Source organism: Aedes aegypti, chromosome 3, assembly GCF_002204515.2.
Source record: "Aedes aegypti strain LVP_AGWG chromosome 3, AaegL5.0 Primary Assembly, whole genome shotgun sequence".
Lineage (NCBI taxonomy): Eukaryota > Metazoa > Arthropoda > Insecta > Diptera > Culicidae > Aedes > Aedes aegypti.
In genome coordinates this window covers 159,827,691-159,899,393 of record NC_035109.1, presented here as the reverse complement: position 1 = coordinate 159,899,393, position 71,703 = coordinate 159,827,691, and the positions used below count along the sequence as shown (strand labels likewise).

Sequence of the window (71,703 nt, the reverse complement as noted above, 5' to 3'; positions counted from 1 at the left end):
TGTTTGCCCAAATTTCAATATTATTTAATGCACATTGCATAAAATGACGAATAATTTTTCTATTATTACCGCTAATAGAAATAACTTTATCATCGGCAAATTTATAAAAATAGCATCCATTCGGAATAACAGATGATATGTCACTGGTAAATAAATTATACAGAAATGGACTCAAAATTTTGAATGTATCTACCCACGGAAAATCCTTTGCCGATATCGTAGAAGGTAACTCCTCTGAACTCCTCCCCTGTTCGTACTATGAATACCCATTCTACTTGTTTCAAATCAAATGGAAAAACCCTACCGCCACAGGCAACTCCTACTCCGCTTCTTCGTCTACCGAAAATTCTAATGAGAAAGCTTCAGATAATGTACTCACTTCAAGTGATATGTCTGCCTCTGATTTTAATTTTCTAACTGAACAATTGAATCTAATGATTGATGCAATGTTCAAAGCTACCACTATGATTGAAGCAGTCCAAGTTGGTGTAAAATTTACGAATAAAATTGTTATGGGATTACGTTTTTTAATGGATCTAAATAATAATTTAAATATTTAAAATTAAAATGCTCGTTCTTTGAATGGTAAAGAGGACGAGTTATTTAATTTTCTTACAGCTAATAACGTGCATATAGCAGTTATATCCGAAAGGTATTTGAAACCTGGATCTAAACTCAAAAGAGATCCTAACTTTTTTGCTTATCGTAATGATCGACTTGTTGGGGCATGTGGGGGAGTTGCAATCATCATTCATAGGCGTATAAAACATCAACTGTTTTCGTCATTTGAAACTAAAGTTTTTGAAACATTAGGTGTTTCAGTTGAAACACAACTTGGTAAATATACTTTCATAGCTGCCTATTTGCCGTTTCAATGCTCTGGACAGCAAGTTAATTTGCTCCAAACTGACTTGCAAAAATTGACTCGCAAAAAGTCAAAAATTTCTGTCATTGGTGAATTTAATGCCAAACATCGGTCATGGAATAATTCTCAAAGTAATTCAGTTTGCTTTGCTCCATCAGTAAACTTTTTGAAAAGTTCATTATGAACAGAATGATGGTCCACATCAACGAAAATTCAATTTTTGCCAATGAACAGTTCGGATTCCGCCATGGACATTCGACCACTCATCAACTTTTACGTGTAACAAATTGCTCTTCTAGACATAGAAAAAGCACTCAATAGTGATTGGCATGAAGGTTTGATTGTAAAATTAAAAAACTTCAATTTTCCAACATTCATTGTTAGAATAATTCAAAGATAACAAATCGTACACTTCAAGTTAATTATCAGAACTCCAGGTCTGAAAGACATCCTGTAAAAGCTGGTGTTCCCCAAGGCAGCATTTTGGGACCAATATTATACAATATTTTCATATCTGACCTACCAGTGTTACCTCAGGGATGTCAAAAATCCATGTTTGCGGATGACACAGGCCTCTCCGCCAAAGGACGAAGCCTACGTGTCATCTGTAGTCGATTGCAAAAAAGTTTGGATATTTTGTCTTCATACTTGCAAAAATGAAAGATTTCTCCTAATGCTTCCAAAACTCAACTAATAATATTCCCACATAAACCAAAAGCTTTTTATTTGAAACTTTCAAGTAGACATGTTGTCACGATGAGAGGGGTTCCAATAAATTGGTCAGATGATGTTAAGTATCTAGGGCTCATGCTAGATAACAATTTAACTTTCAAAAATCACATTGAGCCAAATGTAATAAAAATGTAAAATGTCTCTATCCCCTTATTAATAGAAAATCAAAACTTTGTCTTAAGAACAAGCTTTTGATATTCAAACAAATTTTCAGGCCAGCCATGTTGTATGCTGTACCAATACGGACTAGCTGTTGTAATACCAGGAAGAAAGCACTGCAGAGATCAAAATAAAATTTTGAAAATGATTCTGAAGCTTCCTCCCTGGTATAGTACCAATGAGTTACATAGAATATCTAATGTTGAAACATTGGAACAAATGTCAAATAAAATAATTATTAATTTCATCGTTACAATCCTCTATTGCCACGATTAATGCGTTATATGTTTAGGTTAAGTTAGGTTAAGTAAATTGAAAAGTAAACAGGTGAAATCAAATAAACTGTAAAAAATTTGAACTGCTACGGCAAATGAAATGTAATATGTTGTTAACAAAATGTTAATAAAATCTTAAATTTGTTTTACAAAATTAGGATGATAGTGTTGTCTAATAACACAGAACACCTAGATATGAGAAATGAATGTAATGTTTGGAATGATACAAATAAAGACATTCAAAAAAATACTTATTTCCATGTTTGATGAGACAAATGAGTGTAAGGTACCGTGGGATAAGTGGATACAGAAAAATCAATAAACAACTTCATTGTTATATACAGCTAACACGAATAATGTAATTCAAACCGTTTTCTGTGGATAACAAATGAGGGACTAACATACTTCAAATCGTCATTTATTTATTTTTTTCTGGTTGTTATGTATGTTATGTAGGGACTTAAAAATTTTCGCCAAATGATACACTTGCCCCACCATGGTAGTGTCTACCCTCGATTGGCATCCTTTTTTCCCGATTTTGTCAGCCTAAAATTTATATTTATTTTAATAATAGTAAAACCATCTATACTGGCAATATTAAGTGCATAAAGTCTATTATGACTTTCACCACGTCTATACAATCATCTCAAGACCGAAATTTTGAAATTTGAAATTTTTAATAATTATTCAAGAAATTGTTCAATGTTACCTTGGATCACGGTACATAGAAAATGGAAATAAAAAAAAAACAATGTTTATGCTAACAAAATCATAAAACTAAGTCCTTAAGTTAAAATAAAACTTGAAACCTGTCGAATTTTGTATCCCGATTTAAGCTCTTTCCCGATTTTGTCAACCCTAAATGCAGCATGGGGCTGACAAAATCGAAACATTACTGTAATGACAAATCTGTAAACATTAGTTCACTCTAATTCGAACAAAAAGAAACGTTGTAACTAAAATAACTTGGAGAAATTCATCCATTTATGCACATAAGTTATACAGAAGTATTGTAGGATCATTCCTAACGATGTTTTCACTTATTGTTTAAGTATATTTGTTACATTTACTTTTTAATAACAAACTGAAATTCTTTTATTCTATTTATGAATATATTTGTGTTATCTGTCCAGAACAGTTTATATGGACATATAAGGTACGATTATTTGCTTTCAATTGGAAAATTAGTATATTTTGCTCTTTGGCAACTCAGCTTAGATAAACCACAAAAAGTTTCGTGTGAATTTTGAAATTATTATTCTCTTATATTTGTTTAGACCAGAAAGGTTAAAAACACTTTTAGGTAGATTAATTCCAATTTTCTATGGTCAAATTGACAAATTTTAGCTGGGAATGAATACCTATAGTTGAAAGAAAACAATATTTGCGGATATTAAAATTTATTCAAATTCTCGTAAGCAGTCTGCCAATCTTCTATATAAATAAAAATGGAGTGGTGTTTGTATGTCACGAATTGGCTTGAGAACGGGACAACCGATTTACACAATTCTTTCACTGTTGTTTTCCTGAAGGGTTCCGACGTGTTCGTGTGACGAAAAAGTTTGGGGAAGTTTTCGGAAAATTTGGTAAACGGGAGAGTACTAATATATCAGTTTGTATGGGAGGTTTCATGACATTTTTCAACAGCCTACTTGATGGCAAGACGAAGTTTGCAGGGACCACTAGTAAATAATAATAATACTTGATCCACTTACCCCACCCTATTGATAAGTAGGGGTTAGTATATCATGTACAATATATCTGTATTTATTTATAAAAATCACATATTTTTCATTGTGATTCATTCAATTTCAACTGAAATGCTCACCATGTGTCGAAAAAACTAATAGTATTCTATCTTAGACAGAGATACAATGGATTTTTGATTGATGAAAAACAATTTTAAAATTAATTGATTTTTGCAGCTAACAAGTTTGCTTATGTTGGTGTACGTGTAGTACCAACCAGTTTTGAAATAGTATTAGTGTGGGCGTAAGAATATAACTTAAAATGAAGCAATGGGGCGAAAACATTCAACATTCTCAAGTATTTATGTTTAATATTGACGAATGATCCACTTACCCCACTGATACACTTACTCCACTGCACCTTATAAATAATTCCAATAATCATTGAGCTAATCATACCAATTCGGTTTAGTTAGCGTACGTCGAAAATCTGTGGGTCACCTGTGCCAGGGAAGAAAGGGTTAAATTCAAGAAACTTCAGTTTCTCAGCTAAAACTGACCCATACAAAATGTATGGGAAAATATTCATCGACAGAATGTTTTTAGCACCAAGTGCTCCGCGGAGCACGATATGAAAACAACTGGTTTAAAGAAAGAGTTTTCAATATGGGATGATAAGTTTCTACTTACATTACAGTACTAGCGTGTTTGGAACATTTCTCAAAATTTCTTCATAGTAATTTCCATATAAATTTACATTGTCTTTGGGCGACCTTTAAATCGCCACCTAGAAAGCTGAAAATTTCACAGAACACTATTTTTATGGTAAGGCTGGTAAGGAACATATGGGAGATTGGATTTTCAAACATTTTTAAAGTTTGAATCGCCCTAGTGTGCATAATTCAGTGCCTCTATCTATATAGGGTCACTAACAGCTAATATAATATTTCCAATCGATATGAAAATTTTCCAAGTAGAACAATGTGTGAATTTTAAGGCCATTTTTCAGGTCGGTACATGACCAAACTTTTGAAACTATCATCGATAATCACCTTGAGCACTCCCATAGTTTGTATTACATGCGAAAAAAGTGTTGAATTTATTCTTCAAAACCGTATTGAAGGACTTAAACTTCAATCAACTCGTGGGGCAAAACGGCCACTCCTATTTCATAACATCAAAACAGCCGTTTGAATTCAAATTCCAGCAAACGTAATGCCACGCTGTAGTTACGTGAAAGTTTTAACCCTACAAATTTTTCGCATCAGCATGTACAGTATACTATAATTGAACAATAACATCTGATCAAACGCCCTTATGTATGTAACGTATATGCAAGCATGATTGCGCATGCGTACTCGCGTACGGTTAATGCCGACTTTAGGTAGCGTGTTTTACCCCGCAAAAATAAAAATGCAGATAAGCAAGCATTTTTTTGAAAATTAATTTATTAATTCCAGAAAAATGGAAAGGGATGGCTCTTTTTACTATTCGATAGAGAACATGATTGTCTATCAGATGATGAATAAAAAAGAGCTAATAATGATGTATTTCACAGCTAAAATCGCTTCCTTCCTTAGCTGGCGCTTTATGCCCCAGTCCCCATATCAAGCATTTTTGTTTAGGACTTTGGCTTTACCAGTGATATAAGATTATTACACATTGATTACAAATTAGTTAATTTTCCTCACATTTTCTTAATTGATATATTTTATACCATAGTGGTTTGTTCGATAAAATTTCTGATTGCTGGGTGAGCTATGTTTGTATAAACTCCGGGCAAAGCTGTGCCACAAATTGTTCCACCCCAAGATACAATGCCGTACTGGATACCATTTTGAACAGCAGGTCCGCCGCTATCTCCATCACACGAATCACTTCCCATATCGCCGGCACAAATCATACTAAAACGATTGATTTTTATTAGAGTTGGCAATAAACAAGATAATAAATAGTCTCACTCGTCAGTTATGAGTCCATCCCACGAGGTGTTACAAGTTACTCGATTCACTACAGGGAGCACTACCTTTGCCAAAACGTCAGGAATTTTTCCTTCGGAGTTCTTACCCCATCCTGTAACTGTAACATTCCCGCTGATCCATTCTCTGCTGGCAAGCGGAACGATTTGGCTTGTAACTGCACTGAAAGGATATCTAACTCGTATTGTTGCCACATCACGTGGATAATCTGTAGGGCTGTACTCCTCGTGGATATGATAGTAGTGTATGGGATGAATACTTCCTCCCCTTGATCTAGAAGAGCTTCCAGAGCGAATAGATATCTAAAAGTTTCTTAATAATTATAAACATTGAACATATATAAATGTTTGGTACATACATCGACATTTTTAGGATAAAAATCTAAACAGTGAGCTGCTGTAAGCACCCATGAATCGGATATTATAGAACCACCGCAAAACTGTTGGTTAAGATATAATATAGCAACTTGATATGGATAAGCCTCGATGGTTGTCTCTTCGCCACCAACTATCATTCTTCTGCTGGACATTCCATTTTTTGATAGATGCACTTCATTTGTCGCTCTAGCTACGACATTAGCCAATGCCGGCGGGGTACGGTGTACTCGTTCCAATACTTCCTGGATGGTCAGCTCTACCAATTACAAAAAGAAATTTAAACAAGCTATTGTAAAAGCTCTGTTAAATCTAAACTTACGTTTATTTCCATCCACCAGTGATGCTAGAAGTAACAGCAAACACACAATATACATCTTGATCGCACAAAATGACCCTATCGCTAATTGAGACAATCTGAACATCCTCCCTCAAACAACTCAAGTGAAATGAGCTACAGATGTGCGCGAATGAACAATTTATCAGAGAATCGCAGACGACAAAGATCTAACCCTTTTCATCTCGATGCCATTGTTGTCTACTATAGAGTAACGTCAATATCAAAATTGGAACAGCCATGAACTGTCAAATCCACACAAATCAGCGTCCCAAACGAGAAGGATGTCCGGGACATGAGATCACTCTTGTTTAAAGACACTCTAGTATACTGTAGTAAATCGGATGCTTTTCTCTCAAACATAAAACTCGCTGAAACAATATTTTTTAGAATATTCACATGAGACTAAATACAATTTATACATGGACTTGAGTGGGTTTTACAGGATCGTTAATTACCCTGAGATAAAGCAAAACGTAACGTAATCGTAAACGACCAACGTGTTCTGTCTACATACATAAAGGCGCACTAAATTTTGATGGAAGTTAGCGTGACGATGACTAGGGTAGAAGTACCAATTATGGCAATAGTGGGAACAAAAAAAAATTTTTTTCTTATTGTTTCACTAGAATATAACAGCTAATATTCATAGGAATGATAAATCTATTTGATTTTGATGATAACTAAACCATGATAAAAGCATTAGTGCGAAAAATGACCATTTGAAAATCTTGCCTCTCATGGATCTATGACATTTGGTCGAAAGACATTTGGTCGAATGACATTTAGTCGAATGACGTTTGGTCGAAAGTACATTTGGTCGAACGGACATTTCGTCGAATGGACATTTGGTCGAAAAGGTTTAGTTGCAACAGAAACCATAGGATATTTGGTCGAACCGACGTTTCATGGAAAGGATAGTGGTGAATCTTGATAGTATGAAAACAAAGGTTTACGTTTGATCAGACTATCGTCGATAGTAGCATTTTGTCGTCAATAAAAGAGTGATTAAATAATTGTGAAGTATCAGGCATTTTACTAACAATCTATATGCAATAAGCAAAATTTTGTTATTCATTTTTATGGACGCTCTCCCAAAATTTTGACCAACCTCTTGCGTTGTTTGACGTTTCATGCTGCTTTTTCGTTCAGGCATGTTCTGTGATTCAAGATAAGCTTATCTTAAATGGAAACAAGCCAACTTTTGTCATCTCAGTCAACTCGTCTTCTATTTCCCAAAACATAGAATTAGCACAATTTTAATTTTTAATAATTCAAAGCTTTTACTGCAAACTCTGTTTTTCACCCGAGACCAATAACACTATCAGCAAAGCCATATATTTGCTTGAGGAATGTTATCAAGCTGGAAGTCACTATAAGCCAATTGGTCATAAGTAGAGTTACCGACACCAAATATTTACTTCGCCATAAAGGTTTTCCTTAAATCATTTTTTTCCTGCCGTTTTGATTCTGATTTCCGCATTTAAAAATCTTACCCACGTCCGTAAGCTGCAAGACCCGGAATTCAAATAAAAATCCCAAAAGCTCTCTCCGAATGCTTCCGTCAGATGAAGATCAGCAGTTCATTACGAAGAACCATGCCATTTCAAAAAAATAATAATAAAACATTATGTTCACATCGTTGAGCAATAAAATAACTTGTTGAGCAGTTTTTAAAAGAATGATGATATTTTCAAAGAATAATAAATTCACTAGAGCTAAATATTTCAGTCAATGTACAAAAAAATTGGTATAATTTCAAATTTCAAATAAAAAGATGTACGGAATTTAAAACGAAGGCTACATAAAGTGTCCCGTTTCTTGTTCAACAACAGTTAATGATTCAGATTATTCAAAAAAAGACGTTATCTTACCAAACCTTCGGTACATTTATTACGTAAGGTAATTTTCGGGATATTTCAACCCCCTTTCCCCATTGATAAAATGTTTTGTACGTAAATGAAAAATAAATTGTATAAATAAATAAATTGGCGCGGAAGAAATCTCAAACTCCCCCTCCACCCATAAACCCTTAAGTAATTAATGGACAGCCCCCAACTTTGCAAACAATAATCAATTTTACCAAATGATCTTTCAACAATCTATTTGGAAATAAACTTTCAAGCTAATTTCCATTCAACTAAACGTGATTCGACTGAAATAAATGTTCCAAAGCAATTCGACCAAATGTCCATTCGACCAAATGTCCTTTCGACCAAATGTACTTTCGACCAAATGTCATTCGACCAAACGTCATTCGACCAAATGTCATTCGACGAAATGTCCTAAAGCCGCCTCTCATATATGTCACCTTTTTAGTATTTTGCTATAGTACACCCGTTGCGAAATTGTTGTTGCCTAGTGAGAACAAAAATAACAAATTTAGCTGGTGAGCAATTAAATTTACCGTTTTAAGTTGGAAATCGTGTTATCTTCAAAATGGAGATAACTGGTACAAAAAGTGTGTGAGAGTCCAATTATGGCGATATTCTGGAGGCGGTTTGCTTACATATTTTGATTAGTGAAATAAAAGATGTAAAGCTATCTTACGGATAACATCCATTACGGGACGGTTCGGTAAGGCATTATTGTAACCAGTGGTGTGTTGAACACCCACTGTGAAGAACACAGCCGCATCACATCAGTTCCGCTACTCACCACCAGACGTCGCAGGAGCATAAGGATGGACGCCCATTGTGGGTGGTGTAAAGGGGGCCATCATGAGGCGAATATTGATGGGCGGAAATGCTTCAACGGTTGCGATCCTTCCAATCCAACATATTACATTTCATTTGCCGTAGCAGTAAAGTGACCAGATATATTTTGGTCTAATTCGGGACAAATATTAAAATATTTAGAATGCACCCTGAAACATCACATAGTACGTGTTAAGTTTATATCTTTTGATACTACAGTTAACTCTCACTTACTCGATATTCCGTATCTCGATATCGAGTTAGAGAACCAAAGTTAAAGTTGGTTTTCAAGGCTAACTCGATGGTCCCTTGGATCGCAGTTGCATTGGTGTTGTATTCTGTAACTCGATACCTCCCCAACTCGATGGTTCCTTCAATATCGAGTAAAGGAGAGTTGACTTTATCACCAAAAAATGGGTCTTCATTGATTGATGTTTTGTGAGAGAATTTAAAATATTTTTTTTTTAATTTAAATTATGTGTAACCATTTCGTCTATTCAATTGGTACCTTTGACCGGGGCGCATATGGATCACTTTTTTGCAACTTTTTGTAAACATATAATAAATTGTAAAATAACTTTGAAAGAAAAATTGAAAACGACACTCTGAGGTGGAACTTTCACCATATTGAAACATATTTGAAGATATGTATCAAATCTGTCCTATTTATTTAATGTAGGTCCCCTGAAACTAAAAAAAATAACTCCTTCTTAGAACTATGAAATAAGATCATTTAATTGCAAAAGTAAATTTTAGCATTTCGCATCATTCGTCCGGATGTAGGCAATTGTTTGTTTGAATGAGCAAGATTTACGTAAATTGAAGATTTTTCTGCCAAAGAATAACTATTCAAAACTGATATTTTTAAGCATGTTGGTTCAACGTTAAATAACTGAATAGTTTCATGTGAAACTTATTTGTTAGTTAAACAGAACAGTTTAAAATCATCCTTTTGAAATAAATTAAAAATCTATAAAATATTTGGACTTTTAGTCTACGCTAGATTCTCATGACTTTCTTTGTTTCATAAATGCCAATTCCAGAAACCTGAAATTCGTTCAATTTTTGTTGAAATTGTGGTGAGATCTTTAAGAACTTAAATAATAACCTAACATTTCAAATTTTAGTACGAGTTAACATTTTACTTTGGAAGATTTATGTTTTGAATACCTGTCTCAATAAGAAATTGTCATGTTATGTTCTATTGTATATCATACGAATTATATCAAACATTTGAAAGTGTAATCGAAGTCGGCTGTCATATAGATGATAAAATGACATCAATTGTTGGTCAACTGATCAAATCCGGGACGTTTTCCGGGACGCTTCGTAAAGCGGGACAGGATGCTTAAAACCGGGACTGTCCCGCACAATTCGGGACGTCTGGTCACTTTACGTAGCAGTTCAGATCTTTTACAGGTGAGTTGATTTCACCTGCTTATAAGAGAAAAAACACGTTTTCAATTTACTTAACCTAACTTAACCTAAATATATAATGCATTAATCATGGCAATAGAATATTGTAACGAGTTTTGCCTGAAATTATTAATAATAACATTTATTAACATTTGACATTTGTTCCAATGTTTCAACATTGGATATTCTATGTAACTCATTAGTACTCTACCAGGGAGGAAGCTTTAGATTCATTTTAAAAATTTTATTTTGAATTCTCTGTAGAGCTTTCTTCCTGGTATTACAACAGCTAGTCCGTATTGGTACAGCATACAACATGGCCGGCCTGAAAATTTGTTTGAATATCAAAAACTTGTTCTTAAGACAAAGTTGTGATTTTCTATTAATAAGGAGATAGAGGCATTTATCATTTATCGGGGCCCAGATAGCCGTAGCGGTAAACGCGCAGCTATTCAGCAAGACCAAGCTGAGGGTCGTGGGTTCGAATCCCACCGGTCGAGAATCTTTTCGGGTTGGAAATTTTCTCGACTTCCCAGGGCATAGAGTATCTTCGTACCTGCCACACGATATACACATGCAAAAATGGTGATTGGCATAATAAGCTCTCAGTTAATAACTGTGGAAGTGCTCATTAGAACACTAAGCTGAGAAGCAGGCTCTGTCCCAGTGGGGACGTAACGCCAGAAAGAAGAAGAAGGCATGTAACATATTTGTTATATTTGGCCTTAATAGTAGGTTTCAAATAAAGAGCTTTTGGTTTATGTGGGAATATTATTAGTTGAGTTTTGGAAGCATTAAGGGAAATCTTCCATTTTAGCAAGTATGAAGAAAAAAATATCCAAACTTTTTTGCAATCGACTACAGATGACACGCAGACTTCGTTCTTTGGCGGAGAGGCCTGTGTCATCCGCAAACAAGGATTTTTGACATCCCTGAGGTAACTCAGGTAAGTCAGAAGTGAAAATATTGTATAATATTGGTCCCAAAAGGCTGACTTGAGGAACACCAGCTCTTACAGGAAGTCTTTCAGACCAGGAGTTCAGATAATTAACCTGAAGTATACGATTTGACAGATAACTTTGAATTATGCTAACAATGTGTCTTGGAAAATTAAAGTTTTTTAATTTCACGATCAAGCCTTCATGCCAAACATTGTCGAATGCTTTTTCTATGTCGTGAAGAGCAAGACCAGTAGAATAGCCTTCAGATTTGTTGGAACGAATCAAATTTGTTACACGTAAAAGTTGATGAGTGGTCGAATGTCCATGGCGGAATCCAAACTGTTCATTGGCAAAGATTGAATTTTCGTTGATGTGTGCCATCATTCTGTTCAAAATGGCCTTTTCAAAAAGTTTACTGATGGAAGAAAGCAAACTGATTAAACGAAAGCTAGAAGTTTTTGCAGGATTTTTGGTTTTTAAACAACAACCTTAGCATTTTTTCATATGTCAGGAAAATATGCTAACTGAAAACATTTGTTAAATATATTAACTATGAATGATAAGCTACTTTCTGGAAGTTTCTTGATGAGAATGTAGAAATATTCTATCATCGCCAGGAGCTTTCACATTTTTTAATTTTTTTAATAATAGTACCGTAAAACGGGGTAACTTTGATAATGCGAGACTCTCAACATACTAAACGAAATAACAAAATTCCTGCTAATCTGTTAAGCAAAACGAATGCAAAAGCAAAGAGTATTAGTATGACACTTCATTTTAAAGCTATTTCCGTTGGAATCAAGTACATTTGATGATTTATATGCATAAATGGAAAATTTATAAGATTTTAAGAATTTTGAAATGCTCTCAAACAATCTGTTCTACGATCACTATTTGATGAAGTCATAATGAATTCGTCACTTATACTTGATAGCCTAGTTATAGTAGAACTCGAATTCGGTCTCAAAACTTTAAGCGATTCCTATTTTTACAAACTGAGACCATTTTTGTAATCTAAGTCAGAAATTTTCATATAGCGTTAAACGCCTAAAGATATGCAACGCCCTACAAATGTTCTATAATTCACTCAATTTTGTTCGAGTGATGCTCCATTATCAAAGTTACCCCAAAACAGATAACCGACTTTCGATTATATGAAAAAATATATATCCATAAAGAATAAATCTTTTGGAAATCTATCAACTGGAATCGATAGTTAGGATACCAGTACTTGTTTTAAAAATATGAATTAAAATTCTTTGAAACAGCATGCATAAATATTCAAGTTTTCTTCGAAAAAACTATCAAAGTTACCCCGTTTTACGGTACTCACTTCTTCCAAATCAGTCTCCCAGGAATTTTCGAAAACGTTCTCTTGATTGAGAATATTTTCGAAGTCCTGAGTAACTTGATTTCCAATTGGACTAGTAATCCCTAAATTAAAATTGTGCGCGCTTTCAAACTGCATAGCAAGTTTTTGAGTTTTTTCACAATTAGTTAGTAATAATTTGTTTTCCTCTTTCAATGCCGGTATTGGCTTCTGAGTTTTTTTTTTCATAATTTTAGATAATTTCCAAAAGGGCTTAGAGCCATGGTCCAATTGAGAAATCTAATTTTTGTTTCTTAATTGTGCAAAACGTTTCTTGATTTCTTTCTGCAAATCCTGCCTATAATTTTTATAGCAGAATCGCGAGTGCGTTGAAATTGCCTTCTCCTCACGTTTTTAAGGCGGATCATCGTCTATAATCACGGATTCACATTTTGGAATTACAATGTTTCCTGGCTTCAACAATGGAATTTGTTAAAGTTTCAAGAGCATTGTCGATATCAAGTTTTGCTTGTAAAGGAATATTAACATCTAGATTAGAGTCAATAAATGTTTCATATATATTCCAGTCGGCTCGAAAATAATTGAAAGTGGAGCTGATAGGATTGAGAATCGTTTCTTGGGATATGGGAAATGTAACAGGGACATGATCAGAATCAAAATCAGCATGAGTAACTAATTGGCTACAAAGATGACTAGAGTCGGTTAAGACCAAGTCAATTGTAGATGGATTTCTAGAAGAGGAAAAACATGTAGGGCTATCAGGGTATTGAATTGAGAGATATCCTGAGAGCACTCATCAAATAAAATTCTGCCGTTGGAATTACTTTGAGAATTATTCCATGACCGTTTTTTGGAATTAATGTCACCAATGACTTTAATTGAAATTTTGACTTATAGCGTCATTTTTCGCAAGTCAGTTTGGAGCAAATTAACTTGCTGTCCAGAGCATTGAGGCAAATAGGCAGCTGTTGCGGGAACATAGAGGCACTTCGGGACTGAACTCTTTTGAGCAGCTCGCAAACTCGGGGGTCGTGGTGCGAATCAGTTAGATTCATGTTGTAATTGTAGTTTTGCCTCAATATTCGTGTAGCGTATGTTTTATAATTGTGATAATCTGTAATAGCGTTTAGATATAGTTCACTTAGATCTCACTATGTTCAAATAATTATTAACTGTAGAGAAAAATGTTGTAGTTAGGCCAATTCAGTTTTTAACGTGTTATTTACTATTTCGTACTCGATACCATCATCGTTATTCTTCTCATTTTATCACTGACCTTTCTGAACCTATCTGAGGATGCTGTCATCCTGTCACGGTGACATTTCGCGGCAGTGCTGGCAGCAACATCCTCCCCCCCGTAACACTGATTATTACCAGTTTTACATTTTACTAAGCGTGTACACAATTGCTGCCTGCACGATCACTCTCCAATCGTATTTGAAAGTATTTTTTCATTTTCCCTAGCACGGTCAACACCATCTCTGCAACGGTTGAAGAACCACTGTAACTGATACTGTTCAGCATCTCTACTTTTCTCTATGTTATCACCAACTACCTCATGACATCTATGTGCGAGTATTTTACAGTATTTACCTAACCTGTATTTGATCGATTAGAAATCTTGCTTGAAACAATTATGAGACACGCATCCGCTCATATGGAAGACAGCGCGACGATACTTTTTCTTCCAGCTATCTCCGCAGCTGTTCAAATGGCGAAACTGTTCTTCCTCATACTTTTCAGTACTACAACGATCATTGATATTCTTTTTGGGATCATCGCTGTTGTCCAATACTAATTGGTTTAACTTTGTTTCATAATTCTGGCTTAAGTATTCGCTAGCATGTCGGTTGTTGTGCTGTTTCCAATACAATGGAAAAGGCATCAACAACGATATATCTTGTTCTATTGACGATTCGGTCATTGGTTTACCGGCAAACGGATCGTTTTCTTCGAATTCCAAATTGTTTTTGAACACGTTCGAATGGTCTACCTCTATCGTCAACAAACGCAATGACTCCTGTTCAGAGTTCAGGTCTATCAATATCCATGGTAAAACAGTGATGCTCAAATCAATATTGATTGATCGATTAGTTCTGATAATTGGGGAACGTCGGCGACATATTTGAAGACCACTGACAACGTCGTTGTTTTGTCGATAATTGTGTTGGTTGTTGACGGTTCGCTGATGCTTCTCAAACATTGAACTAATACTGATTGAAAACCGTTTGATGACAACTAGTACACAACACAAGCACAATCTATTGGATAGCTGCTTCTGTATCGCTCCTTGTATTATTTCACAGCTAATCACACAGCTTTCCATCGTACAACAAACGTTGAGATGTATGATTGCAGTCATCGACAGGCTATTTTCTCCATAACGTTTGCCATTCCAGTGTTTATCAGTCTGATCAGCATGGTCCAGTTCGTAGTCACGGAAGGATGGTCCAGAAATAGTTCGCCGAGTATGCGATTCCCTATGGTGATATGATCTTGAGCGATTTCGTTGACTACGGTTGTGTTGGGCACGATGATTAGTGACACTAGAAAGTCCATCCACAAAAGCATTGAGTATCCTCGGATATATTTGCGTACTTCGATCCACAGTTGCTGTGGTTTCGAGTTCACGTATGAACACCGAACGAAACGAGAGTTCACAGGCTACAGAATACAAATCGTGTGATATTGTTTTGTCTTGGCTGGCATATAGCAGCAGAGGTGGTGGTGCTGGGTCCGGCACGTTTGGTGGAATGAATGTTGGAGGAGCTTTTGATTGCATTTCATTTTCTACCAAGGATCTCAATGTACACATTACATCGTTGTTAGCGACACCGTTTGAAATAGCTATGTGTTTAAAAGCATTGGAGTGATCATTAGTCGATAATTTAAATGGAGATGGATAAGGCGATGTATCGACCATAACTTCGGCGGCTATCAAATTCTGCTTTTTCGGATCAATTCTCGGAAACGCGCTGATTTCCCGCGGCTGAATCCCGTCCAAATCCATAGAATCCGATTTCTCGATATGGTTCAGCTTGTACGACACATTGTTAGACACTGTTTTATCAATGTTAGTGCGTTGTTTATCACTATTACTTAACGCTGCCCTCTTGTCGGATTTAGCGTGTGTGTGATGCACCAAGGCCGCTTTATCGATAGCGCATTGGTTGCGTTTAGTCCCATGTCGTCGTTGGGCTAATTGCATTTCAAGCAATTCATATTTCTTCTGCAAGATGTTCTTCTCTTGTGCTAAAGCTCTTCTCTCCGCATCTCTTTCGCGCCGCTGGATTGCGCGCTCATCTTCTATTTGCCTCAGTCGGAGGGTAAGGCGGGTAGAGCAATTTATTGGTCCTGTGATGCTTTTCGGTAAGCATCTGCAGCTGTTGCATGGCAAATCGTTGTTCGTATCGAGGCGCGAATTTATGCCGCAGTCTCTCGATCGCATTGATTTCGACAACGCCAAGCAACTACACTTGAAGTTCTTCGATTTTCGATCCATCAGGTTGAAAAATCTTTTAGTGTTGCGGGAACATAGAGGCACTTCGGGACTGAACTCTTTTGAGCAGCTCGCAAACTCGGGGGTCGTGGTGCGAATCAGTTAGATTCATGTTGTAATTGTAGTTTTGCCTCAATATTCGTGTAGCGTATGTTTTATAATTGTGATAATCTGTAATAGCGTTTAGATATAGTTCACTTAGATCTCACTATGTTCAAATAATTATTAACTGTAGAGAAAAATATTGTAGTTAGGCTAATTCAGTTTTTAACGTGTTATTTACTATTTCGTACTCGATACCATCATCGTTATTCTTCTCATTTTATCACTGACCTTTCTGAACCTATCTGAGGATGCTGTCATCCTGTCACGGTGACATTGTGAGAGGCGAATGACCGCTTTTGCGGTTAAAGCCTCGTTAAACCAACCAACTAACTAACTAACTCACGGTGACATTTCGCGGCAGTGCTGGCAGCAACAGCAGCTATGAAAGCTTATATACCAAGCTATGTTTCAACAGAAACACCTAAAGCTTCAAATGACGAAAACAGTTGATGTTTTATACGCCTATGAATGATGATTGCAACTCCCCCACATGCCCCATCAAGTCGATCATTACGATAAACAAAAAAGTTAGGATCTTTTTTAGTTTAGATCCAGGTTTCAAATATGTTTCAGTAATAACTGCTATATGCACGTTATTAGCTGTAGGATAATTTACCAGATCGTCCTCTTTACCATTCAAAGAACGAGTATTTCAATTTAAAATATTTAAATTATTATTTGGATCCATTAGAAAAACGTAATCCAATAACAATTTGATTAGTAAATGTTTCACCAACTTGGACTGCTTCAGTCATAGTGATGGCTTTGCATCAATCATTAGATTCAATTGTTCAGTAAGAAAATTAAAATCAGAGATGTCTGCCTTGAAGTAGGTACATTATCTGATGATTTTTCATTAGAATTACCGTAGACGAACAAGCGGAGTAGGAGTTACCTGTGGCGGTAAGGTTTTTTTTCATTTGATTTGAAACAAGTAGAATGGGTACTTATAGTACGAATAGGGGAGGAGTTCAAATTACCTGCTACGATATCGGCAAAAGATTTTCCGTGGGTTAAAAGATTCGAACGGCTACTCGGCGGATTAAAATTAGTTTGTGAATGAGCCTGATTATGATCTTCCTGATGGGTATGATTCATAATCAAGCGATCGTTAACTGAAAAATGAGCATTGTTCGATACTCTACCAGGGAAATTCCGGAAACGACCGTTATCGTAACGGATATTATCTTTTATCTGCCTGGGGCGAGTCTCGACGACTCTCCTTCGGGAAGGGCAATCCCAAAAATTAGACTTATGATTGCCCCCGCAATTCGAGCATATAAACTTGGTGGTATCTTCCTTCACTGGACAGACGTCCTTAGCGTGAGTAGAACCTCCGCAAATCATGCATTTAGCATCCATGAGGCAATTTTTTGTACCATGACCCCACTTTTGGCACCGAAACGGACATCGAACATAAGTTTTGCTTATTCCAAAGCTTTAATTTTATTTACTTCTTTTTTGTTAAAGTGAACTAAATAATATTCTTGAGAAAGCCCATTCCGAACAATGCCAGATTGGGTTCTCTTTTTCATAATGATTACTTGGACTGGGGAAAATCCAAGTAAATCATTTATTCCATTTTTGATCTCTTCAGGTCACTTGAGAGACCTTTCAAGACAACTTTGAACAAACGTTCAGTTTTGTTGTCATAAGTAAAAAAATTGTGCATCTTCTCTTCAGGATGTTTGAGAAGAAGTTCGCGATCTTTAAGAGTTTCCGGCAAAACGCGACAGTCTTCTTTCTTTGCGATTTGGAAGGAAACTTTGATTCCCCTAATGGAGTTCAAGTTCTGCTGCCTAAATCCCCCAAATTCGGAACAACTAAGAGTGCTGCTTCCTCACTTGAATGAAAGAGCCTGGGCTAGAGGCTACTTCGATTTGGTGTTCGGAAAATTTGTCTAAAGCATCGAACTGATTGCTCATTTTGATACAATTATCAACCTTATCAATGCTCATTTTGATACAATTATTTCACCCTTGGAAGAAAGTTCGCATTCCGGAGAAACGTCCTTTCTTCAATTTATGCCACGTTTAGTGACAGTTTTAAATCCCATTTTTTGGAAGGAAGTTGTGAATTTTTTCCCAAGACGGTGTCCAAGAAGGATTACCACCGCTAGCTTTCGCCAACGGGTCCAACGAAAAATCGAAGGCACGGGTCCAAACAAGGATCTTAAAGAGATCAATAGTAGAAAAAATAGTACTGAAAAGTACTGTTTTAGTAGCACTGAAAAGTACCGTTTTTAATTTTAACACTGAAAAGTACTATTTTATTGCTTGAGGTAGTTTATAAGAAAACTTCCAAGAGCAGAGAGAATTCGTGTACGCACAGCACGAAGGTACGATGCGCACTGAACTGCGGGCGTTTAATCATGCTCATGCTCTGTTATTAGTGATACCATAGGAACACTAGGTTTACCATAGGTGCAAAGGAGCCTAAATTTTTAAGAAAATCTGTTTATTTTGATCATTTTTAAAACAACATCGAGCTGTGAATCAATGGTACATCCTGACCTTCACATCAAAACATATTTTGCCAAGACTTATAGCAAGACGGATGTAAAAAGCCACACCGACCCCATTGTATTTAAATTGCTTAAACCCAGTTACTGACTCATATTTAGTACATATTAAACATTTACTACTAGTTGATTAAAAGATACAAAGGGGGGTTTCCAACATTAGATAGTGTGAATTATGGAGGAAAAATGTTCCTGATTGCAAATCCCTAGATTGGGCTGTATATACCGTAATCCGGGGTAACATTGATCATTTTTTTGAATATTTCTTAAATATTTGGTTCAAAAATGCAATAGTTGCAAATTTTATATTTTTAAAACAAGTACTGCCACCTATAGCTCGTGACTATACACTTTATTTTGTTTTTTGAAAGGTTTAAGCATGTTTAAAAAATTGTTTTAAGTGATTTTTTTATTTAGCTGATATGGGGTAACATTGATCACCTATGTAAACAACGCTCGGTAATATTGAAAATGCCGTTACATACTAAAATCATGGCCCCTGAAGCCGAATATGAAGGCCAAATGCTTACAAGTCATTTACTTTTTGAGTTATTTTAAAATTAAAAATATCTCGAACCGCGGAATATGCCTAAAGGTAGGCAATTTCCTAAGGGAAAGTTACATTCTTAACAGTAATTCGGTAATGTTGCCTAATTGAACATACTTATGCAAGTTTTGACAACGGAATCGTTTTCGGCGATGCCGTTTTTAGTAAGGATCGCATTTTCCTTGCTCATATCATTTAGAGAACTTATGTGAGACATGAATGTTTGGTAGTGTCATCCTTAACTATTGAAATCATTGTTTCGAAAAGTTGCCAAATTTACGCATAAGGTGAACGCAATTTTCTCAAAAATCTTCACTTTTATCAACTGATGAATATAAGAAAGAGAAGCACCATTCATGATTTGGAAATGCTCCATCAATAAATGATAATGCGAACTTTTTATGAGATGGGTCATTCCGATCAATGTTACCCCGCTGATCAATGATACCCCGGATTACGGTACATAATTTACGATTAGGTACCTCAACCAGGTCTTCAACGTAGGAAGTCTCAATATCTTATCGACGTGTACGGTATACAAGAGATTATCTCTGTTCAACCAGACGAGGTGAAACATTGCGTGAAACGTTATAAATAGGTGATCCGAATCACCTGGAGCTTACAGTAAGGTTGAATACTTCGGCAGGATGAAGGTTTTCGTAGTTTTGGCATTGTATGTTGCCGCGGCTTGTGCCGGTCCAGATGAAGATATCTGGCTGCAGTATAATAAACGTATGCCGGCTGCCTACTATTCGCTGAAGGAACCAATTCAGCGGCAACCTGTTACCGGAAGAATTGTCGGAGGTGTAGATGCTGAGATTGAGAGTTTCCCATATCAGCTCTCGTTGAGACGTAGTGGTTCTCACAGCTGTGGTGCTTCGGTTATTTCTTCCAACTGGGCTCTTTCGGCCGCTCACTGTACTCATCCATTGCCAAACGTTGCTCTGGTAAGTGCATATTAGTTGATAGAACATTTAAACCAATTTGGATACAATACCTGATGTGCTCCACAGATCACTCTGCGTGCTGGTTCTGCCAATCGCCTTGAAGGAGGACAGATCTTCGATGTCGCAGAGATCGTTAACCACCCGAACTACAACCCAAGTAACATTGAGTTGGATGTTTGCGTTCTCCGAACTGTGCAGCCAATGACTGGTACTAACATCCAGCCAATTGTCCTCGTACCAGCGGAAACTTATTACCCAGGAGGTACACGAGCTGTACTATCTGGATGGGGTTTGACGGTATGACAAAAACCAGTTGAGTGTTTAAATGAAACAGATTGTAATCTTTCCAAAATCATTCCTTAGAGCGTACCTGGATCTTTGCCCGTAATTCTACAGATGGTGGATATCCCTGTGATCAACCACGATGAATGCAAGGCCGGTTGGCCAGCTGGTTGGGTGACAGACGAGTAAGCTCATAATTCATGGGAAAATTGTTCCAGTACAAACTAAAGTGTGTTTTCTTATCTTCCAGTATGTTGTGTGCTAGTGAGCCTGGACGTGACGCTTGCAATGGTGATAGCGGCGGTCCCTTGGTTACTGGAGGTCGCCAAATTGGTATTGTGTCTTGGGGTGCAACCAACTGCCTCGGAAATGAACCAGGAGTTTACGCTCGTGTTGCTTACCCTGCTATTCGCAACTTTGTCTCTAATGTAACAGGAGTCTAAATACAGTAATGCAGATTATTTTAGTGTAATAAAGAAACCAAAGCGGAATTACGCGTATTTGTAGTTATTATATATGATAAATCACCGATTATGCTTACGATGTGCGCTTGATGTGTCAAGGAAATACAAATGTGAGGTCCCCTAGAAGTTTGTAAGACATTATAAAAAAGGAAAGCTTACATACCACTTAACATGATATTTTACGGTATAAATTAAATCATGCATCTTCGGTCACACCGCAATATGTCCTGTTCATTAGGATTCAATAGTGTTCAATCAGCAAGCTGCGTACTGCTGTTCATCTTTGCGTGTAATCCAAGAGATCTGAAATACATTTACTCACAAAAATCCAGCATGCTTGTTGAAGCAATGATGAATTTTAAAAAGGGAATTCGTTTTTATCTTCTTTTTCTAATCCTATTGAGTTCGTGGAATTCTCTTATCGAGCTACCGTAAGAGACTGTCGCTAGTAATTGTACGTCCGGGTTCTCCTTCGTTTTTTGAGGTTCGATAATCTAATCAACTGCAGCGATAAGCCGGCGTGCTTTTGGCAAAACCATTATATTGCCGTGAATTGTGATTTTCGTGCAAACTCCACAATGTGTTTGTACAATAGGGTAATTTACGGCTTCGGCACCGAACGAATTTGCCTGCAGTTCTTATGGGAGAGCTGCCGAAGAAAACGAGGCTGCAGACAATAGTCGCACTGACATGAGATGTTCGACGAGTTGTAAAAACGTTTTCAAAAAGTATTTTACAAATTTGTTGGTGTAAATCGATAGAGGATTGAGCAACTCTTAAATGGTAACAAACAGACACGTAATTTATATGCGTACGTCCGAGAAAACTACATAAGATGTGCAACATCGTCTTAAGCTGTCGATAATACGTAAGTTTCTATAAGTAAAACAAATGCAACAACAAATTGCTGGTCTCGATCTGAATAATCAGGAAAATTGTACACCCAAACCTGTTTTTATGTAATGGGACGTGGGTACGTTAACATAATTTTACGTAAATTGAATTATTACCTATTACCTATACTGCCCATAACTGCATAACAGTCACATTCGACATTTTTCACAAAATGGAGTTAATACCATAGAGAGTCATCAAATGATAAATACTTTCGATCAACTTACTGAAATCTGTGAGATTGTTCTAGAAAATTCGAAAAAAATACCAGGTTGTTTTGTCACTTTGGTAATTATAACCGCATAACAGTCACATTGAGATTATAAATGGGCCTCGTAATGTGATGGCAAAGAAATTTCTATCATAATTATTTTCTGACAATTGACCTAGTATGCGATATGAGTTGTACAAAATATCAGCCTCAAATAAGCACTTTTGAGTTCCTGGTAATTTTTAGAAATTTTAGTATCCTCCCATACTGCCATAAAATGCACACTTGGTATTCCATTTACTCAATGCCTACTTTTGTCGAATGTTACAAATATGCAGTTATGGGCAGTATATTCATTTTTTGAATAAATAACAAATGGACTACGAACAAAAATTGTAAAAAAAACGGTGTAAAGCAAATCTACAAGAGTAGCTAACGATCTCTTGAAGGTTTATGAATAACGTGTATACTCATATAGGCTCAGGAAACTATATTCTGCCAAATTTTGAGTTCAACTACCGTTCAACGTTATACAAGAACTTCTTTGAGTACCTACAAGCCTACAAGTCTACAAGCGTTACCAGTGACCTTTCGGAAGATTAAGAACACGGGCTATACGGGCTAATATAACTCCACGCTTTCATAATTTGAGTTCAACGACTATTTATGGTTACTCAAGAAATATTTCGAGTATAGGTCATCAGATCTACAAGCGTAATATCCACACATGCTCATATAGTTAGATTGTACCATGTTTGGAGTTCAACGACTATTAAATGTTATCCAAAGCCTCTTTAGGTACAGGCCTTTAGACCTTCAAGCGTTACTACCCGAGCAAAGTCGGATAACTCGATGATATCAAACCAATAACAACTTTCATTATCACTTCTATTATTTTGTTCTTTGTATATCGTACCCTCGTGCTGTGCGTTCACAAATTATTTCTGCTCTCGGAAGTTTTTAAAACTACTGAAAGCAGTAAAACAGTACTTCTCAGTACTAAAGAAACAGTACTTTTCAATGTTATTTTTCTCTACTTATTGATCCCTTTTCGATCCTTGTTAGGACCGTACCGTCTATTTTTTGTCGGATTCGTTTGCAAACAAAGGATCACACACTACTCCAATCCATGATGTGAAGTTTAGCAAATCGTAAAAAAAAGTAAAAGTTTGCTATTCTAATATGCTTTTAGATTCTTATCAGTTTAAAGCTGGCTTAAGATAAGTTTATTTTGGCAATTGAAGGATGCAATTGTTTTGTATTGAAAATTCATGTAAAATATGGCGGAAATGTTTCTTTAGAGATTCTGTTGTGATCTTTCCATTAGTACGTATTGTAATATAAGTGGTTTATGTCTATTCACTTTTCCAATTATTTATTTTATTTTTTTTATGTTGTAAAATATACAAACCAAAACATTTAAGTAAAATAAAATTCGTAAAACTAAGACCATTCATGAAAATTTTTAAGATAACAACCATTTCCAGCAAATGCTCCCAATAACTATCCACGACTTGTGAAAAATTCAATCAATGTTTGCATAGCCAATGTTTTATACCTTGTGAATATTTATTCTGACTTTTTTGAAATGTTTTCTTGCTTATCCTGTTATTGTTGATGTTGTTCCGAAAAAAAAAAATCACGCCTAGTGGTAAAGCATACATTGGTTAACAAAAGTGCTGAAAACACAAAATTGCTCAGATTAATATTTATGCTGCAAATAAATTCAAAACGTGAGTGTCCAAAGTAGCCCCGTCCGACGTAATATACTTAAGCATATTTTTTCCAGTCCGTAGGAAACAACATGTCAACCGTATTCCCAGAAACGTTGATTCATAACTGTGGGGCTTTGAAACCCATACCACAGTTATGGATCAAAGATAAGACAATTCCGAAACAAACGCCAAAACGTATGCTTTTACTAACACACCATTCGTTTACCACGCAGATCAATTGCTGTTATTGTGTTTTGATCCATAAAATGAGTCGATTTGATCCATAATAACGATCCTCCTCACTTACTGATCCACATCTGTGGGGTGGACATCGTTTGAAATTTCTATCGAAATCGACACTTTTTCGTAAATAACCGGGTATTTTGAGGTGTATTCTCAAAAACAACTATATTATGCAGTGCCAGGGAGGTGATTTTGTTTTGTACATCCATGATTTTTAATCATATTTTGTTTTGGAAAATGACCTTTAGTTGATCCATAACTGTGGGGTGACTGTACCTGAATATGACTGGGACGAATAATATTCACCAACAACGTTGAGTAAACCCCTGGGCAACTAAACGAGCTTTGAACTTCATGATCTCTCCAGCAGTATTGAGTTTTCTTCGAAATACCCATTTACAGCGGTAATCCAGCGTCACGAGTTCCACAACCAACAGAACGCTGCGCTTCAATATACAACGCTTGTCGACTGATGGGGTAGCTGCACAGTACCGTCAGCAACTAGACGAGCAGTTGGGAAGAATCAACGTTGCTGGAGACGTCGACAGCCTGTGGGACCCTATCCACGAAGCTGTGACAACAACGGCTCGGGAAGTGATTGGCACTGGTCAACAACGAAGACGAAACGACTAGTTAGATGAAGAGTATCAGAGAGTGACAGACCTGAAGAATGTCGCCAAAAGCCGTATGCTTGTGGCTGGTACCCGACAGAACAGAGAGCGGTACAGGGCAGCGAGAGCCGAAGAAAAGCGAATCCACCGCAGAATGAAAAGGCAGCACGAAGAAAGTGTGGTAGCTGACGCTCAAGAATGCATGAACCGGAATGATATGCGGAGATTCTGTGCAACGGTCAATGGTGCGCGGCACAATACCGTACCAGTGCCAGCCATGTGCAATGATCGAGAAGGGAATTTGCTGACCATAAAACGGCGGTGGCAGCCAGGTGGAAGGAGCACGTCCAGCAATTGTTGAACGGTGTAAATGGAAATGTAGCGAGGAACAGGATGAACATAGATGACGACGATCAAGCTGTGGACCCACCGACCATAGGAGAGGTTAAAAAGGCTGTCAGCGAGCTGAAGAACTGTAAGGCTGCTGGGAAGGATGAGATCCCGCTCGAGCTTCTCAAGCACGGAAGCGAGCAGCTTTACCAGTCGATCCACCGAGTACTTCTGAAGGTATGGGAGGACGAAGAATTGCCCACCAGCTGGTTGGATGGCCTCATCCGCCTTATCTACAAGAAAAAGCGTAGACTGGAGTGTGCCAATTACAGAGGAATTACCCTGCTGAATTCGGCGTACAAAATTATGTCGCGCAGCCTGTTTAACAGACTGCGACCGCTCGAGGAGTCCTTCATCGGCGAATACCAAGCTGGTTTTCGTGAGGGCCGTTCGACAACGGACCAGATGTTCAGCTTGCGAATGATCCTAGACAAATTCCGGGAGTATAACTTGCAGACTCACCATCTGTTTATTGATTTTAAGGCGGCGTACGTCTCAGTGAAAAGAAAGGAGCTTTGGCAGATAATGTCTGAAAATGGTTTTCCGGCGAAACTCATTAGGCTGATACGTGCTACGCAGGATGGTTCGAAATCAAGTGTTCGGATCGCAGACGAGGTGTCAACCTCGTTCGTGACATTAGACGGATTGAAACAGGGCGACGCACTTTCGAATTTACTGTTCAACATTGCACTCGAGGGTGCTATTAAGAGATCTGGCGTGCAGAAAAATGGCACTATTATCACAAGGTCGCACATGCTCCATGGCTTTGCGGACGATATAGACCTAATTGGAATCGATCGCAGGTCAGTGGAAGAGGCCTTCGTGCCTCTGAAGAGGGAGACAGCGAGGATAGGCCTGATCATTGATTCTACCAAAACAAAGTACATGGTTGCAGGTAGAGATAGAGTCAGGCATGGTGGTGTAGGTGCTGTGGTAGTGTTTGATGGGGATGTGTTTGAAGTTGTTGAAGAATTTGTTTACCTTGGAACACTTGTGACATGTGACAACGACGTTTCCCACGAAGTGAAAAGACGTGTTGCGGCTGCAAATAGGGCCTTTTACAGACTACGTAACCAGCTTAGGGCCCGCAGCTTGCAAACGGAAACAAAACTCGCCCTGTGTAAAACATTGATTCTTCCGGTGGCTCTCTACGGGCACGAAGCGTGAACGTTGAAAGAGTCAGACCGGAAAGCTCTCGGTGTTTTCGAGCGTAAAGTGCTGCGGACAATACTCGGTGGGAAAATCGAAAATGGTGTGTGGCGCAGACGCATGAATCACGAGTTGTATCAAGTGTACAAAGATGCGAATATTATCAATCGTGTAAAATACGGCAGACTTCAGTGGGCTGGTCACTTAGTGCGAATGTCGGAAGAAAGAATTGCGAAAATAATATTCAGCAGGGAACCAGGTAGAGGTCGGCGGCTTCGGGGAAGACCACGAATACGCTGGCTGTACGCAGTGGAAGAGGACCTGGCGACCCTAAATGTTCGGGGCAACTGGAGAAGTTTCGCCCAAGACCGACGAAGATGGAGCTCTACAATACGCCCGGCAATGGCGTGACGCTACGCTGTAGCCGTCAAGGTATCAAGGTAGGTACCAGCTGCTTGGCCGCATACGCGAAAGCTCTCTGGCTGCGTACGCGAAAGCACTAGATATTCGCCCTGAAAACCTGGCGAAAACAACTGACTTTTCTCACGTGGTCTTATATTAGCATTAGTGGTGCAGAAAAGCACGGTTATATCTTGGAATTCTAGTGGCACGCTATTTCGCCATTTCTGGCATTATAACAGCATTATATGCGTATATAAAACTGACGTGCATCAAATGATTACCCTATATGCGTATATGATGCTGTTACCGTGCCGTATTGTCGTGCTTTGGGGTGCCCAAACAGCCCATTTTTTTTGTGATTTGAACCACTGCGACCATTAATTGATCTATTGTGGTATAAGAGCCCATGGACAAATGCTTCACTTCCGAAAACACGCAAATGGAAGTAGTTAGGCGTATTTCCGGTCCAAGCCTCGAATGGTCAAAACCTGGAGCGCCTGTAATTGATGTTAGGAGCGGCTCACAACAGAGCATGTTTCGCATGTCAGGGGCGGCTGATCATCATCCGAGTGCCAGAGAAAAACTCTAAGCTAAACTACGCACAATGGTTCTCCGAATATTTAGGGAGAATGGGCCTCTGAAAATATAGGGGGTAGGTGTCAGGCCCTGCTGTTGGAAGAGATTAATGATGCGAACGTTTAGAGGAGACCATACCACCTACCAGAGTTGCGGCTACACACACGAGCTGGGAACACCTTCATAGTGTTGGGTGATATGCAGAGACGCGTGATCGGGTGTTGGCCGAATGAATGTGCAAGTTGAAGCTCAGAGGCCGCTTCTTCAACTTCAGCATAATAAACGTACACAGCCCTCACTCCGGAATCAGTGATGGTGATAAAGATGCATATTACGCGAAGATGTATATTACGAACGCGAGTATGACAGCTGCCCAAGCCACGGACGACGTCAAAATCATCATAGGAGATCTTAACGCTCAGGTTAGCCAGGAGGAGGAATTCAAACTGACTATTGGAAAGTTCTGCGCCCACCGGCTGACGAATGAAAACGGCTTACGACTAATTACGATACCGACGCCTGCCTAGGTACGACCTTGAGCGACTGAAGCAGCCGAATGACGCCTCAGCATACGCCCAGCATCTCGAATAAACGTAGCCGGATGAGGAAAAAAACTCGTCGATACCTCTCTCTAGGACTGCTGGAGTACAAAAACAGCCATCAACGTCGCAGGCGAGAACATTGTTGGGTACGTTGAACGAAGTCGACGGAACGATTGGTTCAACAGAACGTGAAACTCTATAGACAGAAACGGAAGCATCAGACCCGTATGTTCAAAGAGGAAAAGCGCCGCCTGGAGAAGAAATAGAGCAGTTGCAGCGCACCAAAGAAACGCGAAAGTTCTATCCAATACTCAACGCATCCAGAATAACGCAACGCAGAGGCTTCGTGCAGAACTGCGTAAAGATTTTGGGCGAACACTCCGGTTCGTTCGAATCCCACCGAGGGCTAAGACAAGGCGATGGACTTTCGTGCCTGTTGTTCAACATGGATATAATCGGAAGAACATTTGAAACGGTAGTAGAAATGTACACCCGCCTAAAACGTGAAGCAACAAGAGTCGGGCTAATGGCGAATGCGTCGAAAAAGTACATGCTGGTGGGCGGAACCGAACGCGACAGGGCTCGCCTAGGAACCAACGTTACCAACGTTAAAGGGAGATACTTTCGAGGTGGTAGATGAATTCCTCTACCTCGGATCCTTGCTGACGGTGGACAACAATGTTAGCCGTGAAATACGGAGATGCATCATCTGTGGTAGTCGTGCCTACTATGGGCTCCAGAAAAACCTGCGGTCAAAAAAAAATCGTCCCCGCACCAAATGGACAAATGGACGGTGCTCGAAGAGGACCTGCAAGCACTCGGAGTTTACGAACGTCGGGTGACGATCTTTGGCGATGTGCAGGAGAACGGTGTGTGGCGGCGAAGGATGAACCACGAGCTCGCTGTACTCTACTGCGAACCCAACATCCTGAAGGTAGCAAAAGCTAGAAGAATGCGTTGGGCGGGGCATGTTGTAAGAATGCCGGACAACAACCCTGCAAAAATGGCGTTCGCTTCCGATCCGGCAGGTACAAGAAGGCGAGGAGCACAGCGGGCATGGTGGGCTGACCAGGTGCAGCGAGTGTGGGCCGCAGCCGAGGATAGAGGGAGGCAGCTGTGAACTGAGTTGTGAAGTGGAATTGTTGACGCGGTTTTATTGTAATAACAATGTAATACAAATAAATGAATGAATGAAATGTGGCGTGTCATAATTTAAGGCTAAGTAGCCCGTTATTTGTATTGATTGCCATGTTACAACTCGCAATTTAAATGTAATTAAACTAAATTCTCAAAACAAGCACCAATTCGGAAAAGTATCACAATACACGCTTACATGCGTAAATTATGATGATAATTTTTCAGCCGTGTTAGTGAAAACCTGACTGGTCTTCATTGCTTCGAAATCGTGAAGTAAATTCGCAATAATCAGCGTTCAAATTCCGATGACGGCCTACCTCGCCATAAAATGATTTTGCCAACAATATTCTTATCATCCACAAAGCATTGTTTACACCGGATGTTGTGAAAATCGTTTTTAGTCTGTTGATCCCGGCTTTCCGTATGAAACCTTTATCTAAGTACGATATTGAGCAACTGGTACAAACATCAACAATTGAAAAAATAATGTTTTGAAGACCGGAAATTTGCGATTACGAAAATCATTTGAGGATTATCTACCTTAATGAACCAATGCACGAGTTCACTCGTTGACGTTTGAGCGGTGCCATGTTATTTACGTGACCAAGGTAACTAGTGAATTTGGCACCGCTCAAAAGTCAAACTAGTGAACTCATGCATTGGTCCATGGACCAAAGAAAAAGAAAAAGAGTAATGAAATTTACAAAACCAAATTCTTTATTAAATTATGTCTAGGCCACATGAAGGTATTTACACTCCTGTAACATCGGTGATCCAGTTGCGCAGAAGTGGATAAGCCACGCGAGCATAGATGCCAGGTTCATTACCGAGGCAGTTAGTTGCTCCCCAGGATACAATACCGATCTGGCGTCCTCCAGTTACCAGCGGGCCACCACTGTCTCCATTGCAAGCATCGCGACCTGGTTCACTGGCGCACAGCATGCTAGAGATGGAAAGAATGTCAGTATTGTGAGATTGATTGATCCATTGCTGTGCACTTACTCATCGGTAACCCATCCTGCAGGCCATCCGGTACGGCAAGTTTCTTGCTCAATCACTGGGATATCGACCATCTGCAGAGTGACTGGCAGAGATCCAGGAACGCTCTGTAAGCAATGAAGAGATCACATATGAGCAAGATCGACGAATCACAGTTAGTTGATCAGCTTACGGTAAGACCCCATCCGGACAGGACTGCACGAGTTCCATGAGGGTAGTATGTTTCCGCTGGCACCAACTGAATGGGAGTAATGTGCAAACCTTCCATGGGTTCCACAGTACGGAGTACGCAAACATCATTTTCCAAGTTCCAGTCGTCGTATTGGGGATGGTTTGAGATAGACTCAACATTGAAAATGACGCCTCCCTCCAGACGGTTGGCAGTTCCACCACGCAGGCTCATCTGAAAAGGTCAATGGAGTTGTTAAATCCCTTGTCATACAAATCTTCTATTTGAAAAACTCACAATGGCAACATTTGGCAAGGGGTAAGTGCAGTGAGCAGCCGACAGAGCCCATCGGTCGGAAATGACCGAAGCTCCGCAGCTATGCGATCCACTACGACGCAAAGAAAGCTGGTACGGGAAGTTTTCAATATCTGCATCGACACCTCCAACGATTCGTCCATTCACTGGTGGCCGCGAAATGGGCTCCTTCAAGCCGTAGTATGCACCGGGCATACGTCTATTGAACTGCAACCAAATGTCCTCTTCAGGACCTGCAGCAACAGCCGCTAGACACAACGCAAGCACTACGAACACCTTCATCTTGGCCAAAACTCTGCTTCCTACTGGTACCCTGTACCAAATACAGATTTCATTTATAATTTCGTAATGCAAAAGCTAGACGTGCATAAATACATAATATCAATTTCAATTGACTGGTAGCGAATGTGATTGTTTCCAGTTATCTTTGTGTTATCGCCATGAATACGTACTCCGACTGTGATTAGATACGCACAAGGGAAATGGATTCAAACGGCTACGAACTGATACTATCTCACACGTTTTATTGCCGTTTTCATTGGGATTGCCCAAGTTTACCGCCAGTTATCGGATTTTTTTTCAAATTCGCTGGGATTTCCTATGCAGGTCTAGCAGTGTTAGATGCAGAGAAAAGTTCGACGAATATTATCTCTTTTGTACATTGGTTCAGTTTGCCAAGACGATTGGTCTCATATTCTGAACACTTTGAATAAAGAAGATTGCAAAACCATGCTTGCCGATGGTCAGTTGTTGTGAAGATGCGTCTACCGTTTTGATTCTCATTACGGGCATTTAAGGTGACAGCATTTTTTCACCTCAGGACGCAAGATTTCAAATGCTAGCAAACCTGCATCTTGTCATTTTTATTTACAGAAGAGAGGATCGATGAAGAGAAATAGATCATGCATATTACGCCCTTATTCTAGCTGATTATGTTTCGTGTACTAAGCCAAAGAGTTTTTTTTTTTTGGAAATGGAATTCTGGGTCATGGCATTCATGTCAGTGGCATTCGGAGTAATGCTTTAGAATTATCAATGGATACACATGCAATACTGTTACAGTGTAATTCAGCGATTTTCATATTGTGCTTCACGGAGACTTGGTGCTCCACGAACATTTGGCAGGTACTTCGCGACATTTTTGAAAATTCGTATCAATGCATTGAAATATCTTAACGTTTAGCTTTAGAATACGGTTTCTATTACACCAAACCAAGTCTAGAATTTTTTAAGTAGCCACGCTGAAAATTTGATCGACTAGTAGTAATTTGTTGATTGCGAGCAACCGATAGTTTTCATTTAATATCACTGTTTTGTTCTCTATATTTGTATTTTGAAAATTAATAGATGGTTTTAATTCATTTTCACCGTATGATGCTTTCGAAGTTATGGTGCATGACACAACATAGTTTTTAGTATACATCAAAGACGAAATAATAACCTTCATGATCCTTGCAAAAGCTCAAATTTGATGGAACTACGGTGGCACTATCTATGTTTTTTATAGCGGCCGTTTTGGTTATTTTAATGATTCATTATACTGCGATCTGTCAAACTTGAATACCGAATGCAGTATCAAGGGATCAAATGTTGTACTAGAAGTGGTACCACTTCTGAGCCTAACTACTATGTCTTTATTTCGTCTTTCTACACACGGTGTAATAATCTCAATCATTATTGAACTTTCATGTAACTCGGATATTTTCACTAAAACGTTCAAGATTTGATCTAAGATTTTGTTAATGAATGTTTCGAAATACACTGTCAGGGGAAATTTTCTCGCACATTTTTAAGAAATCTATTTTTTTCTGACAGTATATATATATATTTTGAAACTTTCTGGGTGTGAAAATTTTGTCGCGATACTTATCCTCCTCAAAAAATATCTGGATAATATGCAACTTCGATAATGATCGAAATTTGGTACCGTGATACAAAATTGGCGTATTTCAATAGCCTTACCAAAATTATGAATGTTTCTGTGAGTGCTGAACTTTTGGTTAAGGTGAAGATGAATCGAAGCCAAACCTCAAATATTCAAGAGCACAAATCTGGAGAACCAAATATCCGTTCAAGCTGAGAACCTAATCGATTGGTCACCTCCAGCTAGTGACCACTCGATTAAGTTTTCAGTTTAAACAGACGTTTGGTTCTTCAGATTTGTGCTCTTGAAAATTTGAGGTTTGGTTTCGATTCATCTTCACCTTAATCCAGTTAAAGACATCAAGGTGAAGATGCAACGATGGCCAAATCTCAAATTTTCAAGAGCACAAATCTGGAGACCGCTGGTAATGACAAATCAAATCCATTAAGTTTTTATTTAAAACTACTGTCGACTCTCCACATCTCGATTTCGAAGGGACCATCGAGATAGGGAGAGATCGAGACATAGAACAAAATTTAATGTTCAATGAACACTAGATTGATATTCTCTCCGTTACGAAAAATCAAAAACAAACAGATGTCATTTTGTTTTCGCAAATTATTTTGATTCCCTCAAATCTAGTCTAGTAGCCTTTGATAATGGACATATCGACATACGGAGAGAAAATCGAGAATGAAAATCATAAGGAGGATATCGAGATATGGAGAGTGAAAATGTGTGCAGAATGAAGGGACCGTATAAATCATCGACATAGGGAGAGATATCGAGATGAAGAATATCGAGATGGGGAAAGTCAACTGTAATGATTAGTTCTCCAGATTGGTGCTCTTGAAAATTTGAGGTTCAGCTTCTATTCATCTTCACACGCTCAGTTATTCAAACTTAAAAAGAAATGATCGAAAATTTCCTAACCAAAGCAACTATGCCGTTTTCAAACAACGAATTTTGAAATGTTTGATGAAAAACCAAATAATGTTTCAGTTTAATGCTTAATTGTCACAGTTTAAGCCTGAAGTAAAAAAGTTTTCTCATTTCAATAATACATATCTTATTAGATTATAAAAAGATTAGAATTTTACGTGTAAAAAGTCAAGTTTAAGGTGAAGATGATGTTTCGACCAACAAAGTGTATTTTGCTACAATTTAGTTATTAGCAATATAGTAATTGAAAAATAATCAAAAGAGAGTGTTCTACTCAATGTCTGTATAATTATTTTCGTATAAAGTGATGGGGAATTTTCTAAGGCGCTTTTCCGAATACATCATACCCTTAATTTTATGCGCTAATCAGATCTGGAAATGGTGTAACGATTAAAATACTCAATTAAATCTATTATGCATGTTTCCTGTGTTTTAAGCTATCTTTACAAATAAGAATTACACGCTTTACCCGACAGACGATTTAACTGATCCGGCATGCTAAGCCAGGAAATTTCTTTATCGGGGAGATATTCAGCGTTTGTCGTCCAGCTAAGAAATCGATAAGGGGATTGTCCCGTAAAATCCGACTTGAACTGTCGTTGGAAAATCAAAAACCCAATCGATATATGACGTATCTGCGCATCCATGATAAGTTTCAATCAACCAAACACGATTATCTTATCGCAAATTTGGCATGGAACATTTTGTAGGAACCGTTGTAGTTTGGGATAATCCATTGAACAATTCTTCGACAGGTAATTCCGGTTATCTGGTGGTTTTAACAGGGAATTCTGCGTTTCCAGTATTATTCAATGTATGTCGATGACTTGCTTGAATTTGGAATTGGAGTTACACTCGGAATTTCTTGAGATGTTGTTGATCGTCTTAGCATTTTGAACCGAAATTACTGGCAGAATAAACGGAATAACTCTTTATTATCTCTAACGAATAATGTTATATTTGAATAGTTTGTAAAATATCGCAATCTTATGATCTAACCTACACAGAAACTTTTTTTTTCGAAATAACATAGGATTGGATTAGATTCTATTTGTAACGAATCTACCCAACATACTTTCATTAATAGTTTTAAACCAGGGTTCAGGGAATGCTATGGTAAAATACCGTTTTGATTCATATCACGGACAGCTTCAAATTCCGGACACTCTAATTTGTATGGGAAACATTTCACACGAAATGTTTCAATTTTTGCCGTTCGAAAGTTCTCACTTTCGAGGCTCGTTTTAATAAGCATTTTCCATAGATATCTATGTAAATTTATAATGCCCAACTACCTTAGGCATCTCTCTAGAGGTTTGACAATTTCAATTGATGATTTGACTTTTATATTTATGATTTGTTTGACCTGTCCAGAATTCGAATCGAAGTGTCCGGAATATGATGCAAAAGTGATGGAACGTCCGGAATAAGAATCAAACATTTTTATTTATTTAAAATTATTCATGTTGCGGAATCAAAATCTTCACTTACCATTCGAAAGTTAAGTTATTGAAGGTTCGACAACGCAGAGGAATTATACAGAATGGTTTATTTTACATGCGTTTTGATGAGTAATACTTCAATGAGGCCTTAAGTGTCCGTAATATCAATTGGAACGGTATAAACATTTTAAAACTGCAAAGAAAGATCATATTTTTTATGTATCCCATTGAGCTTTTGTTTTTTTTTTCAATTAAGATTTTGTTTATTAATTGCTGGAAGTATCAATCTAATTTCCGGTTAACCTATATTGAAGCATTCTTTTCTATGATTCTCAGCGTAAATAAGAAATTTCAAGTGGTGGGGCCTTCCTTAGCCGAGTGGTTAGAGTCCGCGGCTACACAGCAAAGCCATGCTGAAGGTGTCTGGGTTCGATTCCCGGTCGGTCCAGGAACTTTTCGTAATGGCAATTTCCTTGTCTTGTCAAAGGCATAGAGTATCATTGTGTCTGCCACACGATATACGAAAATGGCAACTTAGGCCAAGAAAGCTCTCAGTTCTTAAGTATAAAAGTGCTCATTTAACACTTAGCTGAGAAGCAAAATAAAACGTGCACTGTTGTTGGATGCTTTCTTCACGAGATTTGTGCCCTTGAAATTTTAGTGCTATCTAAGAAATTGATTCCAAACTGTCACCTTATACAGTTGGCGTCAGCGGCCAAAAGTATAGCCAACCACCTTTCAAGCATTCAGTTTCTCTCACTGGCCGCCGAGCGGCGACACTAATGTTTGTATTCCAGTCACCGATCACGCTACGCTGGATTCTCAAATGACTCAAACTTCCAACACACACGCTCGTTCAAATCTACTCAAAAGAGAGTAACTGTCAAAAAGAGCTGTCAAAAGTGAGTAACCTTGTTTTATCAAAGTGAGTAACTTTTTACTCAACCATGAAAGAAAACGACCTTACTCACTTTTGAGTAAACACAAACATATTCGACTCACTTTGTAAACGTCAAAGACTTGTGAAAAATTCGCGCGCTCGAACTGACAAATCCTCCGTTGTGGTGAAAATTTTTCCGTCGACGTGATGTCGGACTGTTTTCAAAAACAGTCGAGACAAAAGCCGATCCGGCAGAGCAATGGCAGTTAGTTTGCTTGAAACTTCGCTTCGGAAGTCCAACCGGCGAATTCCAGATTAGTGCTGCGAAGTCAATAATCCTGATATCAAGTGAAGCGAGGTAGAAGTGAAAATGACCAAGTCCTGGTTTTGATCGAACAACCGCAAGAAAAAAATATAAACAGTAAGTTTTACCGTCGTACTTTTTATTGGGCTAATTATCAATTCTTTACAGTTCAACCGGGAAGGCTACTGGCACGGTCAAACTACATCCTCCATGGTTTTATCAATCCCCCAGAGATTTATAACATCCGAGGATCCATTCCAGAGCAGCGTAATTTTCAACACAAATATCAATTTTTTTACTTGTTATCATGTATTATTCATATAGTAATGTAAGGGATAATGAATAAATGTTATGTTTTTTGTATATTTATCCTGATTTTATGAATAACATAATAAATTTATTTCCAAAAATATTATTTCCTGAAGAGGTTTTGTGCCTCTTCGAGAAAGATTTCGAAAGGAAATCACTCAAAGGGGTTTTTGCCTCTTCAAAAATTTTTGTTAAAATAAATAAATAAATAAATAAATTATTTCCTGAAGTGAGTGACATCTACTCACTTTCGCAAATTTCAGATCAAACGAAGTGAGTAAGTGTTACTCCCATATTGACATTTGACAATGTTACTCTAAAGTGAGTAACGATGGTGTTACTCACTTTTGAGTAGTTCCACTTTGTTCCGAAGTTAGTCGAAATCTACTCACTTGTGAGTAGATCTGAACGAGCGTGCAAGCGCATGGAGAAATGGTAGTCGAGTGCTGTCAAAACGTATGAAAAATAATAAAAAACGTAAATAATTCAATAAATTAATTCAAAAAGGTACGTATTCACATTACGCTTGATTTCTAATCACTACTTTTTGATCCAGTTAATTAGGAATCTGGATCAAAAAAGTAGTGATTAGAAATCAAGCGTAATGTGAATACGTACCTTTTTGTGTTTAGTCATCTTCCGATGTGCTTTCTTTGCTTCAGGATATCGTTTTTACTACCACTGAAAAAGAACCATCTATTGCCTCTCAGTTTTGCATATCGCCCTATTAATCAATGTGCATCATAGCATACTTCCGGCGAAAAAACTCGAACATTGATATGTAGCATGATATGGATTGCAATAATCGGATTGACGTCCTTTTCTACGGTCCTGGAATCGGTTCTAGGGTATTCCGTAAGTACTTCTATACAAGTCATGAAATTTGAATAATGTTGTAGTTTTTCATTAAAAACGGCTTGAAATTTTGAAAATTAGAGCCAAAAGATCACGAAAATTTTGTGTGAAAAATAGGTCAAGGACGCAAAGGTTAAAAAATCGAAATTGTTACTAGAAGTAGGTACATTTTTTGTTGGGATTTTTAGTTAAAGAAGAATCGGAGTAGAAGTTACTTGCGGCGGCAAAAGCATGGGTGATTCCATTTGATTTGAAACAATCCGAAATGGTTAAAGAGGTAATTGATAATGTTAGAATAATCATAGGCACTATCCACTTATCTGTCATTCTTTTATTAGACTCACAATCGCACTCTGCATGGTTTAATTCATAACGTATGGCTCATATCATCCTAGATATTATTTATAGTCTCCCATAGTTGTCATTTTTCGGCCAAATGACCTGGAACCCAATCCCAAACATTGCTATCTGAGGGGTGATTTTTAAGGTCATCAATTTGTGGAGTACTGTGGTCACGGTTTTTTTTCTGATTTCATAATAAAAAAACTTTAATAAAACTTATTGTACATTCAGGCATTCATCTAACATTATACACCAGTGTTCGAGCTTATGAAGTTGCGAATAGCTGCCGCGCCAATATTAGCGTATACTCCAGGCATGACACCTCCGCAATGAGGAGAGCCCCACGAGACAATTCCGAATTGGCGACCTCCAGTGACCAATGGACCTCCACTGTCAGTATTGCAAGAGTCACGTCCTGGTTCTCCAGCGCAAACCATGCTGAAAGAACAAATTTACTTTAAGAAAAAGGCCAAATACATTTGTAATCTAGAGCTTACGTATCGGTGATTCGGGTGGTTCCCCATTGTTCGCGGCAAGTGGCAATGCTAACGACGGGAATGTCCACAGCTTTCAGGTTGGTTGCCATAGATCCTCCAGCCGATGTCAGACCCCATCCGGAAACAATAGAACGAGTGCCTCCAGCGAAGTTGGTTCCAACTGGTACAAGAGTAATTGGTGAGATGTTAGTTCCAACGAAGGATGTACTTGATCGCAAAACGGAAACATCGTTGTCGATGGCACTGGGGTTGTATTGAGGATGGTTTATGATTTGAGCTACAGCAAAAATCACTCCTCCGGAGAGACGACTGGTGCTTCCTCCTCGCAGGGTAGCCTAAATTTTGCAAAAACATAAACTATTTTGATCGAATACTCAGTTCTAAGAATACTTACAGAGTTCACAGTAACTGGAGCAACGGTACAGTGAGCAGCGGACAAAGCCCAGTTGCTGGAGATGATGGAAGCACCGCACATATGGTCTCCATTGTGTCGAAGTGACAATTGATATGGGAAATCAGCGATATCGACTTCTAATCCTCCTACAATTCTACCCTCAAACTCTGGAGCCTTGTAGCTTTCCAAACCAGCAGGGAGAATTTTGTTGAATTTGAGCCAGAGGTCCTCTTCGGGTCCGGCAAAAGCATACACCACGCACAGTGCTAGAACGATACAGGCCTTCATTGTCACTCCGATTTCTACTACAGGTAGATAGCTTTTAAATGTAGCTTTTATACTCGAGTCGGTCTTATCTTTTCACCTACTAGGTGAATCACACGTAAAATACAGATTTTGTATGCACTCATAGTGCACTGATTCGTGAGAGTTTGAGTACTGTTGGTAACATAATGACCTGAATAAAATGAAAGTACATTGAGATGCACGCAACTATTGAGTAAAATATCGTAAACCAATTTAGATTGACATGAGGAATGTTTCAGTTGACTTCACTAAGTCTTTTATCCTCGTTCAGTGTTAGGTGCATAAAACATCATCGTCAATATTCCACTCATTTGTACGAGTATTTTATACGGGAAAAACTTCATATGCTTTCTATTTTTCTCGACAATTTGTTCAACCAAACTCGTAATAAAACACTTACCATTTGATGGCGTTATGTGCTGACGAGTACAGCACCGTATTCTTTTGATGTTATGAATTTGTTCCACACATTTGAAAATTATGGGTATAACAATTTAATATAAAAATTTGATGATGATGAAATTTAATCGTGTTATTTAAACCAAACTTTACGTTACATAGAAGTTTAGGTCATTTTTCATATATTTGGTGGATTTTCGGGCAGGTGACGTAATCAAGACCATTCGATTTCGGTTTACGTTATGCGAGCGCGAAAAAATATTCGTGTTCATTCGAGGACTGTTCATTTTATAATGCGGACACCTTGTTTATGCTATATCTATTTTATTTATTGATAAATGTGTTATCGGTTTGCTGTATATCGTTCAACTATTATTCTACAATGCTATAAAAATATTAAATCTTACTAAATGCTTTTGTTTGATAAACTAAATAGTCTTTCCAGAAACTCCTAAGATAAACTGTTCATCAAAGTTAAGCATTATTTTTCGCATATCAAAAATCCTTATTTATCATTAATTCATATTTTTCGATCTACAGCAAATTGTAGGTGTTTTTCTTCAAATATTTTGATCGGAAATCTCAGAATAACATATTATGAAAGTAAAACGTGGAAAATAAATTCGATTTCATTACAGCAGTGTCATTGTGTTTTGAGAGGTCTTTTGAAAATAAAGCATTTGTTCTTCTATTGTACTTTAAACGTGACGTGGGGACTGAATAAAAAATTCTATGAACACATAAGTTAGTTTTCATATTAATACCATATTTGTTCTCCCGTCAGGACGTACTTCAACCTAAAAATTATTATCATATCAGTTAATTTTCAATTTCAAATATCTTACTTCAAAAAAGTCGGTGAAAAAATGGTTTTATGATGTATAATAAATTGTTGCTCCAAAAATAACTTGATATTTTGCATCGGGCTTTTAATTGATGATGCTTTCGAAGAACAAGCTTTTCTTGAAATAAAAAATAAGGATTGTCGAATTTTCCAGAAAATTTCTAATAATAATCAGAGTGTCGTATTTCTCATATTTTATATATATATAAATGAGCTAGTGTGCCATGTGATATTTCATATCGCAGCTTACAGATTATGTGAGACACGAGATGCAGATATGTACAAAATATATCTTAGTGAGCGAGTCTCATGGGACATCTCGTGAGGCTCGTCACATGCGCTTACTACGAGTAGGTACTTTTATGCATGTATGTTTGCCTAGTACAATAACCCTAAGGAAGCATACGGCTTCGGTCTATGGCTATGCTTCTTCGGTGGCCAGCACAAGTTTTTCAATTCGAATGCTAGAATCTAAACCGCGTTGAACCGCGTCAGGCCTTTCAAACTGCCCACGAGCAGTTAGATCCATGATTTGATCCTTTTCCCTTGCTTGTGGAACCTTCGCCTGCAAGTCTCAAATGCACTGTCACATTGAGATTTTCTCATGAGACGGCGCATGAGCCAGTGCAGATGTAATCGTTTGAGCTAGCACATTGCTACATGAGATCTTAAAATATGTGTCACACTATAGCACGTGCTCAAGCGCGCGGATATTTTTGTGCGCTCATTTCAAGCTGATCTCATGCTCTTGATATGAAGTGCGTATACATGATGTCTGAAACTGATTTTGTTAAGCACCAAAAGAACATTAAGCTGAGAAGCAGGATTTGTCCCAGTGAGAACGTAATGCCAAGAAGAAGAAGAAGAAGAAGCATAAAAAATCGACCGTTATAAACGTTGTGCCTTATTTGTGTGATATTTTGGTGGCTTTTTTATTATCACAATATTGTACAACATTAGTCGAATGATGTACAGAAAACCGATTGCGATTCCATTGATAAATTCAAAAGATATTGCATGTACAAGATGTCCACTTTATAAAATGAAGTGGTGCCCATAATAACACAGACAACCAGAGCCGTAAGCCCCTAGTCAATTTTGTTTTATGATGCAAGTTTGGGATATCCGATTTAAGTTGTTTGTAAAACATCCCATGTAATAATGTTGCTCAAACTTTAATTTATCCATGTGAACGATGTACATCAAGCTAGCATTACTGTAGAACTACAGTTATAGTGGATATGGAGTGGGAGAAGACCCCACAAATGCCAAATGTTTTAAAATTTAACATGAATATGGAGGATCCCTTTCAAACGTTATATCAACTTCAATTGTAGTTATGCAGTATAAACGCATAAATTGCATCTTCACCAGCATGGTTGCTTGGGATACTAGTAAATTATTATCGAAATTTTTAAAAAAATATCTATATATGAGACTTAGGTATTCATTTTTTAGAGTACATTAAGGCATTTGGTAAATATTAATATAAGGCGGACAATAAAGTTCTTCTTGAGAATTTCTTCTTGAAATCGATGGACCATTTATTTATTTTTAATCTTTTGAATACAATGTGCTAACTATATTTTCATTTTCAGAGCAGAAGCTTCTAGACATTTGATTTTGCTCAACAACTCCTGTTTCGATACTAGTTTTTCAGTAAATGGTAGCAAATTCGTCAGTTTTTTTCGGATAAAGTTCAATAAATACTATTGCAAAAGCTTTTTTAGCCGGATCAGAGACAAGCAAAAATATCGCTACGAATTTTCAGGCACTGCTTACTCAATAAATTTTTTCGGTGATTTTCGTTTGAGTAATTTACTAAACGAAGATTGCAACAGTTCTAGAACCCACAACATTTTCCTTTCTTGAGGTTGGACTTCAGAAATTATATTGTGAGCAGTGCAGCTAAGGACATATCTCCTTGAGTACCAAAATGGCCTCTAATATGGTACCTCACTCCCCCTTCACTTTCCGCTTCCTCTCACAGTGTTTTCGAGAGCGATCACAAACAATGATTGTTTGAAGTTACTAACCTTATCATAGAGAGGTGGTTTCTTAACTGAAAGCATTCCATAATTTGTTTTTCGCAAATTACCAGTTTTTAAATGCAAACACGTAGTTATTATTATTATTTATTTTTATTAGGGAGATTTTCAGCCCTTGGCTGGTTCATCTCCGACACGTAGTTATTGCTGTGATTTGTGTTGTAAAATACCACGCACTACCGAATCACTTCTTCTTCACGCACCGAGATATTGTTTGCTGGTTTTTCGGTGCCCGTTCTAAAACTCACTTTTAATCGTATTTCTACTCACCGTAGCAATTCAAAAATTTAATGCGATACTTGAAACACTTTGATTTTTCACGCACGATGCTCCTGGGAGCAATAAATCACTTATGTTTGTCAATTTGTGCTCGAAAACAGCACCGGAACGCGAATTCACTTAGCCAACATTGTTTATGAATCGGATGCGCCGCTCCCACTGATTGGAAGTGATGTCAGTTTCTATGTTTGGAATTAAAATTGTTTGGATATTCATACACTTGCTACAACCACGTATTTTACAATTTCACAATAATCAAAAGGTGTACAATGTCACAAGTGTTGCAAAACATTTTTATGCGTAAGAAAAACAATGTACGACGCAATTTGATAGCAAAAATGAATATAAGATATTATACAGTACAATTGACTGTAGAATTCAAATGCATACTGATGGCAACTTTCTCCGTCCGTGAAAAGCGAGAGAAGAGAGGAGAAAACTGTCAAAAAATGTAAATAACACACGCATGGTGTGAAAAATGGTCATAGTTTTGGTCAAAAAACATGTTTTCTCTACCAAATGACATAAATTGTGAATTTGAATTTTTATGAAGTTGTTGATATAAATAAAAATGGACTGGTGTTTGTATGTCACGAAATGGCTTACGAACGGGTGAACGGATCTGGATGATTCTTTCTCCGCTATGTTCGTCAAGGGTTCCGACGTGTTTGTGTGTATAAAAATCCCGGGAAATTTACCAGGAAAGTTGGAAAAACGAGAGTGAACGGAACTGTAATTTTGTATGGGACTATTCATAGCACTTTTCAACAGCCTACTTGATGGCAAGACGAAGTTTGCCGGGACCACTAGTCGACAATAATTGTATGAAACGTGTGCTAGTAATACTGCATACATAATTCTGTGGGTGGAGGTATACATGGAACATGATGATTTATTTTTGGCCAACGCACATTATGTTTACATGCTCAATGAAATTACACCTTAAATGTCAAAATTTTGGAATAGGACACCGGGAAAAACATTTTCCGATGACTTTTTCCACAAGGAGCGATGATATTAGCAATATTCAAATGTCAAAGTTACGTGAAATTCGTGACATTTAACAGCCCTGATTGTGAGTGTCGTAATCAAACCGGCCAAACAAATTATCAGCACTCGAAACAAACAACCGATCGTCACAAGAATCTTTTTTAGAATCCCGTCTTCAAATTCCATCACGCAAGATCAACCAAGCGCTCGAGAAATCTTTTTCTCTTTCCTACGCACGACTCATCATTTCTCCCTCTCATATTTTTTTTCACACACCAGCATGGATGTGGTGTAACATCATCACCCTAGAGTGCCTGTAAACAAGAGTGACGTCTTGTTCCAGTTTTGACAGGTCTCCTGCTCGATTGGAACGCAGATTTGTATGGAAATGACAGTTTGCCGATGTTCCAATTTTGACATTGACGCCACTCTCAGTTAAATCCACTCTGCATCACTCAATGCATTACCCATACATACAAGAAAGTTTTAGATCTGCTTTTCAGCGTCGACGTTATTCCAGTACACGTTCAAATAAAAAAAAACGCAGTATTCAGTTTTCAAATCGACACGCTAATATGTTTCTACCGTGCACCCCCGCTAATTTGAACGGTACCTCATGCAAATCATCGGGGTTCATTTTTAATTTGAACTTCTAGTCACCCTACGAACAACAGAAAATCGTACTTCTGGTTACCCTTTTGGCTGTTTTGTTTTGATTCTGCGCTTCGTTCCATTTCACTTTACTCCGTTCCATGAGCTGAATGACGTTTGAACCATTTTTAATCTGAACGATGTGCAAATTAGCGGGGTACAAATTAAAAAATGTTCAGATTAAATGTGGTCAAACCAACGGGGGTACCCGGTACATGAATCTGAATCTCTATAATTTTAAATCTTATCTTGTACTCTATGCACTATAGTGAGGTGACCTTAAATTGGTTAAATCATCTCCATCAAATCCAAATTTTTCGAAAAATAAATAAACTATTGTCAGTCACGGTAAATATGTTCATGCTAGCGAAAACAATAATTTCATTCTTTTAAACTCAAGTATGATTTCCACTGACATGAAATTCTCTGATCTGTTCAGGATTCTGTGATAAGTTTTCCTATGTTTAGAGTTTTTGAAAGTAGTTTACAAAAAAATCTGTCCGAAACTCAACTTGCGTTATGTGAAAGGTATGTTCAAGATTTTCTGTGATACTTATGTACCGTACTCTGAGAACCTTGTGAAGGATTCAGTGAGCATCTTTCAGAATTTTGTAGGAATTTAATATACTGCCCATAACTGCATGCTTGTAACATTTGACAAAAGTAGGAATTGAGTAAATGGACTACCAAGTCTACCTGACTACCTCTAGACTAGTCTAGACTACCTGACTATTTTATGGCAGTATGGGAAGAAAATAAATTTTCTAAAAAAATACCAAGAACTCAAAAGTGCTTATTTCTGTGTGTGTTTGAAACGTAAATATCAAATGCGGAAACACCAAACGCAGAAAGATTTTTCCCAAGAAAGGCGAAGTAAAATTTTGATATTCTGTGCTTGGTTGGCGGTGATATAGATCATGGTTGCTAAGTATCCTTTGATTGATTTGTGTTACCGCATTTGAAGTCCAGTTCGCCAAAGTTTGCATGTCAAACGCAAACAGCAATATATCCGGCTGAAATTTTGTACAGCTAATCTTGCATATTGGTCAAATAGTCAGAAAATAATTCTGATAGAATTTTCATTGCTACTTAATTACGAGACTCATTTATAATCTCAATGTGACTGTTATGCGGTTACAATTACCAGTGTGACAAAACAACTTGGTATTTTTTTTTCTCGAATTTCAATCTCACAGAATTAAGTAAGTTAATCGAAAGTATTTATAATTTGATGACCCTCCAAATCAAATGCGGGAACACCAAATGCGGTAAGATTTTCAACAAGGAAGGCAAAGTCAAAGATTGATTTTCTTTGTAGATTGGCGGTGATATAGATCATGGTTGCTAAGTATCCTTTGGTTACTTTGTGTTACCGCATTTGAAGCTCAGTTAGACTGGATTTGCACTTCAATCGCAAACAGCAATAATATACTGCCCATAACAGCATATTTGTCACATTCGACATTTTTGTCAATATCGAGTTAATACCGTACTTGTAAGAAAAATCTAATTTTTTGAATAAAAATACTGAAAAAATCTCATTTGTGCCCTACACTGAAAAAAGCTGATTTTCAAAATTTGAAGTCGATTTAAAAAGTGAAATTTTTATTTTAATGAAACTTTGTCTTAAGATAAGTAATCATGAACACTACAAACCGCTCATATTTACAACGCGAGATGGGTACTTTCAAGAGAACAAAGTTTTTCTAAAAATATTTTTTCTTGTTCAAAATATTCTTTTAACGTGTCATTTTCAAACAAAACTCAACAAGTGAAAGCCCTTATCATCTCAGAATTCAATGGAGCGCAGTAAGTGAGTCAATTTGGTCTAATAAGTTTTCTTTAAATTATCGAGAATTTCATATAAAAATTGTCTAATTTAAGGCCTAGTGTGAAGGAATTTAGAGTTGATTTGAAATATGGTTTATTTTTATTTGGATGCATTTCATTCTTAAGGTGAAGATGAATCGAAGCCAAACCTCAAATTTTCAAGAGCACAAATCTGGAGAACTGAACATCCGTTTAAGCTGAAAACTTAATCGATTGGTCACCAGCTGGTGGTGGCCAATCGATTAAGTTTTCAGCTCAAACGGGTGTTCGGTTCTCTAGATTTGTGCTCTTGAAAATTTAATGTTTGGCTTCGTTTTATCTTCACCTAAAGATAGATAATTGTCTTTACTTCCGTCTATGCATCATGGACGCTTTATAAAAACCTTTTACCCAACCAACCTTTTTGTTTTAAATTATTTTTAGTGTGTCATTTTCAAACAAATCATCTCAGATTTCAATTAGGCTTAATAAGTGAGTCTTAGGGGCCTTCCTTAGCCTAATGGTCTGAGTCCGCGGCTACAAAGCAAAGCCATGCTGAAGGTGCCTGGGTTCGATTCCCGGTCGATCCAGGATCTTTTCGTAATGGAAATTTCCTTTGCTTTCCTGAGCATAGAGTATAATCGTACCTGCCACACGATGTACGAATGCGAAAATAGCAACTTTGGCAAAGAAAGCTTTCAGTTACTATCTGTGGAAGTGCTCGTAAAAACAATAAGCTGAAAAGCAGGCTCTGTCCCAGTGAGGACGTTAATGCCAAGATGAAGAAGAAGAAGGAGAAGGAGAATAAAAAAAAAGAAGAAGAAGAGGAATAAAATAAGCTACCGTATCTTAAGAAAAGTTAAAAAGCGAAGCAAAGTGAAAATTGAATGAGAATGAATGGAATGGAAAGAAAGGAAATGTCATACATCCAATAGTTTCTACTTTGCAAGCAGTGTACTGTGGCCGGCATTAAAGCCTCCAACTAGACCTGTGCGCCGAAATATTTTTCGTCGGCGGCGGCGTCAGAGCATTTTTGTACCGGCGGCGGCGGCGTCATCGGCGTCACGCCGTTGACTATTTTCGGCGGCGGCGGCGGCGGCGTACATCGGCGTGGACAAAAATTGAGCATTAAAAAAAATCGAACATATAACTTATGAAACCGTATGCGTACAAATGCAATCGAAACCGAACTTGAAATTCCATTTCCTATATTTGTCTTACAATCTTATGATTGAAATAGAGTGCAGGAATACTTTCAGTCATTTTGGTGAGAATTCAAAGTTTGGAAGTTTATATAAAAAATCGTAGTTTCAACACTAGTAAAACTATCATATAATAATATATTATCCCCGTTGTTGCTACTAAGATATATTATCTGACCTGATTATTCGAACTTTTTATTAAAGAAAATTGAAGAAAAGTAATTTAATTTTGTGCAAAATTTTGTTTGTATTTTTGTAGAAGTTTACTGGACTTTTTGCTGATATTCTGCAAATATTAATGCTGATAAGAAAATACCTGAATAATATTAGGTATTTCCAGGATGCTTTTCAATATTGGCTGTGTAAGTGCTTAGATTAGATTAGATTAGATTAGATTAACTTATCTGATATCCATATCTATAGAATCGTTCATAATATTCCACAATAAATAATCACAGCTTTGGATATTGTCGGTATTTTATTTTCTCGGAACAGAAAAAATGTACAAATTTCTATCATAGTTTCTTGCGTGCTGTTTAGATTACTCGAGCAAAGTTCAACATCATGAAGAAAGCATATTGAAAACATATCTTGTTTTCAGCAGTAAGATGATATCTTTGTTTGGTATCAATTTATTATTATCTTAAGTTCGATATCATTTTTTGTTCTTCTACCATTTTTTTATTATTGTAACAATTTTACATAACTATAACTCAAAAGTGCTACATACTAATAAAAAATAAAGTCTTTATTTTGATGACTTCATTTCAATGCCAGTCAAAAATATGTGTAACCTCAGTGAGTTCTCAATGTCCTTAATGCGGAAAAAGTTTTACAAATTTTTAAATTACTTCCACTGAGAGCTGTTAAATGTTGAAATTTCGGAAACATTGAAGTGCTTATAGCGTTTTTCTAAGCCAATATATGGCCAACTGCAAGTAGTTCAGATATGATCACCAGAGAAAAACATTTTCCAATGACTTTTTCCGCGGGGATGAAAGATATTCGCATTATTCAATTGTCAGAGTCACGTGATGTTCATGACATTTAACATCACTGTCACTTATGGCAAAAATCGTTTTTAATTTGATTTCTTAGGAACAGGTTTCTGCTTTCAGTTTTGATATTTTAACTGTTAAAATGATCAAAATGATAAGAAGCTGAGTAAACAAAATCTGCGGCCTCACAGTGTCAACATTAGTTTCCAATATAACTAATGTTTATTCTGGTATCATTTCACGTAGTTAAAATGTTGTTTACATTAGATGCCCAGATTTTGTCAGCCTCTTTTTCAAAACTTTGTGAAGCTCTCCTTCAAAATGTAAACAATTGATCAATATTCTATATTTGCCTAGTTATGAATATTAATAGTAGCTTTAACATGACTAAAACATACTTGGTTGAAATTCATTAATCAAACAGTGAGAACAACAAGATTTCTGAAAAAGGGACTAACAAAATCGGGTTATATGATAAATAATTCTGTATTTCATCAAACATTGATCCAAAGCGGCGGGACGACCGTACTCAAGCGTCTGAAATTGTTATCCCGTATTTGTTCCTGTCATACTAACGGAAGATACCAAAGACACTTATTCGAAAAAAAAAATCCATGTCCATTAGGCCGTCCCTTATTTTTCGAAAATTCGAAATGTTATAAGTTCGTCATTATAAAGTGCTCGTTTTGGTAAGAAAAAAATCAGGTAAAAATTTAAAGTCCATACGTGGACGCCAAGTGGTCCCCCAACGGCCCTGAATTCATTAGGTGTAATCGTGCTCGCTGCTATAGTGCACGCAGCATGAGTACGAAATACCACCAGTAACAAATTGTTCTGCGCGCGTCGATAATCAGCCTAGAAGTTTGTTTTCTTTGGGATGATTTAATTACTACGTAACGCAAAATTTGTCAATTTTAGACCCCCTCCCTCTACCACATAACAACTTTTGCATGAAAATTTTTTTTTGTAAGGACCGTAACACTACGGAAGACCCCCCTCCCCCTGTTGCGTTACGTAACATTTGAACGATCCCTTTGTAGTTTGTAGATCCCTTTGTAGGCCTAATGTCCATCCATTTTTTCAAGGTTTCCAATGAGAATGACAGAATAAATTGTTGTCAAGCTAAAATTAACCGTGCATCAAAAAAAATATATGCATTTCAATAAACTATATTTTTTTACAAATCATTATAAGCGAACTAGAATACCACTACGAAGCGTGCAATTATACCATAATTCAGGGAAAAATAAAAAATCAGTGATGCATAACAAAAAAATACTCAAAAATTATGTTTACAAATATCATGTAAAGGTTGCCTCGCACCATTCTATATCACCATTCACCGTGCGTATAGTTTTCGACATGATTTAATTTTGTACCTTGAAGAAACGTTGTTGGTGGAGAAAATATGTTGCTAGTAGTATGCGCACTCACTTTTAAAGGTATTCAAATCTTATATTAAAATAAAAATCATAGAAAGTTGAAAAAATAACTAAATTACTAATTTTTCATCAAAATCGTTATAGGAGGTTTGACTGTTTTGTTCAAACCATTTCATATTTGCTCAAAAACTAAATATAAAGTAGTTAAATCGCGATATAACAATAAATTCAATATTACCCTATAACTTCAAGCCTTTTCTACTAAGGCACGGTAAAAGGAACCATAAATATTGAAAAGGGTCCATTCACCGTGCATTTGTGTTTCGACTGAATCGCAAGAAAAAAATCTGATTTGCATAAAACCTCATGGCTCACCTCATACGATGAAATACATCTTACTAGAAGTATCTGCAGCGAAAACTTGTTGAAATAATATAAAATGTGATACTCTAACGTTGAAATGAACAATGTTAATTTTTGGCGTTTCTACTAAGAGTATTGAAAAATCGAATTATTGAACAGAATTCACATGATTTTGACTGCATACACTAGGTTTTTCAAAATGTTTTGTGACAAGAACTACCTCATTTCATCAGTTTTATCTTATTTTGCTGCCAAAAGAATAATTTGCGAATATTGTATAAATATTCTGTAGGAATTTGCATATGTGCACGGTGAATGGAGGCCGCACGGTGACTGGTGACTTAACGGTACTATAGCAAACGCTGAAATAGTTATTTATGCAACAAGTTGCAAAATGATGATTTTTTCAGCACGAGTTGTACATTTATCCAACGAGGCTCGCCGATTCTGAGAAAAATCCGACTTCAGCGAGAAACCGATTCTAACTTTTTATCGCGCCGACAATATCACCAGTCTTGCATCTGGATCGCACATCAGATATAGAATCAGATGCTATGGCAGAATAGACTGGGATATTTGGCTGACGCCTCCCAAACAGAACTGAAAAGTGCTACTTTTAAGCACCGAAACCAAAGGTGGCGATGAATCGAGGGCAAGACTTATCATCGATCAAGTTTTCAACATAGGGGGATGTTTGCTCATGCTTATTTTGAAATTAAATTTTAAATATGATATAGCCGTTATTTGAGCTCGAAAATTTTCTAAAGACGTTGCAGTCACATGCTATTCCGTGTTATTGAATAAAAAGAAGATTTCATCAAACATTTAAGGACCCTATTCATCGGAGAAATCCCAGAAGAAACTCCAGGAATAATAAAGAAACATATTGAATAATTCCTGAGAAAATGCAATGCGGAATTACTGTTGGAATTCTTGAAGTGACTATTGTACGATTTATTAGAAAAACTCCAAAAATAATCAATGGTAGGATTTCTTAAAAAACACCTTGGAGGAATAGTTTAACAAATTTTAAAGAAATTTCTAGAGGAAATCTCACAGGACTTTTTGACAGAATAAATGTGCCGTAAGTTATTTATCCTTTATCCTCCTAGTTCATTGTAGTTATTTTAAGGCGATATTTTTCTCACACACTGGTAAGGTGATTGAGATTTTTGAATAAATTTATGCCGCATCGTTAGAACAGTTTTGAAGAAGTGCTAGAAACAACTCCTACAATAATTAATTTTGCAATTCTTAGAAAAACTCCAGAAGAACTTTCTTTAAAAAAATCCTAAAGAAATTACTATGAGAATTTCAAGAACTAGGTGTCTCAGCGACTCTTTTCGAAAAAAAATAATAGAGAAATCCATTCAAAAATTCTGGACAATCCTTGAACGATTTTACATGAATAAGGGTGAATTCATGATAAAAATTGAGGTGGAAATTTATCGATGTATACATGAGCTCTTGGAAAGTAAGGAATTTTTGGAGAACAATTTTTTGAAGGAAACGCCGAAGAAAATCTTGGTAAAATCACTAGAATAATTTAAATGAAATTTCACGAAAGACTCAATCTTAAAAAATTAAATCCTGGTGGAATCTCAAGAATTATTCACTTCCAGAAGGTATTCTTAAAAGAAACTTTGAAAGGATTCTCCATGGGATCCGTTGAAAAAATTCTGAAGGATCCACTGGGCGATTTTCGGGACAACTTTTTGAAAAAAAAAATCCCTTGAAACATTGATGTACGTTTTTTTATCCTTAGACGATACCTAAATAACCTGGGTTATTTTTTTATTATTATAAATTATTTGAGTTAATGTATTTATCGGCGTGAAAACGCAAAATCGGCGGCAAGACGTTGATCGGCGTATGGCGCGCCGCCGATGTATCAATCGGCGTCAGCGTGACGTGAAATGGGTCGGCGGCGGCGGCGTGGCGTGGCGGCGCACAGGTCTACCTCCAACTTACTTGGACAACAAAGCTTAGTCAGTAAATCAGTTTATATATAATCCTAAAACCCCTTAAATTTCAAAACTTAACAAGAAACAGACATTCCAGGCTATTATATTTTCGTTTCAACTCATTCGGACTAATGACGCGCTCGGTCTAATGATCCATTCGGCTTAACATACTTCGGCCTATAACCCAGCAACTTATGTAGAAGAAGCATCGAGTTGGAACTAATGTTTAGTTTTATGAGATCTCAAAAAATAGTATTCAGAACATTCACCATTGTAAATACAATTTAAACACGTCCTTGGAGATATGATTGATATTATGAAATTGATCTATTGGAAACGACAAAACTGATCTACAGATTTTTACATGGTGCTGGTTTATTAGGCCAAAGTAAGTATGTCGCTGAATATTGCAAAATTACAATCATCTCTCCCTTACTCGATATTCCGTATTTCGATATCGAGTAAGAGAACCATAGTAAATGCTGGTTTTCATGGCTAACTCGATGGTCCCTTGGATCGCATTTGCACTGGTTTTATATTCTACAACTCAATACCTCCCTAACTCGATGGTCCCTTCAATATCGAGTTAGAGAGAGTTGACTGTAAAATATTTGCAGATGATGTACACTGTAACTCTAAAATTTACAGTTTTCGATCCCTTTCAAAACATTGCCAACGTTTCGATCCAGTAGTTGGGATCTGTTGTTATTGTCCAAAATATTAATAGTGTTGTGGGCTTTTAGGTAATGCAAACTACACTGATCTATAAACTACAGTCAAACCTCCATGAGTCAATATCTAAGGAAACCATCGACTCATGGATATTTGAGTCATGGACCAGAAATGCTTTGAAAACCTGTTTGAAGGGATCATCATAGTAAGCATGAAATTTTCTTTTTAATATGGTTCCATGAGTCGATATCGAGTCATAGAAATTTCACTGTATAGATCAAATTGACTTGAACATTCATTCTGCGGCTTCGAGGTAATGCGAATTATCCTGACCTATCCCTGATAGTTGCCGATTCGACCTTACGATCCATTAGAACTATCGGACTAACGACCTTTTCGGCCTAACGACATTCGGCCTAACGGGATAGAACCCTGTTCGGCAGGCAACATAGGTGCTCCTAGCAGGAAAAATAGATCAAAGTAATCCAGGCCACTTTGTCTTACAGTAAAAAAGCAGTGTTGCTGTGACTTTGTTATCAATAATAACAAATTTCCCTTACGTCCTATCAAAATACGGTTCTCGGCAAAGTTGTAGCTGAAAGAATAGATTATTATGATGAGCAGTTTATGAGCTGAATACAAAAGGTTTGCCTTTTCCATAGTAATTTCGATATATACTTCAAATGGCGTGTGCACAACCAAATTTCCTCCAAATCACTTCCAATTTTGGGAGAATGATTTTCAACATAGGGTAGGTGTATCAGTTATGAACATAATGGTTTCCTATTTCGCCATACAGGATAATTTGATTATCTTCAAATTTTTAAACATTCTGTGTGTTTAAGTAGTTTGAAATTAAATATATCTTGACGTTGGAACATTCAAAAATATTCAAAATGAGAAAGCTTTCGAGAAAACACATGGCCAAATAGGTAACCATTATAGCCATAACTGGTACACTTTCCCTAATTGACACCGTTTAAGCATATGGAAGCAAAATCTTCAAAATATACATCAATCTACTGCCCATACTAGCATAACTGTCCCATCTGTTTTTCCAAACAAACACACTTTTCGTCAAAATATTCACTTTTTTCCATTCAACTGTTCAACCGTTGAACTGGATGATGGAAAAATTTGTCAAAAAATATTGTTTGAGATTCAAGTTATCTATGACGTGTCGTGATATTTCATACAAATCGGTCCATCAATAACTGTGCTGGTTCTGCCCACCTAAGCTGACCATTTTGTATGGAAGTCTTGACATCTCGACCTACTTCCAAACTCTTCCTCCACAGTCGCAAAGAAACTCTAGGAGTTATGGACTATAACCAACGTTCCAGTTAGCCATTTTGACAATCGCTTTGCCAACTGGGAATAGATCTTGATTCGCCTTCTGTTTCATGGCACGTTGTTGCTATGGTTTAGTTTGAATTTTTTTTAGCATTTTATTAAAATTTCATAAAATATAAATATAAGATTAAATATAAAACTAAAGCACAAAATAATTAAACTTGTATAAAAATAGATAGTGAATAAATCGTGAATGAATTGTACTTTTTTATTTTTCCGCATATTGCTTTCGTATAAACAATCATATGCTAGAACCCCAAACATTTGTATCGTCTATCAGATAGCACACCGACTTATAAAAGATAATGACGATAGAAAGCCAAAATCCTTTTACAGTTTGGGAACGACCCAAACGTAGATAACAATTTTTCGGGTATATAAGCCACATTAAAATCCGCATTAAGCTACATTAGAGATCGGAGTGACAATGAAGGCCTGTATCGTTCTAGCACTGTGCGTGGTGTCTGCTTTTGCCGGTCCCGAAGAGGACCTCTGGCTCAAGTTCAACAAGGTTCGTCCTGCTGACCTGGAAGGCTACGAAGTACCAGAGTTCGAGGGTAGAATCGTAGGAGGAAATGAAGTTAGCATTGCCAACTTCCCATACCAATTGTCACTTCGCCACAATGGAAACCACATCTGCGGTGCTTCGGTCATCTCCAGCAACTGGGCTTTGTCCGCTGCTCACTGTACCGTATCTCCAGTTACCGCTGGTTCCGTACGTATTTTCTTAGGATTCTTCTGAAAATGTGTTCAATAAATTTGGTTTTATTTGTCTGACCACTTAGGCTACCCTGCGTGGAGGAAGTGCCAACCGTCTCTCCGGAGGAGTTATCTTCGCTGTTGCCCAAATCGTGAACCATCCTCAGTACAACTCCAACAACCTCAACAACGATGTATCGGTTCTCCGATCGACCACCTCCTTCAGTGGAGCTAACATCTCTCCAATCACCCTTGTCCCAAGTGGAACCAACTTTGCTGCTGGCACTCGCTCCGTTGTGTCTGGATGGGGTTTGACCACTCCTGGAGGATCTCTGCCAACTACTCTGCGTGCTGTGGACATTCCAGTCGTTGCAATTGCCACTTGCCGCAGCCAGTGGGGAGCTGCTGCTATCACCGATAAGTAAGTCTCATGATGTTCAATGATGTGACAAATCTTAAATGTCTTTTTATTTCTTACAGCATGGTTTGCGCTGGAGAGCCAGGACGTGACTCCTGCAACGGAGATAGCGGTGGCCCACTTGTCACTGGAGGTCGTCAATTCGGTATTGTCTCGTGGGGTGCAACTCAATGCGGAGGACCCTTGGCTGGTGTTTACGCCAACGTTGGTGCTGCTTCTGTCCGTAACTTCATCAGCTCCAACACCGGTGTGTAAAATATACCATTGAAGGTACAATAAAATATTTAAAGTTTTTCATAAACTTATCGAATTTGTTGTTTAAACGTGTGCATTCATTTGACTGGTGATCCAACTATAAAAAGCACTAATTTTTTTTATTAGTAGTTTGGCAACACTTGATTGTGGTTAAAATGGTTCATTAAGGTGATTATAAAACGAAGCCAAACTTCGAATTTTCAAGTGCACAAGACGAGAGTATCTGACAACAGTTCGCGTTGAAAACCAATCAAATTGCTTGCTTGCTGGTCGTGACCAATGGGATAGACTTTCTCCGCGGAGCGATGCTTGGTTCTCAAGTCTTGTGCTCTTGAAAATTTGAGGTAGGGCTTCGTTCTATAATCACCTTAATTGTCTGAAAACTTTAACTAAATTTGTTGTGAAACGTTTTGATTTTAATTTTGACCGTTCGTGTTATGTATGCGCAAAGCGTAATAGTTTTGAAATGTTATCGACGAAATGTTAAATCACAGACAAACAGACGTCACACTCTCACCGATGTCCATCGACCACCTTTTAAACGGCCGATTCAAATATATGGTAGGTGGCCAATCCACCACCCGCAGCGCTCGCATCGTTTTTGTTCGCGTTTGACGTTTACACACTACCGCCATCTGTTGGTCCATCGGCCAAACACACCGATTTTAGCATTGGGCGTACATGTCATCGTGACTATGATTTTGATCGGGATTTGTTCTAAGTGTTACGTCTGTTTGTCTGTGGTTAAATGATTCTGCTGCTGTGCTGTGCTTGCTAGTCGTAGGTTCCGTGTAGTGATAACGTAAATTCATTTAGAGTTACAAAATTAACACATCTATATTTATTTTTTTGCAACAATACACTGAAGTGGGTTTGGCTGCTCAGGATCACTTTTGTATACTGTTATTACCAAGTAGTTGGTATACATTTGGAAAATTCTGGCTCAGTTTACACTCAGATTTGATTGTACGACCACGACAGCTCAACTTTACATCTCTAGTACGGTGTCAATACACTGAAGTGGTTCTGACCTGGGAAGGAGGCACAGATACTACACACGAAATGTGACACATACAAGGACTATTTATCTAAAATCAGGAGAATATTGAACTGCTTCAACCATAACATTCCTGGTAGGGATTGAATAAAGCTGTTCATTTTTCACCACGCCGATCTGTCCGCGATAACCGATGCCAACATCAAAAAGAGTCGAGCTGCTGTGACGGCCGAAGTCCTGACCGAGTTTATTGACAATCTCAAGAAGGAGCTAATTGACGTCCCTCCGAAAAATGTCTGGAACTTCGATGAAACTAACGTGACTGACGATCCAGGAGCGAGAAAATGCATTGTGAAGCGGGGAACCAAATATCCGGAAAACATAATGAATTCATCGAAGAGCAGCATCTCGATCATAAAGACAGGTAGTGCCGCGTGTGCTCATTTCTCATTTCTCGCGAGTTGCACAATATTTCTTTTGTGTGTCTTCCTCCTAATTCCACACACATTACACAGCCACTTGCTGTCGTTTTTGTTCGGCCCCATGAAGTGCAATTGGAGACAAATTCTGCGCACATACTAGGAAGAAAGCTTGTCCTGTGCCACAACATTACAGAAGCTGCATTTCCCAGGACTATTAAAGACGCTTGTCACGTCACCCCCCTGCTGCAGTTCAACTGTGGCCGATAGCTACTGTAGGTACCACAGGGATCGATTGGTATTACCAATACTATCTATCAACGACCGCGTGTAAAGAGGAGCGACAAGAAATGGGATGTCTGGCAAATTGAGTCAAAACAATGACAATGTGTAATCGCTTGCCTTGGTAAATACCACAACTCAAAATATTAAAAAATCTCTAAAGTATACTGTTAAGATAAAAGCAAAAATTTAGTAGTTAGTAGTTTGGATTGCTTTGGGGCCCAGATAGCCGTAGCGGTAAACGCGCAGCTATTCAGCATGACCAAGCTGAGGGTCGTGGGTTCGAACCCCACCGGTCGAGGATCTTTTCGGGTTGGAAATTTTCTCGACGTCCCAGGGCATAGAGTATCTTCGTACCTGCCACACGATATACGCATGCAAAAATGGTCATTGGCATAGTAAGCTCTCAGTGAATAACTGTGGAAGTGCTCATAGGAACACTAAGCTGAGAAGCAGGCAGGTCCCAGTGGGGACGTAATGCCAGAGAGAAGAAGAAGAAATGATAATTTAGCTTTAAGCTTACCGACAAAATATTTGGTTTGCTGACGAGATTTTGGAAGCCTCCCCATGCAACAACGCTGATGGAAAGCCTCAAAGGAGACCAGAAAAGCAATTTGATTTCCGGATTCAAGAAGTGTGGCATATATCTGACAAACGATGAACCACTCCTAAAAAACATTACATATGCTTCAAGCTCGCTAGAGAAAATTGAAGACAGCATCAAAAACTTAATTTGAAACTAGCTGTAGTCCTGCGAGGCGAAAAACCGAAGTAACACAAAAAGTTCAATATCCCTGCTGGAGCCAGTATTACAGCCGTTTAATAAAAAAATGATTTCTCTTAGTAGTACTACTATAGAAATAATAGGTTTACTATAAGTGCAAAGGAGCTCAAATTTTTTAACAAAATCGAGCTGTGTATCAATGGTACTTAGATAAATACTGCCGTTATACGCATAACTGTCCCATGTTCCAAAATATGCAATCGAGAAAAACGCGTTTAAAGATTTTAACACATTTAGGCCTCGTATTGACCAGGTGTGTGGTAAATTAAATTAAAATCATTACAATAGTATAAAGAATAGTGTGTTCATTAGAGTCGAGAGTTTGGATTATGGGAATAAAGTAAATTTAGCTACGAAATTCAAAGTGGGACTCTTATGCCTAGAAATACGAGGTTTTTGGTCAATTTCTACGCATAACAGTCCCACTGAAAGTAGTGACCAATTATGTGCTAAGCATACTGCTGTAGATGACCGTTCTTACATATCTATTGTACCGAATGTAGAGGACGTATAACCTCAGGACTATGTTAAGGCATCTAATGAAGGCTCAAGTGACATGTGCCAAACGGAGCCACGTGTAGGGAAGTTTAGAAGAAAATGTATGAGTTAGTGATAGAAAGAGTGGATGTGTAAGTTAGAGAGTTTCTCCTTCTTCTTTCTGGCGTTACGTCCCCACTGGGACAGAGCCTGCTTCTCAGCTTAGTGTTCTATGAGCACTTCCACAGCTATTAACTGAGAGCTTACTATGCCAATGACCATTTTTGCATGTGTACAGTATGGCCCATAAAAAAATGCGAAAATTGTTTGAACGTGAACATAGCATCCACAAGCGTTATTTTCATTGTTTTTGATAGTGAATGTAATTTCTGATTAATGTAGTATATTCTGACACAACTTCGCTATCCAGGACAATTTTTGTCATATTTTTCTTACTGTCCTAAATTTGATTTTTAACGCAAATAAGTTCAAAGGTTTTGTCCGCCCGAAACTAGAAACAGCGTCTGATTGTCGTATACTCTGGTGATAAACTTTCCACCTTCAAAAATCACACTTTATTGTTGAAAATTTTAGTTTGTTTGGTATAAGAGGATGGAGGAGTTCTTAGAGAACGTGTTTTTCATGATCACAATAAAATATTTTGCCTGGGTCATAGTTTTGAGGGCATTTGCGTCTTATAGGTTTGATATGCCTTTATTTTTTGTTAAGGTTGGATAAAAAAATAAATACGGAGGCCTATAACAGATTTTTGAAAATGAAATTTGCTCCATCGGTTAGACACAACATATATCAATACTAGCTCATAGGTTTTGAGCAAAACGGAGCCGCTTATCACACTTATATGAAGGTTCAATCAAAGCTTTCCAAAATGGGCCGTTTTTTCGAAAATATGTTTAAGTCTCCAATTACCCAGGTATGATCCAATTCTATCATTCGATATGGGCGTATGCTGGAGACAAGGCCCGTGAAGAATCTCACGCCATCGTTGATGATTTAGAAGCTTTCATCACATAGATATTGAACTCGACGTCCGCATGATAAAATTTGAAGGTATGCTTCCAATTCCTCTCTGGTAAGGTAAAAGTAACAGATAAAAATCATATCCAAAGATTAAAACTGAGTCTAAATAGTTTAAACAACACAAGTAATGAATAATATTTATGTTTCATTCACATTTTCTATGTAAAAACTACCATAAAACATGATATGACGATTTTCGCATGGGCCATACTGTATATCGTGTGGCAGGTACGAAGATACTCTATGCCCTGGGAAGTCGAGAAAATTTCCAACCCGAAAAGATCCTCGACCGGTGGGATTCGAACCCGGGCCCCTTAAGTTAGAGAGTTTATAAGATGTAATAAATTCCTATATCGACTCTTCCAGCTACAGGCTTGACAGAAACTCATCTGCGAATTCAAGGTTATTCTCGGAATTAATATTTAACTCAAAATTCACGATACAAATCATTACACGATTTGACATTTCTTTGGACTTGGTTTGCAAAATCTTGATATTTGATACATCGCAAATTAAGTTCAAGAACCGTCAACATATTTGCCACTTCCACCGAAGAACCAGTTATCCGTAATAACCCAGTATGTGGTCAGGTCATCTAAAACCTCTTGAACTGTCCTTCTTTCGACTTGATTTGCAAATTCATCATGTTTGATATGTCGCAAGTCTCAGAACCACCAATATAATAGCCACTTTCTCTGGGGAACAGGGTATCCAAAACAACCTGGCATGTTATCAGGTCATCTAAGAACCTTTGAGTTACACTTCTTTAGCCTTGATTTGTGAATTTATGAAGTTTAATGTTGCCAGTTAGGTTTCAGAACCGACAGTTTAGTGGCCATTTCCCCAAGGGAACCGGGAATTCGGAACAATCCGACATGTGGTCAAGTCATTCAAATACATTTGAACCACCTTAAGACTTGATTTGATCCACCTTTGACATTGATATGTCGCAAGCCAGGTTTCAGATTCGCCAATGTAATGGCCACTTCCACCAGTGAACCGGTATTGGGAACAACCCAGCATGTGGCCAAGTCATCCAATGTCGGTCAAACTATTTTTATTTAGACTTCGTTTGCTTAATCATGAAGTTGGTTTGTCGCAAGCCAGCCACTCGAAATTAAAGTGGTTACTGATTCTTCAAGTGGGATTATTTCAGTACTTCCCGTGATGAATCCAAAATAACGATAAATTTCTAATCGATGACCGCGGTTCCAAAAACTAGAAGAATTTTGTGATTGACCCTGAAAATTCAACTGAAATTTATTGAAAAACGAATGGGAAATAATATTTTGATATTGAAAATTTCAATCAAATTTGACGTCAGGCTCGCATGAATGATGAATGCATCCCGATAATTCAAACACATAAAACGGGTTGTGTTCCACATGGGATGTAAAGCCAACATAAAAAGATGTTCAAAACGATTCTCCCAAACACCAGCTAATTCAAAACTGCCTACTGAATATTTTGCTCGAGTTCAACGCAGCGAATTGTATAATGTGACAGTTATGCGTAGATATACAGTAGTGGGACAGTTATGCGTGGAAATTCAACAATGGGACAAAATGACTTGGCTTGCTTTTTATTGTGTTTCCGAACAAAGTTAATTTTTGATGGGTGTTTTCTAAAACTATACGTAAAATTAAACTGTTTGATGACAAAAAGTCAAAATGCACAAAAAGTAACATGGGACAATTATGCGTATAACGGCAGAATAGCTCCCAACCATCAAGTCAAAAAAATATTTAGCGATTTAAGCTGTTCCCAGCTCGTGTGTGTTGCCGCAGCTCTGGTAGATGGTATGGTTACCTCTAAACCTCTAAGTTGAGTTACACGTACCGAGCTTCCAATCGCTAGTCCCTTTACGTCGCTGTGGTCTTCGCCGATTGTCCCGGTCCGTATTCTCTCGTTGACGTTCTTGTGCTGATGTGTTTTTACGGTTGGCTTGCAGGGCCTGACACCAACCCCCTAGATTTTCGGAGGACCATACCCCTATAAGTCTGGAGGGCCATAGTGCACAGTTTAGCTTAGAGTCCTTCTCTGGTACTCGGACGATGATCAGCCGCCCCTGACATGATGAACAGACGCTGTTGTGAGCCGGAGTACAAACTCCCCCTTCCCTGTCAGCATACGACCAAAGGTCCCACCGGGGTTGGTTATCCGATCTTCCCTAAGGTTACTTGTACCCTGGCCAGTGCAGTTGGGAAATGTTGTTGAAATACGATACAAACATGACAGGAAGATGTCAAAGATGTTTCACAAGGATGATAAACTCACTTTAAAGTACGAATATAACCAAAATTTTTGAAGAGCTATAAGCAAAAAGTATGTTAAAGCAACACTTTTTGTTAAGTTTACATACATTTTCTTGTTTTTTCTTCAACTTGTCACAAATATTATCCTTTCTGAAACATTTTTGTAAAATTTAAACAAATACCTACTCAAATCATCATGGCATTTTACTGAAATATTTTTGTACTTCTTCTTTTTCCTGGCATTAACGTCTGGAAGGGGGGTTTGCTTTTGCTTCTGCAAACCTGTAGCTCCGGCTCACAACAGCGTCTGTTCTTCATGTCAAGGGCGGCTGCTCATCATCCAAGTGTCAGAGAAGGACTCTAAGCCAAACTGCTCACTATGGCCCTCCGAAAATTTAGAGGGTATGGTCCTCCGGAAATCTAAGGTGTTGGTGTCAGGCCCTGCAAGCCAGCCGTAAAAAAAATCAAGCAACGAATAATCAACTAGAGAATACGAACCGGGACAATCGGCGAAGACCATAGCGACGTAAAAGGACTCTGGATTGGAAGCTCGGTACGTGTAACTGTAAATCTCTCAGCTTAGAGGTTTAAAGGTAACCATACCTTCTACCAGAGCTGCGGCAACACACATCAGCTGGCAACAGCTTTTATAGTGATGGGTGATATGCAGAGGTGCGTGATCGGGTGGTGGACGATCAATGAGAGAATGTGCAAGTTGAGGCTTAAAGGTCGGTTCTTCAACTTCAGCATAATAAACGTGCACAGCCCTCACTCCGGAAGCACTGATGATGATAAAGACGCTTTTTACGCGCAGCTCGAACGCGCTGCCCAAGCGACGACGTCAAAATCGTCATAAGAGATCTAAACACTCAGGTTGGCCAGGAGGAGGAATTTAGACCGACTATTGAAAAGTTCAGCACCCATCGGTCAACGAACGAAAACGGCTTACAGTCACCCCACAGTTATGGATAGCACACAGATATGGATCAAAGTTGGATTAAGGTGATTATAGAACGAAGCCACACCTCAAATTTTCAAGAGCACAAGACTTGAGAACCAAGCAGCGCTCTGCGTTGAAAATCTATCCCACTGGTCATCAGCAGGAAGCAAGCAATTTGATTGGTTTTTAACGCGAACTGTTGTCAGATTCTCCAGTCTTGTGCACTTGAAAATTCAAAGATTGGCTTCGTTTTATAATCACCTTAAATGATGAATATCTAATCAAATAGAGTTGCAATCACGCAAAATACATTTTACCTACGTGAAACATATATCAATACAACATCGCAATCAATTACAATATGCTTTAACATTTTTTTCCGTCCTTAGCAAATAAAATGTCAACCATGTTCCTAGAAGCGTTGATTCATAACTGTGGGGTATTGAAAACCATACCACAGTTATGAATCATCGATAAGACGATCCCGAAAGAAACGCCAAAACGTATGCTTTCACTAACACACTATTCGTTTACCTCGCAGATAAATTGCTGTTATAATGTTCTGATCCATAATATAAGTCGATTTGATTCACTGCACTTCCACTGATCCACATCTGTGGGATAGACAACTTTTGGAATTTCCATCAAAATCAAAACTTTTTTTTGTAAATAATCGAGCATTTTCAGATGTTTTTCCAAAAACAACTAAATTCTGCAGTACCACAAAGGTTATTTGGTTTTGTACAGCGTCACCATGATTTATGATCATGATTTGTTCTGAAAAATGACCCTTAGTTGATCCATAACTGTGGGGTGACTGTACGACTAATTGATTTCGCCGCCTCCAAGAATATGGCCATTCGTAGCAACTACTTTCAGCACTTTCCTTAATTTGCACCCAAAAATCTCCGTCGTTAACAACGTACGGTACCGATGGCCGCCCCGGTATGACCTAGAGCGGCTTAAGCAATCAGATGTCGCAGCTGTATACGCGCAGCACCTCGAGGCAGCATTACCGGAAGATGATGAGCTGGATGAAGCCCTTTTTGAAGACTGCTGGAGAACAGTGAAAGCAACCGTCAACAATTCAGCTGAGAGCAACGTCGGGTACGTGGGACGGATTCGACGGAACGATTGGTTCGACGAGAAGTGCCAGGAGGTTTTGGAGGAGAAGAATGCAGCGCGGGCGGTCATGCTGCAGCAAGGGACCCGGCAGAACGTGGAACGTTATAGACGGAAACGCCTACAGCAGACCCGCCTCTTTCGGGAGAAAAAACGCCGCTAGGAGGAGACAGAGTGGAAGAAATGGGACAGCTGTGCTAGTCTCAAGAAACAAGTAAGTTCTATCAGAAGCTCAACGCATCCCGCAACCTCTTTGTGCCGCGAGTTGAGATGTGCAGAGACAAGGATGGAAGCATTTTGATGGACAGCACTTCGACGAACAATGGCGGTGAGTACTGCGGGCGATGGAAATCAACCAGCCCCCAATTTGAGGGAGGTTAAGGTTGCCATTCACCAGCTCAAGAACAATAAAGCTGTTGGTAAGGATGGTTTCGGAGCTGAACTTATAAAGATGGGCCCGGAGAGGCTGGCCATTTGCTGCATCAGCTGATAGGCGCAATCTGGGAAACAGAACAGCTACCGATGGAGTGGAAGGAAGGGGTAATATGCCCCATCTACAAGAAAGGCGACAAGTTATATTGCGAGAACTTTCGAACGATCACCATTCTAAATGCGGCCTACAAATTATTATCCCAGATCATCTTCCGACGTATGTCACCTGTAGTAAACGTTGGAAGTTATCAAGCCGGCTTCGTTGACGACCGATCGACAACGGACCCGATCTTTACTGTACCGTAAAACGGGGTAACTTTGATAGTTTTTTCGAAGAAAACTTTAATATTTATGGATGCTGTTTCATAGAATTATTATTTATATTTTTAAAACAAGTACTGGTGTCCTAGCTATCGATTGCAGTCGATAAATTGCCAAAAGATTTATTTTGAATGGATATATAATTTTTCATATAATCGAAAGTTGGTTTTCGGTTTTGGGGTAACTTTGATAATGGAGCATAATTCAAACAAAATTGATTGAATAACTAACATTTGCAGGGCATTGCATACCTCTAGGCGTTTAACGTTATATGGAAATTTCTGACTTAGATTACAAAAATGGTCCCAGTTTGTGAAAATGCTTTTCGCTAAGAGATTTGGAACCGTATTCAAGTTCTATGATAACTAGGCTATCAAATATAAGTGGCCAACTATTCAAAACTACATCAAATAGTGATCGTAGAACAGATTGTTTGTAAGCGTTTCGAAAATGCTAAAATTGTGTGCATTATTAATATTCGTATAAAAAGCCTCAAATATTCTTGATTCAATGAAAACCGCTGGGGGCTTCTGGTTTCTGGTTCCCAACGGGCTTGCTTCTTGACCACCGATCACGAGTCGAAATCTGGAAGCGCGGATAAATTTGCGGCGGTGATGACGATGGCTTGGACGCTTCTCCGAGCGGCAGTAGTTCGCCGCTCGGAGAAGCGCCCAAGCCATCGTCATCGCCGCCGCAAATCAATCTTGCGTCTTCCTCTTCCGACGACACAAATTGGACTGTGACGCGGGTGCAAACGCAAAGCGAGAATGACTCGCCCGATCGTGTTCACAGCCCGACCGCAAAAAGAAGACTGAGGGAAGAAGCAGGGACCCGTTTGCTTTTATAGTGGGGAGCGATACCGTCGAAAAATAATCGAACGTGATTGGTTGGATAAGAAAGGGGTCGACATGTATCAAATTTTCAATAGTTAAACAACAAAATTCACTTATCGGATATATTACTTACGATGCGTAGATACATTTCTGATCGAATGATACTAAAATCGTAATAATTGATTCATAAAGAACTGAGTTATTAACGTTCAAAATCTCCCCTAATTTCGTTACATGTCTCATATTCCGTACTTTTAAAGTGCACCCCAATATAGAAAACAAAGACGTACTACGTCAAAAATTGAAAATTCTGAACTGAGAGTTGAAATAGTTTATTGATACTATTAGGGATAAAAATCTGGAAAACTAAAGTGTGGGGCGATTATTTGGGTGGTGTGGCTATCCGAATAGATATTGTTCTAAATCCTTGGGTAATCCAGAATCCTAGTCTCGATTTTTAAGGAACCATCGAGTTATAGAATACAACATAAGTTCAATTACGATTCTAGTGACTACCAAATGATCCATGAAAACCAGCATTTACTACGATTTAATTCAGATATGAAAATATTGAGTGCAGATTCTACTGTATAATATAAAAAGGATATCATACAATTTAATATCATGTATAATAAAGCAATGCAAAATTTTGATCAATGTTGTAGTGCAATAATTCCATGCAGCTGGGATATCTACTAATAAAATATATGACAAGTCGTACTACAACATAAATATATACAATAACATGAGCGGTAGTTTGGTGCTTGAGACAAAAAATATTCTACAGTGTTGTTGAAGTATAGCAATACCTGATCCATTTACCAGTTTGGTGTTCGTAGTATGAACATGAGATATTAATAACACACTATATTCCATATAGTGATTTGGCACATAGTAAATTATTTATCTTTTGGAAAAGAGTCATTCTTCCAAAAAAAAATTCGTTTTCTTTCAATTTTCAGTTTTTACGTTTTGTTCTTTCAACGTTTTGTCCTCTCGACATTTTGGCATTCTACGTTTTGGAAATCGTCGTTTTGTCTATCGAAGTTTCGTCCACAACCCATCATTGAGGTAGTAAGTATTTAAAATTATCTGGTATGAAATACTTCAAAATGGTTTCTCCAATTTTCCCCTACTCGGGGATGATAGCATAAAGACCATCTCAAAAAAAAGCCTTCAAATCAGGTGCATACTGCAACACCTTCTTTGTAATCATGCTTTTTTATTTCTCATAATAGAAGCATATTGCGTTTTTATTCTTCATATTATTTGATTTTTGGATAAATTTACTCTACTAGATATTGTTGATATTGAGTAAGAGAAGCAATAATTAAATCAGAAGATAATGTATATGCAATTTATTTAGATTTCGTTTCGTTTTACACACCGGTGTTGGAGCTGATGAAGTTACGGATAACTGCAGCACCAATGTTGGCGTAAACTCCAGCCAGGTTTCCTCCACACTGCACTGCACCCCACGATACAATACCGAATTGACGACCTCCAGTGACAAGTGGGCCACCGCTATCTCCGTTGCAAGAGTCACGTCCTGGCTCTCCAGCGCAAACCATGCTGTAAAAAATAGAATACATTTAAGATTTGCCATATCATTGAACATCATGAGACCTACCTATCGGTGATACGAGCGGTTCCCCACTGGCTGCGGCAAGTAGCAAGAGTAACGACTGGAATGTCCACAGCACGCAGGTTGGTTGGCAGAGATCCTCCAGGAGTGGTCAAACCCCATCCAGAAACAACGGAGCGAGTGCCACCAGCGAAGTTGGTTCCACTTGGTACAATGGTGATTGGAGAGATGTTAGCTCCAGTGAAGGAGGTGGTCGTTCGCAGAACCGATACATCGTTATTGATGGTGTTGGCGTTGTACTGAGGATGGTTCACAATTTGGGCTACAGCAAAGATGACTCCACCGGTAAGACGGCTGGAGCTTCCTCCACGCAGGGTAGCCTAAGTGGACAGAGAAAAAATATCAACTGTATTGATCACATTCTCCGAAGAATCCTAAGAAAATACGTACGGAACCAGCGGAAACTGGAGCAACGGTACAGTGAGCAGCGGACAAAGCCCAGTTGCTGGAGATGACCGAAGCACCGCAGATGTGGTTTCCATTGTGCCGGAGGGACAATTGGTATGGGAAGTTGGCAATGCTGACTTCGTTTCCTCCAACGATTCTACCCTCGAATTCTGGAACCTCGTAGCCTTCCAAGTCAGAAGGGCGAACCGTGTTGAACTTCAGCCAGAGGTCCTCTTCGGGACCGGCAAAAGCGGACACCACGCACAGTGCTAGAACGATACAGGCCTTCATTGTCACTCCGATCTGTACTGTAGCTTAACAGCTGCTTTGAGTGGCTTATATACTCAATGCATTCTTATCTACGTTTGGGTCATTCGCACGTATCACACAGATTTCGGGTTGCAATCATTATAATCTATTTGTGGATTTTTGCTCTTTGGTAATCTGACCATTTTATTATACCATTTATTATTGTTTGGCCTTTCCATTTCATTTTCGCGGATGCCATCATTGGGATAAATTGGTAACGTTCTGTGTATTTCACAGATACTTTTATGGTTTTGTGGTCTTCGAAGCAAAAGATTTTTCATCTGAATGTTTTTATATGTTTGTGTTCAAGAATACTATTAACTCCGTCTAAGCAAATTGTTTTGTTTGCATGTCGAGTGTACATTACATTAAGCACTGTTTTGAAAAGAAATCGTCTGCATGCTTGTTCTTGAAGCTTTCTACATCTCTGTGTACCAAAAAAAAAGTATGTTGAAAAAGCACCTTTTCCAATTTATTGGTATTAATTTGTTTTGATAAAATAGTTTTTCCATATGATTGGAAACATGTTTTCGAATATATAATATACTGAAAAATATTCAGCAATACTCGGATTGTTTATGCAATTTTAAACTTATTTTGAAGACTCAAACTGGATTCTACCCCATTACCCCGAATCCCATTACCCCGAATGCCATTAACCCGAACGCCATTACCCCGAATTCCAAAACCCCGAATGATCCATCACCCCGAATGACATTACCCCGAATTCCAATATCATGGGGAAATGTCATCAATATCATCATGTGAAGATAATTATAAATTCGGGGAAAAAGCATTCGGGGTGATGGAATTCGGGGTAATGGTACATTGGGGGTAATGGAATTCGGGGTGGTGGCATTCTGGGAAATGGCATTCGGGGTAATGGGGTAGAATCCATTCCAAACATTACATTCATTTCTTATATCTAGGTGTTCTGTGTTATTAGATAACACTATCATCCTAATTTGGTAAAACAAATTTAAGATTTTATTACCATTTTGTTAACTACATATTACATTTCATTTGCCGTAGCAGTTCAGATTTGTTACAGGTGAGTTGATTTCACATGCTTCTTCTTCTTTCTGGCGTTACGTCCCCACTGGGACAAAGCCTGCTTCTCAGCTTAGTGTTCTTATGAGCACTTCCACAGTTATTAACTGAGAGCTTACTATGCCAATGACCATTTTTGCATGCGTATATCGTGTGGCAGGTACGAAGATACTCTATGCCCTGGGAAGTCGAGAAAATTTCCAACCCGAAAAGATCCTCGACTGGTGGGATTCGAACCCACGACCGTCAGCTTGGTCTTGCTGAATAGCTGCGCGTTTACCGCTACGGCTATCTGGGCCCCACAAAAATGACAATTTCACATGCTTATAAGAGAAAAAAAATCACGTTTACTATAACTTAACCTAACTTTACCTAAACATATAACGCATTAATCGTGTCAATAGAAGATTTTAACGATTTTTGCCTGAAATTATTAAGTATTTTATTTGACATTGGTTCAATGTTTCAACATTGGATATTCTATGTAACTCATTGGTACTATCCCAGCGAGGAAGCTCCAGAATCATTTTCAAAATTTTATTTTGAATTTTCTGCAGAGCTTTTTACCTGGTATTACAGCTAGCCCATATCGGTACAGCATACAACATGACTGGCCTGAAAATTTGTTTGAATATCAAAAGCATGTTCTTAAGACAAAGTTTTTATTTTCCATTAATAAGGGGATAGATAATTAACTTCATCTGACCAATTTATTGGAACTCCTCTCATCGTGACAACATGTCTACTTGAAGGTTTCAAATACAGTCGAAGCTTGTTATAACGACATCGCAAGGGACCGTCGTAATAGATAAATGTCACTATCTATATACATAAAAATGGAGTGGTGTTCGTATGTCACGAAATGGCTTCCGAACGGGTCAACTGATTTGAATGATTATTTTTCCGTTTTGTTCGTCAAGTGTTCCGACGTGTTTGTGTGTATAAAAATCCCAGGATATTCACCGGGAAAGTCGGAAAAACGAACGTGAACGGAACTGTCATTTTGTATGGGAAGATCCATAGTGTTTTTCGACAGCCTACTTGATGACAAGACGAAGTTTGCTGGGACCACTAGTAGAGAATAGTTTTAACATTTAAGTATTTTTCAAGGGACCGAAAAATATCGCTATAGAGAGCTTTTGTCGCTATGAAAGTTGTCCGAGATTCGACTGTTAGGAGCTTTTGGTTTATGTGGGAATATTATTAGTTGAGTTTTGGAAGCATTAGGAGTAATCTTCCATTTTTTGCAAGTATGAAGAAAAAATATCCAAACTTTTTGCAATCGACTACAGATGACACGCAGACTTCGTCCTTTGGCGGAGAGGCCTGTGTCATCCGCAAACAAGGATTTTTGACATCCCTGAGGTAACTCAGGTAAGTCAGATGTGAAAATATTGTATAATATTGGTCCCAAAATGCTGCCTTGGGGAACACCAGCTCTTACAGGAAGTCTTTCAGACCTGGAGTTCTGATAAGTAACCTGAAGTGTACGAAATGACAGATTTCTTTGAATTATTCTAACAATGTATGTTGGAAAATTAAAGTTTTTTAATTTTACAATCAAACCTTCATGCCAATCACTGTCGAATGCTTTTTCTATGTCTAGAAGAGCAAGACCAATTGAATAGCCTTCAGATTTGTTGGAACGGATCAAATTTGTTACACGTAAAACTTGATGAGGTCAAATGTCCATGGCGGAATCCGAACTGTTCATTGGCTAAATTTGAATATTCGTTGAAGTGGAGGAAAGCAAACTGATTGGACGATAGCTAGAAGCTTCTACAGGATTTTTGTCTGGTGTTAAAATTGGGACAACCTGATCATTTTTCCATTTGTCAGAAAAATATGCTAATTGAAAACATTTGTTAAATATATGTATCAACTAAGAATGATAAGCTACTTTCTGGAAGTTTGTTGATAAGGATGTAGAAAATTCCATCATCGCCAGGAGCTTTCATGTTTATTTTTTTTTTATAATAGTTCTCACTTCTTCCACATCAGTCTCCCAGGAATTTTCGAATTCGTTCTCTTGATTGAGAATATTTCCTGAGTAACTTGATTTTCTATTGGACTAGTAAGTCCTAAATTAAAATTGTGCGCGCTTTCAAACTGCATAGCAAGTTTTTTAGCAATTAGTTAGTAATAATTTGCTTTCATATTTCAATGCCGGTATTGGGTATTGAGATTTTTTTCAAAATTTTAGATAATTTCAAAAAGGGCTTAGAGCCAGGGTCCAATTGAGAAATTTTATTTTCAAAATTTTTGTTTCTTAATTGTGCAAAACGTTTCTTGATTTCTCTCTGCAAATCTTGCCATATAATTTTCATAGCAGGATCGCGAGTGCGTTGAAATTGCCTTCTCCTCACGTTTTTAAGACGGATCAAGAGTTTAAGATCATCGTCTAAAATCACGGATTCAAATTTTAGTTCACATTTTGGAATAGCAATGCTTCTGGCTTCAATTTGTTAAAGTTTCAAGAGCATTGTCAATATCAAGTTTTGTTTGTAAAGAAATGTTTACATCAAGATTGGAGTCTTTTATACTCCAGTTGGCTCGTAAATAATTTAAAGTTGAGCTGATAGGATTGAGAATCGCTTCTTGGGATATTTGAAATGTAACAGGGACATGATCAGAATCAAAATCAGCATGAGTAACTAATTGGCTACAAAGATGACTAGAGTCGGTTAAGACCAAGTCAATCGTAGATGGATTTCTAGAAGATGAAAAACATGTAGGGCTATCAGGGTATTGAATTGAGAAATATCCTGAAGAGCACAATTAAAATTCTGCCGTTGAAATTACTTTGAGAATTATTCCATGACCAATGTTTGGCATTTAAATCACCAATGAGAAAAAAAAATGACTTATTGCGAGTCAATTTTCGCAAGTAAGTTTGGAGCAAATTAACTTGCTGTCCAGAGCATTGAAAAGGCAAATAGGCAGTTATGAAATTATATTTACCAAGCTGTTTTTAAACTGAAACACCTAAAGTTTCAAAAACTTTGGTTTCAAATGACGGAAACAGTTGATGATTTCTACGCCTATGAATGATGATTGCAACTCCCCCACAGCCCCATCAAGTCGATCATTACGATAAACAAAAAAGTTAGGATCTCTTTTGAGTTTTGATCCAGGTTTCAAATACGTATCAGTAATAACTGATATATGCACGTTATTAGCTGTAAGAATATGTAATCGCTCTTCCACTTTACCATTGTAGCGGTATTTGTTAGAGTAATTAATTAAGGATAATAAAAGGCAAACGAACAGCAATATAGATTCATTTACGTTTCAAACGAACAGCAGTATAGTTCACTTGCACTGAACTTGCATGCAAGAGTGAACCCCAATCATTCGCAAATAAACTCTTCAGCGAGCTTCACTCGTACAAGTTATCGTTCACTCACTTGGCGCGAACATAACTTATCTCACGAAGCA

The 71,703-nt window shown here is 37.9% G+C and overlaps 6 protein-coding genes across 6 annotated transcripts; 2 read left to right on the top strand and 4 right to left on the bottom strand.

Annotated features, from left to right (window-relative positions):
• Positions 1–5,385: 5,385 nt before the first annotated feature.
• On the bottom strand, positions 5,386–6,551 carry LOC5566733 (trypsin). The gene is made up of 4 exons (XM_001651093.2): positions 6,395–6,551; positions 6,057–6,331; positions 5,681–6,000; positions 5,386–5,623 (listed from the first exon to the last, which is right to left on the bottom strand). Exons 1-4 carry the CDS (start codon positions 6,495–6,497, stop codon positions 5,431–5,433), a joined length of 891 nt encoding a protein of 296 aa, XP_001651143.1. The 5' UTR covers positions 6,498–6,551; the 3' UTR covers positions 5,386–5,430.
• A 13,522-nt stretch (positions 6,552–20,073) lies between these two features.
• LOC5566734 (trypsin-7) lies at positions 20,074–21,184 on the top strand. The gene is made up of 4 exons (XM_001651094.2): positions 20,074–20,411; positions 20,478–20,708; positions 20,775–20,878; positions 20,944–21,184. The coding sequence occupies exons 1-4, from the start codon at positions 20,112–20,114 to the stop codon at positions 21,134–21,136; spliced, it is 828 nt and encodes a 275-aa protein (XP_001651144.1). The 5' UTR covers positions 20,074–20,111; the 3' UTR covers positions 21,137–21,184.
• An 8,537-nt stretch (positions 21,185–29,721) lies between these two features.
• Positions 29,722–30,842, bottom strand: LOC5566735 (trypsin alpha-4). The gene is made up of 4 exons (XM_001651095.2): positions 30,493–30,842; positions 30,199–30,429; positions 30,030–30,133; positions 29,722–29,970 (listed from the first exon to the last, which is right to left on the bottom strand). Exons 1-4 carry the CDS (start codon positions 30,790–30,792, stop codon positions 29,778–29,780), a joined length of 828 nt encoding a protein of 275 aa, XP_001651145.1. The 5' UTR covers positions 30,793–30,842; the 3' UTR covers positions 29,722–29,777.
• A 6,782-nt stretch (positions 30,843–37,624) lies between these two features.
• On the bottom strand, positions 37,625–38,666 carry LOC5566736 (trypsin alpha-3). The gene is made up of 3 exons (XM_001651096.2): positions 38,340–38,666; positions 37,946–38,280; positions 37,625–37,886 (listed from the first exon to the last, which is right to left on the bottom strand). The coding sequence occupies exons 1-3, from the start codon at positions 38,625–38,627 to the stop codon at positions 37,694–37,696; spliced, it is 816 nt and encodes a 271-aa protein (XP_001651146.1). The 5' UTR covers positions 38,628–38,666; the 3' UTR covers positions 37,625–37,693.
• Positions 38,667–53,986: 15,320 nt separating this feature from the next.
• Positions 53,987–55,021, top strand: LOC5566737 (trypsin alpha-3). Its single transcript, XM_001651097.2, has 3 exons — positions 53,987–54,314; positions 54,385–54,719; positions 54,779–55,021. The coding sequence occupies exons 1-3, from the start codon at positions 54,027–54,029 to the stop codon at positions 54,969–54,971; spliced, it is 816 nt and encodes a 271-aa protein (XP_001651147.1). The 5' UTR covers positions 53,987–54,026; the 3' UTR covers positions 54,972–55,021.
• An 11,183-nt stretch (positions 55,022–66,204) lies between these two features.
• Positions 66,205–67,223, bottom strand: LOC5566738 (trypsin alpha-3). The gene is made up of 3 exons (XM_001651098.2): positions 66,910–67,223; positions 66,505–66,839; positions 66,205–66,446 (listed from the first exon to the last, which is right to left on the bottom strand). The coding sequence occupies exons 1-3, from the start codon at positions 67,195–67,197 to the stop codon at positions 66,254–66,256; spliced, it is 816 nt and encodes a 271-aa protein (XP_001651148.1). The 5' UTR covers positions 67,198–67,223; the 3' UTR covers positions 66,205–66,253.
• Positions 67,224–71,703: the final 4,480 nt, after the last annotated feature.

Bases quoted from the DNA above. Each gene is read 5' to 3' on its own strand.
- LOC5566733 (XM_001651093.2), bottom strand. From the start codon at position 6,497: ATGTTCAGATTGTCTCAATTAGCGATAGGGTCATTTTGTGCGATCAAG. The intron at 6,332-6,394 runs GTAAGTTTAGAT...TGTAATTGGTAG, and splicing joins ACTGGTGGATGGAAATAAAC to AGCTGACCATCCAGGAAGTA. The intron at 5,624-5,680 runs GTGAGACTATTT...CAATCGTTTTAG, and splicing joins GATGGACTCATAACTGACGA to TATGATTTGTGCCGGCGATA.
- LOC5566734 (XM_001651094.2), top strand. From the start codon at position 20,112: ATGAAGGTTTTCGTAGTTTTGGCATTGTATGTTGCCGCGGCTTGTGCC. The intron at 20,412-20,477 runs GTAAGTGCATAT...TGTGCTCCACAG, and splicing joins CATTGCCAAACGTTGCTCTG to ATCACTCTGCGTGCTGGTTC. The intron at 20,879-20,943 runs GTAAGCTCATAA...CTTATCTTCCAG, and splicing joins GCTGGTTGGGTGACAGACGA to TATGTTGTGTGCTAGTGAGC.
- LOC5566735 (XM_001651095.2), bottom strand. From the start codon at position 30,792: ATGAAGGTGTTCGTAGTGCTTGCGTTGTGTCTAGCGGCTGTTGCTGCA. The intron at 30,134-30,198 runs GTAAGCTGATCA...CATTGCTTACAG, and splicing joins TGTCCGGATGGGGTCTTACC to AGCGTTCCTGGATCTCTGCC. The intron at 29,971-30,029 runs GTAAGTGCACAG...TTCCATCTCTAG, and splicing joins GCAGGATGGGTTACCGATGA to CATGCTGTGCGCCAGTGAAC.
- LOC5566736 (XM_001651096.2), bottom strand. From the start codon at position 38,627: ATGAAGGCCTGTATCGTTCTAGCACTGTGCGTGGTGTATGCTTTTGCC. The intron at 38,281-38,339 runs GTAAGTATTCTT...TGCAAAATTTAG, and splicing joins CTCCAGTTACTGTGAACTCT to GCTACCCTGCGAGGAGGAAG. The intron at 37,887-37,945 runs GTAAGCTCTAGA...TTGTTCTTTCAG, and splicing joins ACCACCCGAATCACCGATAC to CATGGTTTGCGCTGGAGAAC.
- LOC5566737 (XM_001651097.2), top strand. From the start codon at position 54,027: ATGAAGGCCTGTATCGTTCTAGCACTGTGCGTGGTGTCTGCTTTTGCC. The intron at 54,315-54,384 runs GTACGTATTTTC...CTGACCACTTAG, and splicing joins CTCCAGTTACCGCTGGTTCC to GCTACCCTGCGTGGAGGAAG. The intron at 54,720-54,778 runs GTAAGTCTCATG...TATTTCTTACAG, and splicing joins GCTGCTGCTATCACCGATAA to CATGGTTTGCGCTGGAGAGC.
- LOC5566738 (XM_001651098.2), bottom strand. From the start codon at position 67,197: ATGAAGGCCTGTATCGTTCTAGCACTGTGCGTGGTGTCCGCTTTTGCC. The intron at 66,840-66,909 runs GTACGTATTTTC...CTGTCCACTTAG, and splicing joins CTCCAGTTTCCGCTGGTTCC to GCTACCCTGCGTGGAGGAAG. The intron at 66,447-66,504 runs GTAGGTCTCATG...TATTTTTTACAG, and splicing joins ACCGCTCGTATCACCGATAG to CATGGTTTGCGCTGGAGAGC.